Here is a 72089-nt window from a genome sequence, read left to right on the forward strand (position 1 = left end):
TTTCAGACAGACCTCATCATATATAAGTATGGGCACCTGATATTTTAAAAAGACACATCGAAGAAAGAAGAGCAGGCAATAGTATTATTACTTTTCATAATCCAATCGAAATTATACCTACGTTCTTTCACCTTAGCAAAACATACTTTCTTGGTGTGCCACAGAATTTTAGTAGTTAGTAAATTGTGCCATGACAGGTGAAAGGTCAAAAACCTCTGGTCTAATGACACAGACAGCTACCATGTGATTAGTAGTTGGGTAACACAAACACGGTGAACACTGTGTATATTCTTTATTTCTTTCAATTCTTACTCTATGAGAAGGTGGATTTTAGCCGAACCTATTGTAATAATCATTTTGCAATATGTAGACATCAAATATTATGCAGTAAATTTTTGTTTCTTTTGATGCTCATGTATCATTTAAATTGTCTTTCAGAAGTCTACTTTTTCTGTCCTTCCCATTTTTTAACAACAAAAAATGTTAAATTACCTTTGTTTTCCTCATACATAGATGTGTGCTTTTGTCATTTAAAACCAATATTCCTATCAAATTACAGACAATTAGTAGTGATTTGAAAATGAATCAACAAAAATGTAATTGGTAGTTATATAATAATTTAATCTCTGCTATAGTGATATAGTTCAATATTGTTTAAAGTTTGATTCTTCACAGAGATATTATCTTTACCAAGGGAAATCTAAATAATAGTTAATAATAATAAAATGAAGGAAGGAATTTTAAGAACTCAGGCAAGACATTGAGAAATAGTGTGGGATTAGTACTTGTGACAGTTACCATAAAGGTGAAAATGTAGTAATTTTTCAGACTATTGTTGAAAATTTTCAGACTATTTTTTAGACCAGTATCATCAAATATCTATTGTTTATGGAATTATGATTTTAAAATTGTTTCCATCGTAATAGAAATTCCATAATGAGACTATAAGGAAGGAAAATATGTAAAGCCAAAATTAAACAACCCTGTCCAAAAGTAGAATTTACACACACAAGATATTCTTAACCAGGCCTAAGATTTCAGAGTCTGTGATTAAGATGAAAGTAAGTTCACTGCATAAGTAGTCTAGACTTTGTTTTCTAATTCCTTTCAGATTAGGAAAACAATTTCCAGATACATTTGCCAATGGACCTACTGAATGACACACTACCAGCCCAAAGTCTCCTAGATTCTGCAGGTGTGTGATGAGATGCACAGCCTTCAAAACAGCCCAAGTGTAAGAATTTCCTGTTCAAACGTTTAGTGACACATTAATGAGAAATCAGCTTTTTTGACTCTTGCCTCACTCTGAGCCTTCACAGGTCAGCCCACAGAGTGGAGTGAAGACCACAGAGATTGTTTGTTTACAAGAGTTAGCTGTTTTCCCGCTAGTGGATCTAGGACTTCCTGGTTTCCAGAGGTACGTGTGTGTCTCTACTCTCCTGTATCTCTGTTAGCCCATCTCATGTAGGGGGAGAATGCAACATAAGATGTGATATAAGTGAGGTATGGTTAATATACAATCAAGTCAAAGAGAATATTGGTATTTTATTTAAAGAATTTCTAGTGAAAAGTCAAGAATAGAATATGAAATATGTTGGAGGATGTCTTGGACTATTCAAATTCTTGCTTGTGGACAATTACCCAGTGTATATACACAAGAATAATTGAATATGTTAATCAAAAAATTTAAAGTAAAAATCCTATAAGAATTATGAAAGGAACAGCTATCTTTTTGATTTTATAATCAATATAATTATATATTATTTTATATTTAGCTCAGCCTCTAAAAGAGATTTTTTTAATAAATTATATTAATTGTGGAGGTCAAACATAGTATTTTATGCACTTAATTAGATTAAATAAATTCAACTGGCTTTCAATAAAAATCAGGATGAAGCATTCTAATAAAATTCTAGTTGAAGCTTAATTATAAAGAATCAAAAACTATTTAAAAACTGAGCCTCCATTGCTAGAGAGCCTACCGCACTGATAGACACTCTGTCTAATGAATTAAGCCTAGCATTCCCCTGGTATGAATCAGAAATAATATAAAAATGTGTTCACATTATATTAGGATGACTAAAATAATATGGAGAGCTTAAAAAGGTGAAATATTAAATGTTTTACATGTATTATGTTTACATGTTTTCATTCCCACTTTATGTTAGTAAGTTATGTTGCTAGACACTAACCTTTTTAAAGGTCATACATTGCGAATTTTAAAGCCTGAATTAATTCTAGAACTCACTGGCCACAGAGCCCACTGACTGAATTATAAATTACACCATTTGATTCATTACTATGGCTCACACAACTGAAGGTGCCCTGACTATAACATGTGTGGGAACTGTCTGGAAGTTTGAAACAATAATGTTCTAATGTACATGAAGTACATATATTTATTTCACATTTTATGCTTTTATATCTTTGCCCATAATTTAATGCCAATTTCTTATGTAACATAAGTGTTTAAATAATTTCACTTTGTTGTCTATGTGTTTAGGTCTTCAATAAGTTTAGTGTGACAAAGATTTTTAACATATGAAAGATTTTTATTCATAATAGAAGATCATTTGATAACAGCTCTTCCTCTTTAATGAATAAATGTATATTACTAAATAAAAGTTTAGTTCAGAAAATTATTAGAGATGCCAACATGATTACTACCTCATTTTGAGAGTACTTAGTCTTTAAACATTATTCAAGTTCAAATTTATCATAAATATGGTGTTTCTTTTTTCTAATATAATATTTTATTTTTAATACTAGTATTCTAATGGTGTTAAAATATTTCTGTGGAATCTGACTTTAAATAAATCTGAATGTTATTATCTATAAAATTATTTTATTCATCACTAACATACAGCATTTTATTGTTCAAACTAATAATATGTTGTCAAATGTTGAGTATCTTAACTATTGTATCTACCATGAAGCACTTGTGTAAATATCTAAGAAATCTATAAGCACAACATTAGGTTCTTAACTAGGAAATGAGCCTGATACTCAACCCCTACCCCGCCCAGTGTCACTGTGAGGGACCTCTTCAGTGCCTGTGTCACTTATTTGTGAGCACACATGTTGTAGAGCACAGTCTCGGCCACCACTCAGCTGCAGAGATGACTGAGCAAAGAGTAACCTACGCAGAACTGAATCTGGTTAAGAACGCAAAGAGACAGCACAAGAAACCTAAGGGTACTAAAGGCTCCACTCCAGGAACTGAGCGGGAACTAACCTATGCAGAATTAAATCTTCAAAATGCTTCTCAGGATCTTCAAGGGAGTGACAAGAGTGACCACTGCAGAGGTAACACATTCAACAGACACAGTGTAACTGTTCTCAGATGTGCAGCTGGGTGCAAAGGTATGGGAAAGAGAAGGGGATAAGCTCACATATTTTTCATCTTAAGGATCAGGACTTGAAGTTGGAATGTGGTATTCGCAGATGAGAGCTGAGTACTCATTCAGCCATTGTTGTAAGTTGTAGTCTTTGATGTAGAACTCTACAAGTCTAACTCATAGAGCATTACATTTAGTGAAAATGTAATGGTATATTCTGAGAGGAAGATTACAGTGGTAGATATGGCTTTGATCATATCCAATCAAGTTTATGGATATGATTCTCTATGTGTAAACTATCCAAACAATTGTCTTCATCCCCCCTTTCCCAGTGTTTCCATTTCCCTCCCTGCAGCATCTCCATCACCTCCAGAGACACTCATTGCTGGGATACTAGGGGTCATCTGCCTTGTTCTGATGTGCACTGTGGTAACAAAAGCTGTTAATCAATGTAAGTAAATTATTGTAAGATTATATGGAACTTTTCACTTTTGTGTTCATCAGTGCCTCCAAACACTTCATAATATTATAGAATAGAACTGTCATTTAAAGTATGCCTTTAGAGTAAGTGCAAAATTGTTCTGAATTTGTCCCAGGTATAAATAACTGTATTATTTAGAAAAATAGTTTACTTAGGTCCTTTGCCTATTTTTTAATTGGGGTGTGTGTTGTCTTGGAGAGGAGTCATGTGAGTTCTTTATGTACTTTGAAGATTGAAACTTTATTCAAGTTATCATTGCCATATATATTTTCTCAAATGTTCATAGCAAGGGAATTTACAATAGCCAAGCACAGGAAGAAACCTAAATGCCCACCAGTAAACCAGTGGATCAAAAAACAATGGTACATTTACACAATGGAATACTATGCAGCAGAAAGAAAGAAGGAGCTCCTACCCTTTGCTACAGAATGGGTGGATCTGGAGAGCATTATACTAAGTGAAATAAGCCAGGATGTGAAAGATGAATACCATATTATCTCATCTATAAGTGGACCTAATGGAGAAAACAAACAAGCAAGTAAAATATAACCAGAAACTTTGCACTGAAGAACAAACTGACAGTAACCAGAGGGTGGAGGGGTGAGTGGAGAGGGGTAATGGGGGAAAGTAGGGGAAAGCCCATCAAGGAACATGTATAAAGGACACATGGACGAAGCCAAAGTGAGTAAGTTTGAGGGTGGAAGGTGAGGATAATTGGGGTGAGGGGCCTAGATGAGGTGTAAATGGAGACAATTTTACTTGAACAACAGTAAGTAAATAAATGATAAATATATATATATATATATATATATATATATATATCCCATAATCCATAGATATTCTTGTGTTATAATTCAAGGCATGCTTTAGGATACCTTATTGAGAAATAGAAATAAATTCTTCATATTGATTAATTGAAATAGTGTAAGAGCTGGTGAAGTTTGGTTCTCAAGGCTTTTAAAATAATTTCTCCCAAATTGTCACACTTCATTAATTCTTCTTGGTAAAATAAGTTTTATTCTACGTCATTTAATGCTGGACAATATACCACATTTCAAAGTGTGAAACGAATGTATTATGGTTTATGTACATCAACATTACTTTTCTCTAATAATTATTTCTTGTAGCAAATGTAATACTGGTACAGAATAATTCTTCTTTCTTGTACATAATAGAAATTATATTTTATTTTAACAGTGAACCAGGCAGGGAAGCAGACAGGGAACCAGACAACAGGGAACCAGAAAGGTACCAAATTATTTTCTATGCTCCGATATCAATACAGCTCCTATCTTGTTTCTAACACAGTCAAAATTTATAGGTTTTAATTTCTTTTGGTGGGGGAAATATATATAACAATACTGGGTGATAAATGTACATAAATAATGAGTAAGAAGTGTATTCGTTATGAAACAATAGAAGAAATATTCTTTTGATTTATCATACTTACTGTTTCCAATTGGTTGAAAGATAATTTTGGTTTCTAAAAGTGTGGTTTCATTCATTGACATTCAGGACATATAAAAAGTGGATGTTTTTGTTTGTATGTTTGCTGAATATGGGCACATGAATTAGGGAGTGAGGGGCTGACCCTTCTCTGTGAGTGTGTATGAGTGTGTGTGAGTGTATTATGCTTTATATATGCCAGGCTGTGAGGGTATGTATATATATTGTGCATTAATTTGTCTATACCTACACAAATACTAAAATAAATTTTCATTTTAAAAGTCACATTATTCTTGGATGAAAATACATAATCTTTCCTCAGCATATCATTGTGGTCAATGTCCACCAGAGTGGTTAGTGTATGCCAACAACTGCTATTACATCAGCATTGAAAAAAAAACATGGAATGAGAGTTTGATGGCCTGTGCTTCTAAGGACTCTAACCTGCTCTATATAGATAATGAAGAAGAAATGGTAAGGTTTTTAATGTTTCCAACATTGTATTTAAAAGAGTACTTTATTTTATATTATTATAGAATTCATTCATACTTTCATATATATCTCTAATTTATTTTAAAGATTGTTAGTATTTTATTGCTTGACTCTATAATATTTGATTTATATTTTATGCCATTAATGTGCATTTGACAATTTGCAGTTCTTGATTTTCATAGACAATCATGCTTCTATAAATACTTTTTTTGAAAAGTAAACTTTGCTCCTTAATTGTACCATGCATCATGGAGACTACAGATGTGCTTGTGTTTGTTGCAAACTGAAATTGGTCATGAAACAGGTGCTGCCAGCCCGCTCCTGTGCCCACTCTCATAACTCTCCTCTCCCCTCACTTGGCCACTGATTTTATATCACAAATTATCTCTCTTAATTTTGAATTTTATGTAATGGGAGTCATTCATTCATTATTTTACCTGTCTCCATTAACTCTCTCATGATATTTTTTCAACTAAACCACATCATTGAATGTACCTGAAGTTTGTTAATTTTCACTGTTGTATTGTATATACCAGGCATTCTTCAATCTCATCTACTCAGAATAGAGATATTTGTAATATGAGGTTGTTATGAATAATTATTTCATAAAAATGCTTGTGCATTTATTTTTCCAATTAATATATATTTAAACTAATTTATATACAATAATTTATATAATATATAAATTGATATGCTGCAAATATTGTATATAATAATATAACAATAATTCATAAATATGGTTGTTCTAATGGCATATGTGCATAAGTAAAATGCATTGCCATTTTGTATCAGATTGAAATTGCAGGGCCTGAAATATATATGTATGTAAATCATCCCTACTTTTAGTTTGCTGAGTAAATACAAATTATAGCCAATTGTTTCATGATCCAAAGCTTACTACTGCCAGGAATTTTATTGCCATCAGCTCTGATCACTAAATAAATGCATCATTATGATATTAATGGGTATTTTCCACATGCTGATCAATTGAACACATCATTCAGAGCACCATTCGATACGAATTTCTGTTCTGTGAGAATGAGAAGTGCCCATTCATGTCTCTTGACCATTTCTTCTGTATGTTACCTTTAATTTTTCTTCTTAGAACTAGTTATACTTTCAATATGACTCTTTTTTTAATGTGTATGGTGGAAATGGCTTTCTTGGCTGTTAATGACATTTGCTTTCTCATACTGGAGTCTTTTAATGACCAGGATTTATTAGCATTACCATAGTCCAATATCTCATTTTGGATGTTGGGGATTATTTTGGACATGTTTCACAGGTTAGTCAAAGTTCATGAAGATAATCCACTGCATTACTCTTTATGGGTTATCTTTTTCTTTACTGATGGACTTCTACATTTAAGTTTATAATACTTTGAGAATTTATATTTTTGTATGCTGTGTTTGTGATGCTGTGTGGTAGAGGTCAAGTTCACACTTTTCTTTATCTAGTTGATGTGGCATAATTTATAGCAGATGATCTTTTCTACATAAACAACTTTATACACATGGGTTTATATATTTTCACATAAAATTTAAGATAATCATTCATTGTGTCTCAAAAATTGTTTTTCTGTCTTTTGTCATTCTTTTTGTTAGGAGGCAATAATTATACCTAAGTTGGTTTTACTGATAAAGTTCTATGAAGGTCTCCAAGGCTCCATTACTTTTTCTAACAATTTCTCTCTACCTTTAGGAATTAATTATTTCTGTCCCTCCATCTTTATTTCATCAATTTTTTCTTCTACATCTCAATATTTATGTAAATGTATTAAATTTTGTAGTGTAGATAATGATTTTTCAACTGATAATTTTGATTCATTCATAGAGTTTTTATTTCCCTAATTGTTCTGTCACTGCCATCATATTTCCATAGAGTTATTAGAACACAGTTTTTAAAATGCAGTTTGGGAACATATATATTTATAATAACTAGTATTAAATATTTATATAAAAATTCAAACATCCTATCCCTATGAAAGTTATTTTGTAGGGCTGATTTATCCCCCAGAGTGTGGAAGATATTTTTTCATTTCTTTGCATGTTTTTAAAACTTTGGTAAGTCCATATTTTCAATAGTATAGTAGAATAAACATGGATCCTCCTACATGCTTATTAGATTTATACTTTCATAACTTCAGTTATAAATGTTTACTGTACAATCATCTCTTTTGAAATATGCTTACTCAGTTTTTAGTCTTCAGTTTTAGAATGCTTACTAAATTCTTGTTATAATTTTATTGTTAGGTTCAATTACAGGGATTCCACTTGGGCCTACAAAGCTTACTTGACAACCAATGATTTTAAAAAATGTATGCATGTCAAGATTTATTCAAAAAACACCTCAAGTCAGTATGGCTCCACTGTCTGCTACTTGATATACTTGTGTGTGTGTGTGTGTGTGTGTGTGTGTTTGTTTGTAAGGGAGGACTCATAGTTTTAACATCAGTTCTCCAATCAACTTTGGCTTATTTTTTTACCAGATTATCTTAGTTTGTTCTACTCGGTGCAAATATTTTTCCAACCAAGCAAGTAGGTGTAGAGAGTTAATATCACCTCTTGCACTGAGCTCTCATATTGGGTACCTTCCTGTCTGTAGCTGACACTTTCCTGGCACAGACCAGAAAAAGGATGGTCTTCTTCACTTTTAACCTACTGAGTTCGGCACTTTGACTTGAGAAAGGAGTGGGCAGTTTAACCACGACTTCCCAAGTAGTCAGACTTCCCCTGTGGCAACACCAGTGATGTTTCAGCCTTCCCCAAACAGTAAGAATTGCACTTCTTACTCAGGAACTGAGATGGGACTGGAGGAGCCATGGGAGCAGTCTTAGACATGAAGAGTATAAATTTGCTCTATTTTCGCTGGAATCTCTAACTGCTTTCTCCAGTAATAAATGCTCATGTTAGTTTTACTGATCAAATTTCAGAGGTGTAAAATGGCAATGTTTGCTGTTCACCTAATCATGCTAATATATTTTCTCAATGTGTCCAATATATAAAAGTATATTGTAAATTGAATCATTGTAACCTAGAAAAATAACTGTATTTGGTTTATCATTTTTAAAATCATGTTTATTTGGGTTGCAAAAATACAGTTTAGTTAATATTTTATTAATTCTATTTGAATTCTCATAGCTTGCCATGTACAGCATTGCCTTTTTCAAACTGCCATGTAAGAACACTATAAAATACACAGTATAACCTATATAATTCTCTTTCTGTATTCTGATTAGACGGTTAAAACAACATTGATATAGGCCCAGTCCTGGGAGGTCTGCTGGTTAGAGCATCATCTGAATAGAATCAGGGTGCTGGTTGCTGCCCCATCACGCACATACAAGAAGCTCCCAGGGAATGACACACTAAGTGGACTGACTAACTGAAGTCTCTCTCTCTTGCTCTGTCTCAAATCAATAAATATAAAATAACAAACAAACAATAACATTGATTTAAAAAGAGAAGTGAGTTAATTGGCATACATTTTTTTACGGAAGAATGGTAAAAGTGGTTACCTATGTATGAAAGTTAAGAGTAGTTTCATAACTTGTATATACTGAAACTTTTCTCAAAAAGTTCTCTTGTAAATTGCCAGTTATAAAACCAGTCACAACACAATGGAAAGCACAACATGGAGAATATAGTGAAGAATATTCTAAAAAATACGCATGGTGTCAGATGGGCCCCAGATCCATTGGGGTAGTCACCTCTCAAGGTATACACAGGTCTAAAACAATATTGAATGTAACTGGTAAAGAAAAAAATAATTTGTCCAAAAGTTTCTTTCAAAATAAGTTCTCTGGAAATATCATTGTCCCATTTTTTGTAAAACCAATTTATTAGTGTCCAAAATCATTCTCAGTGTTTAATATTAACAAAACCTGCATTCAAATTCTCAATATATAAATAAATTTCAGAGGCAAAAGCATTATAATACATTCATTGAAAATATAAAGGTTTCCCTGACTGGTGTGGGTTAGACATTGCTCCATCAAAGAAAATGTCACAGGTTCAATTCCCAGTCAGGGCAGGTGCCTGTGTTGTTGCAGAATCTGTCAGGGATCCAGCACAGGAGAGGCAACCAATCTATGACTCCCTGTCTTTCGCCCTCTCTTCCTGTCCCTCTAAAATTAAATACACTGAATCTTTAATAAATAAATAAATAAATAAATAAAATAAGATATAAAGGTTTAGACTTTTGCTTTATGCTAGTGCAGTTGCAGATTTGTATTTCTCTTTCAAGTCTTGTGCATCTCGCAGCAACATGCGGGGTTTGCTTTCTGATATTCATCTGCCCTTGCTGGTTACTGGTGGGCATGTTGGTCATGCAGCCCTGCATTTTCAACTTGGCTTCTAATGTGACTACACCTCTTTTTTCATGAATTATCATTCCAAGACTTTTGAAAAGTTTATTAATATCCATAATATCAGCTACCAGTTGCCTAAGAGAAGGCTCTCTCCTGAATGAGGTGGACGTCATTCTCTGTAATTCCCTCATCATGCACCTGAACTTGATGGTAAGTTTGGCTTTTCCAGAGCACAAAATTCCTTTCTTTGAACTCTTGTCAGGAATTCAATCAGATGCTCTGGCAGGGGTTCCCCACTCATGCAAAACACTCTTTCCCATTGTCAGCTGCTAGGATTTGGACAGTTGGTCAGTGATGTTGTGAATTCAGCCACTAAGAAATAACCTGTATTTTCCTTTCATGTTATTCACTGAGGGTGGTAGGAGGAGATACAGACTCTTTCATAGACTTCACTGTTTTCTTCAGCAAGTTCTTTAAAATATTGCTGGTTCTGCTGCAGCTGTTGCCTCAAATCAGGTGATTCTTGATGTATTCCACACTGATTCAGAGTCCTTTATATATCCACAAAAGGTCATGTGATCTTTGGATGACGGATATGCTGGGCCACCTGGTTGGGGTGACCAAGAATTCCTGGATGACAGGACAGGTTGATTGCTTATTTACCAATGTCACCAGATGTTGGTGGGCTATGCAGTTTGCTTAGATGTCACCTCCCCCTCTAACTGTGAGCCAACTTTAATTGTTTTCACAAATGCAAATTAATTTTACTTAATTTCTCATAAAATTTGTTTCCACATAGAATTTTTTGAACATTTTCAAAATATATCCATGGACTGGACTGTTCCAGAGAAAAAATACTAATTCTTGGGTGTGGACAACTGGCACAACTCTCTCTTCCGAACTGTAAGCTTCTTTAGAACTCGTATACATTATTCTCTCATTCTTGCAAATCAGGAATTGATCTTAGAAACAAAGGGCAATAGGTAAACAAGTATGTGAAGAAATATTTAAGTGTTTTTATAGAAACATTTTAAGAAATATTGAGATTTACTCTGTAAATATTACTTTAATATTTGTTTGTTTAAATATTAAGTTACGTATCATCAGATTAATGATGCATTCTCTCTGCATTTCAGATTTGCAAAAACTTCCATGTTGGACAAGAATTGTGTATTTTGGGATTATGTGACACACAACTTCTATTCTGAATCCTGTCTAGAAAACAAAACATATGTTTGTAAGCACCAGTCACAATAGCCAACCTAAATCTGGTACAATGTTACTCTCACCATCCCTAAAAAACACATTTCTAGTTTCTTCAAGAATGCTGCAATCATTTCTGTAAATCTAAGTTTTAAGAATTTTTTGAGACCAGCTTTAATCTCACCAAAAAATAACAGGAAGGTACTGACATTTCCCATAGTCCCCTGCATGCAGAGCATCCCCATTATCAGCATCACTCAGCAGATGGGACCTTTGTTACTGAGCTTGAGTCTGTACTAACACATCATAGTCGCTTAGAGTCCATACTTTATCTGACACTTTATCCTTGGTATTATAGAATTGTTTTGATATCTATATTTAAGTTAACCTTTAAAAATATATATCCAGGTGCGTAGTAAGCATTTTAAAATCTTCTTATTAATTAAAATATAACAAGTATAAATTCTGAATTGTAATATTAAGCACTGTTACTTCTAAGTCTAAATTAACATGAATAATTGTAGACACATCTTCAATACAATGTTCCTCAGCCTATCAATATTGAAACTGAGGACCGAACATATCAGGATATCAAGGTGTGTAAGGCAGTGGAATGAGAAGAGAGAAACCAGCGATGATTTAAAGAATATTTAAGTATTTTAGGGGGTAGCCTGCAGAGAGGGGTAGAAGAAAATTACAAAATGTAGCAATCAGTAATTAAAGAGGATTACCAAAAGGAAGAATCGTATATGACCCAAGTCTATCTCCTCAGCAATGGGTTTCAGACTCATGTCACTACAGAAAACTCTACCACAGACACGTTCACTGGACAGCTCTAGGAGAGAGCAGGTTCCAGTCTGCAGGCTGATGTCAGTGAGGATGGATCTCACAGTGTGACTGGCAAGTAAGATGACCTCTGTAACAAAGTGCCAGGAGCCATGGGTTGAAGAAGGGGAGCCATGACTGTGACTAGTCCCAGAAACTTGCCTGAGGGTGAATACCACAAGAACTTCCTGCATGCATGCAGATATCAGCCACAGCACTGTAGCCAAAGGAGAGAAAACAGCATGAGACCAGGAAGAGGAGTCCTTGCTCCCAGTGCCCTTTCCTGACAAAACCTCAAGTCAGCTGACTGGAGAGGAGGTTGGAGCATCTGCTGCCACTATCTCAGAAAGTGCAATGCATATAGATTTGGAGCAGAGAGAACTGAATTTCTAATTGGCACTCACTGTTACTATGCAACAACCTCAAAGTCTCTGTAACAAAAGCCATATGACTGTACTCCACTTGCTGGGACAACAGAACCAATCAAATATCTTCTAATCTATTCAGTGCATCATTATTAATGATTGTAGTCATTTTTTTGGTAGAGAGCAGTAGTTTCATTGGGCAATAATTAGTGTCCTTTGATATCTCTTATATATCTGTTCTTTTATTTCCTCTGCTGGATTTTAGTTATTTTTGAAGATACCTTGTTTTTTAAAATTCTTTGCCTTTCTCTTTTGACATTCTGAATTCCCATGCTTAGAAATGTACACTGATAGAAAAAATACAATGTTAAGAATGAGAATATAAAAACTAAAAGCATAAGATGTGCATGTGAATTAAACATTAGTCATTAACAGAATGTGGGAAGAAATTTATTAATTTGACATCATTAAGTGGTAGTTTTGCTAAGATTTATTTAGAAATGGGAGAGATCCTATATTTGTTTATCATATGTAAAATGAATTAATAAGTCCTATGCATTCATCTATTTAAATATATCTACTTTATGTTCTCTGTATTTATTCATTATGTTCATATATATATAATATGTGACTATTCAAAATTAATTTCATGTGATACATGTATTGAGTTATATCTAATAGCTGGCATGTTACAAACAACCGAATTGTATTGGCATTTGCAAACAACATTAATTTTAGTCAATTTTTCTCAGTTAACCCATGTGTGGTGAGGTTGGCTTTCAGTTGATACAGGCTGGGCATGTTTGGGCTTAGCTCCAGACCACAAATTTGGTTCAGATCTCTTTTATATCTTTTATTCTCTGACCATTGGGCTGCCTGGTATGTGACCTTCTCAGAGCTGGGATTAGCCACTCTGGACAGAACTAGCAGAAATGTGCTACTCAATGGCTGTGCTCTGAACTCATAAACTGTTACTTCACAAACATTATACTAACCAAACCAGTCACGTGGCCAACCTTGTTAATTTTCTGCAAAGTGTACTCTTGTCACTGTGGTCAGAGAGAAGAAATGTAGGTTCACTGAAAAATAATGTCATCCACAATAACAGCCACAGAAACAGGTGCAGAAGGGAGTAGTGTCCCAGCAGTTACCACCCTGTGGGGATTATGGAAATGTCAGAGGTCAGAGTATGAAGCATCCACACACACTGCGGAGCCACACTGTTCCTCACATCACTTCAATACTGCCAGGTGTGTGTCCTTGTGTTTTAACACAATCCATTTACAAATCAATAGAGTCATCATTTCATGATAGGAATACTTTCTCAAACTTAAAGTACCTCTTGTCAAAATAGGGAAACAAATAGAAATCATTAAGCTTTTGAGGAGAAATCACCAAATGAAATGATTAGGAGAATAATTCTGAATAGGATTAGTTGATCTAAGCCAATATTCCAAAAAAAAAAAAGTGGTCAGACTTCTTTGGATGACCTTGGGAAAATGGTCACTTCTGTGCATGTGGTTAAAGCCCCACTCAACTCAACAGCTGCTTCTCTGACATAAAATGACTTTGACAGCAGCACAGGGAGTAAAGTGTTTGCCTGAAATGTTCTGCCCTCAAGGATGATCAGTGTGAATAACAAAAAGAGAAGAACATAACAAGCTCTGAGAATGGAGAATGTACTTGAGACCATATCACTTGTATACTGATGAATAGCATCAAATTCATCAACGTTGCTGGTTTTTACACCAACTTCATGTCTTCACCTGAATATCATGTTCCCAGTGTCACCAAATGATATTGTGGTTTTCTCCCAGATGGCATTCCCACTTCTTATAGCTTTCTTCAAGATGTTTTCATGCAACACTTATACTTCTAAACATGATACATTTTATTTTTATTTTATTTATTGTTATTTTTATTTTTCATCATTGTTCAATTGCAGTATTCCCACCATTTTCCTCATGGCCCTCCCCTGCCCTGTCCATCCAACTGAACTCTATTCCCACCATGTTGTTCCTGCCCATTAGTCTTCCACTCAGGTATTTTAATGTTTTCTGCCTTGCAGCAGCAATATTTAATCTGTCACACTTGGAAGGGTTAACGTCTGAAATCAAGGGGTCAACAGGACTATCTTCTCTGTGAGGATCTGGGGGAGACTCTGGACCATGCATTTCTCTTACTGTTGGGTGGAGCCCTCAGTCCTTGGCATCCTTTGGCTTCCAGACACCTTACTCCAGTCTCTGCCTCTGTCATCTCATTTTTCTCATCCTGTGTTTCTGTCTCTGGGTCCAAATGTCCCTCTTCTTATAGAATATCATATGCATTAATTAAGGGCTGCCCTACACTACCATGACCTTATCTTAATTTATTTGCATTTGCAAAGGCCCTATTAGATGAGGTCGCCTTCTTGGCCTGTTGCAGACAGTTATTCAGGGGTTGGAGGTTTGTGGGGTTGAGACAGTAAAAGTGACTAAAATAAGCAGGTTAGTGTTTAAATCTTTTTCATTTTATTTATTTATTTTTAGAGAGAGGGGATGGGAAGGAGATAGAGAGGGAGAGAAACATCCATGTGTGGTTACCTCTCACAGACCCCCTACTGGAGACCTGGCCCTGCAACCCAGGCATGTACCCCATCTGGTCATTGAACCAACAAGGCTTTGGTTCACAGTCTGGTGCTCAATCCACTGTGTCACACCTGCCAGGGACAATGTCTAAATCTTTTGCCTGAGTATCATTGTAACTGGTAACAGTATTTGGTTTGGTGTTTCTAAAAACTCAGATCCAACCACGTGCTTGTTAAACTTTGGGAGTCTGAGGGGAAGGCTCTCAGAAAAGACTGGGAAAATGTCCTGTCATAAAATCAGAAGCAACAGTCCACTGAGAATCCACTGAGAATCCACGTCTCCATGACATTTCAAGTCTTTCAACATTCTTAACACTTTAAGATATAACAAACATGTTTATGTTTTCTAGGGAATTTTGCACTGAATTCCACAATGAGTGCACCAGTCAGCATTCCCAGCAACAGTGCACTTGGGTTCTTTTCCCCACATCCTCACCAGGATTTGTTGTTTGCTGATTTATTGCTGATGGCCATATGACAGTTGTGAAGTGTCATCTCAATGTGGTTTCTATTTGCATCTCTCTCATGGCTAGTGATATTGAGCATTTTTTCATGTGTCTATAGGCCTTCTCTGTGTCCTCCTTAAAGAAATATCTATTCAGTTTGTTCGTCCATAGGTGTATGATGTAGGTATAGGTGTACTACATTTTTCTTTCATATATACACCTCTGTATACATGTAGGTTAATTTTATTTTTTTATTCAAATTTTGCTCAGTTAAAAATTCATAATTTGTATGTTCAATAGTACCTCTAAAAACTTCATTATATTATAGAATTATATTATAGAATTAACTCTCATGTTAAAGTATACCTTCAGACTAAGTGCAAAATTGTTATTTTGAATTTCTCCAGGTATAAATACCTGGCTGATTTTAGAAATTAAGTTATTTTTTTCTCCAACTTTTTATTTAATTATTTTTCAAGTACAGTTTTCAGTCTATTACTCCCATCCCATCCCACCCCCAGGCTCCACCCTCCCTCCCATTTCCAACCTTCTCAGTTATTGTCCATGTATCCTTTATATAGGTTCCTGTATATCGCTCACTTATTTCCCCTGAAATTCCCCCTCCTCTCCCCTCTGGTCACTGTCAGCCTGTTCTCTATTTCAGTGTCTTTGGTTATATTTTGCTTGCTTGTTTGTTTAGTTGTTTAGCTTCCTGTTAAAGGTGAGATCATATGGTATTTGTCCTTCAACACCTGGCTTATTTCACTCAGCATAATGCATTCCAGTTCCATCCATGTTGTTGCAAAAGGTAGGAGCTCCCTCTTTCTTTCTGCAGCATAAAATTCCATTGTGTGTATGTACCATAGTTTTTTGATTCATTCATTTACTGATGGGCACCTAGGTTGCTTCCAACTCTTGGCTATTGTAAATTGTGCTGCTATGGACATTGGGGTGCATAGGTTCTTTGGGATTGGTGTTTTAGGGTTCTTAGGATACAATCCTAGCAGTGGAATTGCTGGGTCAAAAGGCAAGTCCAATTTTAGTTTTCTGAGGAAATTCCATACTGTTTTCCATAATGGTTGTACCAGTCTGCAATCCCACCAACAGTGGACCAGAGTCCCCTTTTCCCCACACCCTCTCCAACATTTGTTGTTTATTGCTTTGTTTATGATAGCCATTCTCACCGGTGTAAAGTGGTATCTCATTGTAGTTTTAATTTGCATCTCTCTGATAGCTAGTGATATTGAGCATCTTTTCATGTGTCTCTGGATCCTCTGTATGTCCTCCTTGCAGAAGTGTCTGTTCAAGTCCTTTCCCCATTTTTTAATTGGGTTAGTTGTCTTCTTAGAGTGAAGTCGTGTGAGTTCTTTGTATATTTTGGAGATTAAACCTTTGTCTGAGGTATCATTGGCAAATATGTTTTCCCATACAGTTGGTTGTCTTTTTATTTTAATGCTGTTTTCTTTAGCTGCGCAGAAGCTTTTTATTTTGATGAGATCCCATTTGTTTATTCTTTCCTTTATAGTCCTTGCTCTAGGGGACATATCAGTAAAAATGTTGCTGCGTGAAATATCTGAGATTTTCCTGCCAATGTTCTCCTCTAGGACTTTAATGGTGTCATGGCTTATATTTAAGTCTTTTATCCACCTTGAATTTATTTTGGTGTATGATGTAAGTTGGTGCTCGAGTTTCATTTTTTTGCATGTAGCTGTCCAGTTCTCCCAACACCATTTGTTGAAGAGGCTATCTTTACCCCATTTTATGATACTGCCCCCTTTGTCGAATATTAATTGACTGTAGAGATTTGGGTTTATTTCTGGGTTCTCTATTCTGTTCCATTGGTCTATGTGCCTGTTTTTATGCCAGTACCAGGCTGTTTTGATTACAGTGGCCTTGTAATACAGTTTGATATCAGGTATTGTGATCCCTCCTACTTTGTTCTTCTTTCTTAACATTGCAGCTGCTATTCGGGGTCTTTTATGGTTCCAGATAAATTTTTGAAGTGTTTGTTCTATGTCTGTGAAATATGCCATTGGTACTTTAATAGGTATTGCATTGAATCTGTAAATTGCTTTGGGTAGTATGGACATTTTGATGATGTTAATTCTTCCAATCCATGAACACGGTATACGTCTCCATTTGTTTGTGTCTTCCTTGATTTCTGTCTTCAGTGTTGTGTAATTTTCTGCATACAGGTCTTTAACCTCCTTGGTTAGATTTATTCCCAGATATTTTATTTTTCTTTTTGCTATATCGAATGGGATTTTTTTCTTGATTTCTGCTTCTGCTGATTCATTGTTAGTATACAGAAATGCCTTTGATTTCTGGATATTGACTTTGTATCCCGCTGTTTTGCCAAATTCATTTATTAGTTCCAGCAGTTTTTTGGTAGAGTCTATAGGATTTTCCATGTACACTATCATGTCATCTGCAAACAGTGACAGTTTTGTTTCCTCCTTTCCGATTTGGATGCCTTTTATTTCCTTTTCTTGTCTGATTGCTGTGGCTAGAACTTCCAATACTATATTAAATAGAAGTGGTGAAAGTGGACAACCTTGTCTTGTTCCTGATCTTAGTGGAAAAGCTTTCAGTTTTTGCCCATTCAGTATGATGTTGGCTGTAGGTCTTTCATATATGGCCTTTATTATATTGAGGAATGCTCCCTCTATTCCCACTTTGCTGAGTACCTTTATCATAAATGGGTTTTGTACCTTATCAAAAGCTTTTTCCGCATCTACTGATATGACCATGTGGTTTTTGTCTTTGCTTTTGTTTATGTGGTGTATTACATTTACTGATTTGCGGATATTGAACCATCCTTGCATCCCTGGGATGAATACCACTTGGTCGTGGTGTATGAACTTTTTGATGTATTGTTGGATGCGATTTGCCAATATTTTGTTGAGGGTTTTAGCATCTATGTTCATCAGCAATATTGGCCTAAAGTTTTCTTTCTTTGTTGTGTCTCTATCTGGTTTTTGAATTAGGATACTGCTCGCTTCATAAGAGTTTGGGAGTTTCCCATCATTTTGGATTTTTTGGAATAGTCTGTGAAGAATAGGGGTTAGCTCTTCCTTAAATGCTTTCTAGAATTCTCCTGTGAAACCATCTGGTCTGGGGCTTTTGTGTGATGGGAGTTTTTTGATTACTGCTTCAATTTCATTTGCTGTTATTGGTCTGTTCAGGCTTTCTACTTCTTCTTCATTGAGTTTTGGAAGATTATATTTTTCTAGAAATTTGTCCATTTCACCTAGGTTTTCAAATTTCTTGGCATACAGTTCTTCATAGTAATTCCTTACAATCCCTTCTATTTCTGTGGTATCAGTTGTAATCTCTCCTCTTTCATTTCTGATTGTGTTTATTTGGGTACTCTCTCTTCTTTTCTTAATGAGCCTACTTAAAGGTTTGTCTATTTTGTTTATCTTTTCCAAAAACCAACTCCTGGATACATTGATCCTTAGAATAGTGCTTTTAGTCTCTATGTCATTTAATTCTGCTCTGATCTTGGTTATTTCCTTCCTTGTACTTGCTCTGGGCTGTCTTTGTTGTTGTTCCTCGAGTTCTTGCAGGCGTCAGGTCCCATAAGATTTGGGTTGTTGTGAGTTCATTTCCATTTGTTTCCAGAAAGTTTTTGATTTCTTCCCTAATTTCAATCTTGACCCATTCGTTGTTTAATAGCATACCATTCAGTCTCCATGATTTTGGGTGTTTTGGGTTTTTTCCTGTGGGGTTGGTTTCTAATTTCAGTCCCTTGTGGTCAGAGAAAATGCTTGGTATGATTTCAATTTTCTTGAATTTGTTGAGGCTCGTTTTCTGTCCTATCATGTACTCTATCTTTGAAAATGTTCCATGTACATTTGAAAAGAATGTGTATTTAGCTTCTTTGGGATGAAGGGCTCTATATATATCAGTCAAGTCCATTTCATCTAGGGTGTTGTTTAGTGCAGCTATATCTTTGTTGATATTTTGTTTGGAAGATCTGTCCATTTTTGACAGTGGGGTGTTAAAATCCCCTACTATAATTGTGTTGCTGTCAATATCTTTCTTGAAGTCTTCTAGGATTTTTCTTATATATTTAGGTGCTCCTATGTTGGGTGCATATATATTTATGATGTTAATGTCTTCTTGGTGGATTCTTCCCTTGAGTATTATGAAGTGATCTTCTGAAGAAGATCATTGGAGCTCACTGGAGCTCCCCACTAGTTTCTGGTAGCTCACTGTGAGGTCTTTGAATTTCCTGATAACTAGTGCTTTGAAGGGATCTTCTGGGTCTCTCTTTATGGCCCTTTTTTTGAAGCCTATTTTGTCTGATATTAGAATTGCTGTACCGGCTTTTTTTCCTGACCATTTGCTTGGAGCATTTGTTTCCAGCCTTTCACTTTTATTCTTTGATGGTCTTTTGTCCTGAGGTGGATCTCCTGTAGGCAGCATATGTGTGGATCATGCTTTCTTATCCATTCAGCTATTCTATGTCTTTTGATTGGAGTATTTAATCTATTTACATTTAAGGTTATTATCGATAGGTACTTATTCATTGCCATTTTTGTACCAGAGTTCCTCTCTGTCTCTCTCTTTTCCTTCCTTTCCTTAAAGCAGCCCTTTTAGTATTTCTTCTAGAGCTGGTTTGTTGGAGGCATATTCTTTTAGACTTCTTTTGTCTTGGAAGCTCTTTATTTGGCCTTCTATATTGATTGAGAGCCTTGCTGGGTAAAGTAGCCTTGACTGTAGGCCTTGGTTCTCATTACTTGAAATATTTCTTGCCATTCTCTTCTTGCTTGGAGTGTTTCCATTGAGAAGTCAGTAGCTAACCTTATTGGGGCTCCCTTGCATGTTACTTCCTTTTTCTCCCTTGCTACCTTTAAGATTCTCTCTTTGTCTTGGAATTTTGCCATTTTAATGATGATGTGTCTTGAAGTGGGCCTCTTTGGGTTCCTCTTGAATGGGATTCTCTGTGATTCCTGGATTTGTGTAACTTTTTCTCTCATCAAATTAGGAAAATTTTCCATCATTACTCTTTCAAAGAGGTTTTCTATCCAGTGTTCTTCTTCTTCTCCTTCTGGTATTCCTATTATTCGGATATTATTACGTTTCATATTATCTTGCATTTCTCTTAGTCCATCTTCATTCTTTTTGAGCCTCTTTTTCCTTTCTTGCTCTTTCTGGGAGATTCTTTCTACTGTGTCCTCCAACTCACTGATCCGATCTTCTGCCTCATCGATCCTGCTTTTCATTCCTTCTACTGTGTTCTTCAGTTCTCAAGTTGTATTCTTCATTTCCTCTTGTCCTTTGGTGATAGTTTCTATTTCCTTTTTCATGTTGATATAGTTTGCGGAGAGCTCATTGTAGTTCCCCTCTAGTTTCTGGTAGCTCATTGTGAGCTCTTTGAATTTCCTGATAACTAGTGCTTTGAATTCAATATCTGATAGCTGACTTGCCTCTCTTTCATCTGACATTATTTCTGAGACTTCCACCTTTTCTTTCATTTGGGCATTGTTTCTTTGTCTTCCCATTGCTTATGAGACTCTTCTTGTTAGCTTCAGCTTCTTAAATAGATCTGTTCTGACTCCATAGGTTTATGCTGTGAACTATTGTGGTAGAATGCCTGTGAAATTCAGTGGTGCAGTCTCCTGCAGGTATCTTGATGTTCTGTGCTTCCACCTACTCCTTTCTTTGTGTGTGTGTGTGATATGTTGGAGGGGGAGGCAAAATGGTTTATGACAACAGGAGAGTACTTTATGATATTTACAGTCACAGTTGGTAGAGAAGAGATAGATCTTCTCTATCTCTAGAAGAGATAGATCTTTAGGCTCTATATAGTGTTAACTGTAATCTTCAACCCAATTTGCCACCTCAGGGAAAGGATAGACCAAAGATAAGTCTCTTGTTGGGGAGGGAAGGCTTGTGAGTTGTATCTAGAAAGCTGTGAGGTTGTGGGTGGTCAGATTTTGAGGTAAGGTGAGAGTAAGAATAGTAAATAGGCGTAGCGTGTGAGCAAGTAGAGTTAATCACTACAGTAATAGAATTCAGGAACCTGGAAAGTGAGCTAAGACCCGAGAGATGTGTTGTGAAGTATTTACAGTGGTATAGAAAGCAACAAACAAACATGCAAAAAAAGGGCAAGAGAAGTGAGGAAAAAGCAATAAGTTTGGGGTGAAATGAAGAAGGACTAAAACAGGAAAAAAGAAAGGAGAGGAACAGAGTACTGAAAGATACAGCAACAATAATATTTAAAAAATATACGATTGCAGAAAAAAAGTTTTAAAAAGATTTTTAAAAAAGTTTAAAAGAAGTTAAAAAAAAAAAAAAACTCCTTCCTTGTTGGTTTCAAACTATCCAATCCGGTTTTTCTGGTTTCGGCAGGACCCCTCTGTGGGCTGGCTTATAAGCCCAGGCACACATCCGCCCACCAGCCAGGCTACGAGACTGGGGTTTGGGCGCCCGCCCACCTGACAGGCTGCCTTGGTCCCAGGGGATCTGCTACTGGTCCTTCCCAGTCCTGTGGCTGGGAGAGAAGCAAGTCAAGCTGCCTTCACAGGAGAACACCTCAGTCCACTTTCCAGTAAAAACTTCTCCAGAAAGTGTGCCTCTCAGCCCAGCCCAATCCCCAACCTGACTGGTTAGGACAATGCTCCTCTCAAATTTCCTGGGCTGGCAGGCTAGTGGGCTGGCAACCACAGAGATCGCAACTGAACAGGGTCCCCTGTCCTTGCCACCCTCCCTGCACACCTAGGCAGACAGGTCTCTGCCACCCAGCCCCGCCTAGATCGTTAGGGAGGGAGTCAGCTCTTCCAGGGGCCCCACAGCCGGCCCAATGCTCCACTGGGTGCTGAGCTCCCTATGAGTCCTCCATGGCACTGGCCACAGATGGACGCCTCTACATCCCTAACGCAGAGGCAGTGGCGGCTCCGAGGCGTTTTGGGCTGGCCAAGGGCAGCTGGTCCTACCACTGCTGCTTTTGTCTTTACTCACAGGTGCCGGGGTCCCAATGAGTGCTCTGTGTCAGACACCCCTGTCACTGGGCTCCAAAGGCTGCGGCAGCTGTGGCTCCGAGGTCTTTACGTGCCGGCTAATGGCTGCCTCCGGTCTGGCTGCCTCCGTCCTTATTCGTGTCCCTGAGACCCCAATGACCCCTAGCTGTCTGGTTCGTCACTATCTCTGCCCTCTTATTTTCATAAATGCTTGGGAATTGTTGGTTGGGGAATTGATTGTGCTGTTCTTCTGTAAATCTGCCAGGATTTTCTCCCAGGTGTAGGAGAACTGGAGTTGCTCCATCCTACTCCGCCACCATTTTCCTCAGGAAGCTCTATTTTTATTTTTTATCGTTGTTCAATTGCATTATTCCCACCATTTTCCTCATTGCCCTCCCCTGCCCTGTCCATCCAACTGAACTCTATTCCTACTCTGTTGTTCCTGCCCATGAGTCTTCCACTCAGGTATTTTAATGTTTTCTGGCTTGCAGCAGCAATATTTAATCTGTCACACTTGGAAGGGTAACCTCTGAAATCAAGCGGTTAGCAGGAATATCTTCTCTGTGAGGATCTGGGGGAGACTCTAGACCATGCATTTCTCTTACTGTTGGGTGGAGCCCTCAGTCCTTGGCATCCCTTGGCTTCCAGACACCTTACTCCAGTCTCTGCCTCTGTCATCTCATTTTTCTCATCCTGTGTTTCTGTCTCTGGGTCCAAATGTCCCTCTTCTTATAGAATATCATATGCATTAATTAAGGGCTGCCCTACACTACCATGACCTTATCTTAATTTATTTGCATTTGCAAAGGCCCTATTAGATGAGGTCGCCTTCTTGGCCTGTTGCAGACAGTTATTCAGGGGTTGGAGGTTTGTGGGGTTGAGACAGTAAAAGTGACTAAAATAAGCAGGTTAGTGTTTAAATCTTTTTCATTTTATTTATTTATTTTTAGAGAGAGGGGATGGGAAGGAGATAGAGAGGGAGAGAAACATCCATGTGTGGTTACCTCTCACAGACCCCCTACTGGAGACCTGGCCCTGCAACCCAGGCATGTACCCCATCTGGTCATTGAACCAACAAGGCTTTGGTTCACAGTCTGGTGCTCAATCCACTGTGTCACACCTGCCAGGGACAATGTCTAAATCTTTTGTCTGAGTATCATTGTAACTGGTAACAGTATTTGGTTTGGTGTTTCTAAAAAGTCAGTTCCAACCAAGTGCTTGTTAAACATTGGGAGTCTGAGGGGAAGGCTCTCAGAAAAGACTGGGAAAATGTCCTGTCATAAAATCAGAAGCAACAGTCCACTGAGAATCCACTGAGAATCCACGTCTCCATGACATTTCAAGTCTTTCAACATTTTTAACACTTTAAGCTATAACAAACATGTTTAGGTTTTCAAGGAAATTTTGAAGTGATTTCCACAGTTAGTGCACCAGTCAGCATTCCCAGCAACAGTGCACTTGGGTTCTTTTCCCCACATCCTCACCAGGACTTGTTGTTTGCTGATTTATTGCTGATGGCCATATGACAATTGTGAGGTGTCATCTCAATGTGATTTCAATTTGCATCTCTCTCATGGCTAGTGATATTGAGCATTTTTTTCATGTGTCTATAGGCCTTCTCTGTGTCCTCCTTAAAGAAATATCTATTCAGTTTGTTCGTCCATAGGTGTATGGTGTAGGTGTAGGTGTACTACATTTTTCTTTCATATATACACCTATGTATATATGTAGGTTAATTTTATTTTTTATTCAAATTGTATTCAGTTAAAAATTCACAACTTGTATGTTCACCAGTGCCTCTAAACACTTCATTATATTATAGAATTAAGTCTCATGTTAAAGTATACCTTCAGAGTACGTGCAAAATTGTTATTTTGAATTTCTCCAGGTATAAATATCAGAATGATTTTAGAAATTAATTTATAAACATACATACATACATAAGAAAAGTTTCTATCAATGTAAATAATTTTTTGTAAGATTGCATGAAACTTATCACTTTAATATTCATCAGTGCCTCTAAATACTTCATAATATTATAGAACTGTCATTTAAATTATGCATTTACTCTAAATGTAGAATGGTTATTTTTAATTTGCTAAGTGCATGATTAATAATGATTATAGAGAGTATTTCATATACATTCATATATTCTGATTTCATAACACAAACACATGTTTTTGAAAGCTGGAAGACCTTAGAATTGTAAATTCATTTTGAGATTGGTTAAACAAAATAACGTTAAGAGTTAGTGAATTTTTGTTCTATAGAATTTTGATATATTTCCCCCTAAATGGTTATTACTTTATTAACTTTTCTTGCAAAATAAATTTTATTACAGATTATTCTAAACAAATCATAATATTCTCAAGTGTTACTATATTTTATTTTTTATTTTTTTATTTAATTCTTGTTCAAGTACAGTTTTCTGTCTTGTATTCCCAGCCCTTGTATTCCCCCCCAGTGCTCCCCACCTTCCTCCCATTTCCGCCCCTCACCTTAGTTATTGTCCATGTGACCTTTATACTTGTTCATCTGAGTCCATCCCCTTTTCCCCTCTTGCCTCTGGTCCCTGTCAGCCTGTGCCATATTTGAGTGTGATTGGTCATATTTTGCTTGCTTGTTTGTTTTGTTGTTTAGATTCCTGTTAACAGTGATATCATATGATTTATTTAGATTAATTTGAAGAGTGACTTTAATTTTTGTAGCTCTTGCAACACTGAAGATGAACTATTCCTCCCCAATAACAAAGATCCACAAAGGTATGTAATTTTCAAAGTTCTTGGGTCTACACAGTTAATATTTTTGCCTCTGTCTTAGGGTAGGTAAAAATGATAACAAATTTTTGGGGGGAACATGAATTATAGAATGGGCTACAATTGTTCATAAATAATATTTGTGGAAGAGCGTTTTTTCTTGTGCAACTATATAAAGAAATATTCATTTAGTTCTCCAAACCCATTGTTGCCTATCAGCTCAAACTTCCAACTGTTATAATATGAAAAATAAGTAATTTGATTGTTCTTGAGAATTGGTTTCATTCATTGACTTTTGGACATGTATAGAGTGGATATTTTTGTTCCTGTGTGTTTGCTTTATAAGGGCACATAAATTAGGGGGTGAGGGGCTGACTCTTCTGTGTGTGTGTATGCGTGTGTTTTTCATTATATGTACCAGCCTGTGAGGATACATAGATATATTACGTACATGGGTGTTTATACTTGTGCAATTACGTAAGTTAATTTTCATTGTTAAACCTCAAGTTGTTGGGTAATAATTCATAATCTTTCCTCAGCATATTCTTGTGGTCATTGTCCACCAGAGTGGTTACCATATTCCAACAACGGCTATTACATCAGCACTGAACAAAAGACATGGAATGAGAGTCTGATGGCCTGTGCTTCTAAGGACTCTAGCCTGCTCCATGTAGGTAACGAAGAAGAAAGGGTGAGATATCCAACATTTCATACACTTTACTTATGGCTTCTTTCAGTCAATATTGTATCTGTAGCATTCATTCATCTTTTTGTATGTATCTGTAGCTATTTAAAGTCTGTATAATGCTCCATTGTTTGACTTGAGAATATTTCGTTATACTGCATACCAGTAATGCACATTTGCTTTCCATAGAAAACTGTGCTTCTGTATATGCTTGGTTTCTAAACTAAACTTTGCTATTTAATTTTCCATTATGGGAAGGACACTAACCACATCACGATCGAACAGATTGGTTACACAGGGAATGGCACCATGTGATTACCAATCGGATCACAAAATGCAGTGGGCAGTCGTCCACAGCCCCGCCCCTGAGCGTCCATTCTCTCACCTCCTCCCCTCCCTCACCACTTACCCCTGGGCTGACTGTGAGTAGTGCAGTCTCTCTGCTTGTTTTTGAGCCTCATATAAATGAAGTCATACAGCAGACATTTTTCTTCCTGTCCTTTTTCACTCCCATATGCTGTCATTGCCTTTTATCTATATTGCATTTATCTGCTGTTAGTTAATTTTCACTGCTGACTTCAATAGTTGATAGATACGTAACATTTTTAAAATCCATCTATCTAATGTCTTTCATTAGGGATGTGAGTATCATGCCCTCAGGGCTGAAGAGTCTTTTAAAGTCCATTTCTTTTTGCCATAAAATCCCCTTTGCTGGTCCCACCTCCAACCTGCCTATCTTGGTTTCTCTTAGGGAAAGGAGAGGCACTTGCTGTGCTTGCTTTTGTTAGCAGGTGTCCCGATGGATCACCCTGTAGGTCTGCCTGGAGTTGCTGGGCAGGCTTCCCTCTGCAGAGCAGAGGGGGAGTGGCTTCCTTCAGGCACCTGCTGTGGTTAGGTTGGGTACTGGATGCTCAGGCCTCAGTCACTTTCATTTGGGTAGGAGTATAAGATACCCTCTTACACTGTTTTTTTCTAATTCTGGTGTACCAAATTATTTCCCTTCTTCTTTTCATCTTTCAGGGCTGTCTTGGAGTTGTATTTTTTATTAGTCATAGAATTTATAATTGTTGTCTTCAGAAAAATGAATCTCTGACATCTGGAACATTGAATTCCACAAACACAAAAAAGATCCCTTCAGGACGTCTTCTGCTTGAAGAATGGTGCAGGCCCTCTCCTCAAAAACATTTTTTTAGATTTAGTGTCTTTTATTTGCTTAATTATATTTTATTGATTATGCTATTACATTTGTCCCAATATTCTCCCTTTTGCCTCCCTCCACCCAGCCCCCTACTCTCTCAGGCCATCCCCCCATTATTGTTCATGTCCATGGGTTTTACCTATAACTTCTTTGGCTACTCCATTTCCTATCCTGTACTTTACATTCCCATGTCTGTTCTGTAACTACCAATTTGTAGTTCTTAATTCTCTCATTTCTTCTACCATTCCCCTATACCACCCTCCAATCTAGCAGCCATCGAAATGCTCTCTATAAGCATGACTCTGTCTCTGCTCTTCCTTGCTCTTCTTGTTTTCTTAGTTTGATTTTCAGATTCAGTTGTTGATAGACATAAATATTTATTGACAATGTATTGCTCACAGTTTGATCTTCTACTTCTTTTCTGTTTTTTTTTTATCTTCTTCTTAAATGAGTCCATTTAACACTTCCTATACTAAGGGTCTGGTGATGATGAACACCTCTATTTTATTCTTATCTGGAAAACACTTTATATGCCCTGCAATTCTAAATGATAGCTTTGCTGGGTAAAGCAATTTTGTCTGTAGGTCCCTGAGTTTCATGACTTTGAATATTTCTTGCCAATACCATCTTGCCTGCAAAATTTCTTTCACGAAGAAGCTGACAATCTTATGGAAACTCCCCTGCAGGTAACTAACTGCTTTTCTCTTTGCTGCTCTTGAGATTCTCTTTTTATCTTTCACCTTTGGTATTTTAATTATGATGCATCTTGGAGTAGGTCTCTTTGCATCCTTCTTGTTTGGGACTCCCTGCACTTTCTGGACTTGCATGTCTATTTCCTTCACCAAATTAGGGAAGGTTTCTTTCATTATTTTTGCAAATAGTTCCCCCCTTTCTTGCTGTTTCTCTTCTCCTTCTGGCACCGCCATGATGTGAATGTTGGATCTCTTGATATCGTTCCAGAGGCTGCTTATACTATCCTCATTTTTTTGGATTCTTTTTTCTTCTTGGTCTGTGTGGATGTTTTTTGCTTCCTTATGTTGCAAATCGTTGACTGAGTATTGGCTTCATCCAGTGTACTGTTATTCTCCAGTAAGTTGTTAATTATTTTAATCATGTATACTTCATTTCTGACTGAATCTTTTTATGTTGTTGAGGTCCTCACTAAGTTCCTTGAGTTCAAAACTAGTGTTTGAACTCTGTATCTGACCTTTTGCTTACTTTTATTTTGTTTAGTTCTTTTTCTGCAGTTTTTATCTGTTCTTTCATCTGGGCCATTTTTCTTTGTTTCTTTATTTTGGCAATTTCCTTGTGTTTATTTCTATGTATTAGGTAGAGCTGCTTTGACTCCATGTCTTGGCAGTGTGGTCTAAGGTAGTCGGTGTCCTGTAGGGTCCAGTGGCACAGCCTCCCCTATCAACAGAACTAGGTACTCAGAGGGTACCATTCATGTGGACCGAGTACACCCTCTCCTTGCAGTTGAGTCTTAGGTGCTTATGGCAAGTCAGCGGGAGGGATTTACCCAGGCCAGGCAGCTGGAAGGACTAGCTATTACCATTGAACACCAACCTCTGCCTTCTGTGGAGGATCAGCTGTGCAGAAGCAGGATGGTGGTGCTCCAACATGGTCTACAGCTGTCCACTAGGTGCACATGTCTTGGGGTTTCCTGTGTGGTATGGGTTAAGGTCTGTCCCCTCCTCTGCTTGGCCTGGGGCCATCCTCCCTGAGCCATAGGACAATCTGAAATGGCCACTAACTCTACTGGGATGGGAGATTTACTCAAGCTGTAAATGTAGGCTGGCTGGTGTTATTGCAATGCCTGAGACTACTTTGCAAGAGGTGTGATATAGGATGGGAAAAGGGGGTAGCTGGGGTTCATTGACACCAGCTGTTGCTTGTTTGGAAGGATTTAGGAAGTTGTGAAGCATGAGCCAATTCATGCCATTCATATGGAAAAGCCACTATTAATAGCTGTAAGTTGGGTGGGATGGAACCTCAGATGATGTCTAGGGCTGGGCAAACATTAGCTAGGTCAACTGAGTCTCAGATGTGGTACCTACCTCCCAGCTCTATGGCTCTGCCCCACTATCTGTCTGGGAGAATGCTGTCCCCCAGCTCTTGCCTTGATGCCAGCCATCACATTCCTTCCTTGTATGCCTCTGGTGCCTTTCAAGCTGTGACCACAGTGCTGGAGCTCAGAGGGAGTGAGTCTGTGTAAGTTCATGTGTGGGTTCTCTGAGAGGAAGTGCTTGGGACTCCAGACGTTCCCCCACTGACTCAATTCCTTCTAGTTTTGCAGCCAGAAGTTATGGGGACTCCTCTTCCTGGCACTGGACCCCTAATTTGGAGGGGGCTGGTGTGGGTCCGGGACTCCTCATTCCTGAGAGATCCCTCCTGAAATTTTATCCACAACATGTGGATGTGGCACCGGTCCACTCAGCATTTCCACCCTTTCTACCAGTCTGGTTGGTTGTGGTTTCTAATTCTGTAACTGTCAGACTTCCATTCAAGTGGATCCCATGGTTCTGAGTGATGGGTTTCTGTAATTTAGCTGTAACTTTTATGTGATTTTGTGAGGAGGCAAGCTGTATTTACCTATGCAACTATCTTTTTTTATTTTCTTAATTACAATCAGTTAATATTTTAAAAACCAGATGTCTGAAAAACAGTAGAAAATTATATTGACCTACTTATAGAATGAAGTACATTATATAAATGTTCCGAAACTTATTTAAAACCTTGTGGTGTTAGATTTGTCAACATGTGTAACAACTAAGATATATATAGCAGAATGTTCTTTATTAACCTAAAAGGAAAAATGGAAGTATAATGAATAAATGTTTAGGAGTTAATTTTATTTTCAAAAGATTTTATTTACTTATCTTTAGAGGGGAAGGTAAGGAGAGAGGGAGAGAAATATCAATGTATAGTTGTGTCTGGTGCATCCACTGCTGGGAATTGGCCTGCAACCCAGGCATGTGCCCTGACTGGGAATTGAACCATGATCCTCTGGTTTGCAGGCCTTCACTCAATCCACTGAGGTATGCCAGCCAGGGCTAGGAGTTATTTTAAATCAAAGGCATAAATGTTGCTGAAAATTTTGACAGTATGAAAATAGATTTTAATACATTTTTAATAAAAGTCAATTTACTTCTGTTAAATTAGGATTCAACACTCTCATTTTGTTTTCTAAATAAAGGATTCTCTGACACAATACTCTACACACATCTTGAAAATATAATGCAAACTTCCATAATGATTGTTTAATTTGACTTCAAAAATTAAAAATTTATTTATTTTTTTAAATTTGGGGATAGAAATTTCTGAGGCTCATATCACGTACATCATGGATTGGAATTTTTCCTAGAAGCAGTGATCATCCATGGATGTCGATAAATGGTTCAACTCCCATAGTACAGTGAGTTTGTTTTCAGTTTTGTGCTATATAAAGGGAAAACATAAAAGAGAACAATTCGAAGGAGTTTTATTAATACATTTGTTTAAGTTGAACTATAAGCATGATCTTCAGAGTTAATGAAATGTTGATATAAATATTAAGAATGACTCCCTAGTTTTCTTAATAACCAACCCTGGGGGTGGGGGGTCTGTCCACAGTCCCTCCCCACCCCAGCCCTGAGCCACCAAGAATGATCATAAGGCTACCAAGACATGATCTGCTTGAGGAGGAATGGTGGCCAATTGCTCAAAGGAGAAAGGCCAGGAGCTTGTTCCTCAATTGGCTTTTATTGGGTTCAATTGGCACAGGAATACAGGGTGTATACATAAAGCTCATCAATCATTGTCAGGCACTATGGATCAAACAATAGGTAACATACAAAATACTCTGAGGACTTATTATGAATCAGGGTCAGATAGCTAATACAACTTTGAGAAAACAGACTCATTGTATGCTTGGGCCCTTATCACTCAAATTGAGTGTATTAGCAAAGTAGGTTTCATAGGATTTTATGTGTTCTTTCCTAGGCCTGATTGCCCCAGGGAACCTGTCCTTTCCAGCACAGGGCCACAGCCATCTCTGGCACTGTTTTAGGCTTAAGGCAATGTCTCAGGCTTAAGTCAGGCAAGGGAAGTAAGGCAGCCAAGAGATCAGAATACTACTCACAGACAGAATGAGGACTCAGGCTATGTCAAATCAGAGGGGTGAGGGTCCATCACCCCCCTTTTTCTATATACCCCCTAGTCCTTCCCTGAGGGCCCCTCCATGATCATGCCCGTCTTAGGTCATCCCTCCCTTGAGGAAATGTACCTGTCATTTGCTAACCAGTCACCTGCCTGGGACCAAGCAGGGTGAAGAGAAAGGGGGCAGAGGTGGTGCACCTGCCTGGGGGATAAGCTTTGTCTCCCTAGTAGCTTCTGGTCCCAAGGTCTTTTTGCTCAGTCTTAGCCACTAGGGGTTATAGTTTCTGAAAGCAGGCAGGGCAGTTCCCAATACAACTCCTTCTATATTATATGGAAAATATCACTGCCTATTTGTAAAATATTCGATTATGCATATTCATAGAATATGCTACTTGTTGTTCCAGGGATTGCCCTCATACAACGTAAGAACAAAGTTGTGCATTTTCTCCATTGCAGGATCACAGAATTGTCATCTGGTAATGGAAACTGTGCTGTGCTGCATGGATATGGCCTCACATCACGCAGTTGCGAATCTTCAAACATATATATTTGCAAGCATAGGTTTTATGGTTAAAGCCTGGATTCTACTGGGTAACTATTTTTCATGAAATGGAAATAATATTATGATTGCATAAGTCTTCAAATGAATTATTTGTTCTAATAATGAAAAAAAATCCATAAGCATTACTGGAAAATAATATGCACATCCAAAAGTACAGATACACATTCTCTCAGTGTCTTCCATTTTTTGTTCAACATTGTGTTTGTGACATTCAACTTTCCTAAAAGATCACATGTGTGAGTCAATTTAAATGAACCCTCAAGAGCAGGCAAACCCACAGAAGTCTGAGCATATGTGGGAACAGGAAATGACTACTGATTGGTTCAGTAACTGCTTCTGTTGGGGGCTGCAAACTTTCCAGATTCTGGTAGTGGTGATAGCTGTGAGGCTCTGTGAGTATCCTTAAAATCACTGGTATGCACACTCAAAATGCATGATTGTATGCTTGGTAACTACACCTCAGTAAGGTTTTAAGTACACCTGGGGTTATGTTTGGGATTGCAGGTAGACTTTAAAAAAATTACTGCATGTGACTTATGAAGATTAGGCAATTTAAAATATTGAAACTTCCAGTCAAATCATGCTTTATTCTTCCATGTACTTGGTTTTCTTTCATTTCTTTATGATATATTTTTAATTTTCCTGTATTGAAGTCTTAAAGAAATATCAATATTGGTATTTCATAGTCATGATTTTGTAAATGGCATACTTTAAAAGTTTTCTTAGTAGATTTTGCTACTTTAAAGAGATATACAGTTGAGGTTTGCATGTTAATTTTGTTGTATTAGTTGTATCATTTCAAACATATATTGCTTTGAACGGTTTATGTAAACATTTATTTAATTTCTTTTTCCCTGGTACAATTTTTCATTTTCTTGACTTATGACCACAGAGTGGGGTTTTATTTCCAATGTTGGATAGTATGGGGAGTAAAAGTTCTATATGTATCCATCTCTATTTTAGGAAAAATATTTAAATATTTCATTGTAAAGTTGAGTTTTGTTTTAAACTTTTTTGGTATTTCCTTTTTCTTTTCACTTTTTAAAAACATTTATTTTAATTGTTGTTCAAGTGTAGTTCTCTGTATTTCACTCCAATCCCAGCCCACCCCACCAGTGCTCCTCACCTCCCTCCTATTTCTACCCTCTAGTTTTTGTCCATGTGTCCTTCATACCTGTTCCTGCAAACCCTTCCCCCTTTCCTCTGAAATTCCCTCCCCTTTCCCCTCTGGTCACTGTCAGCCTGTTCTCTCTTTCAGTGTCTTTGGTTATATTTTGCTTGCTTGTTTGTTTTGTTGTATAGGTTCCTGTTAAAGGTGAGATAATATAGTGTTTGTCTTTCTCTGCCTGGCTTATTTCACTCAGCATAATGCTTTCCAGTTTCATCCATGCTGTTGCAAAGGGTAGGAGCTCCTTCTTTCTTTCTGCTGCATAGTATTCCATTATGTAAATGTACCATAGTTTTTTGATCCATTCATTTACTGATGGGCACCTAGGTTGCTTCCAACACTTGGCTATTGTAAATTACTCAGCTATGAACAGTGGTGTGCATAGGTTCTTTTAGATTGGTGTTTCAGTGTTCTTAGGATATAATTCTAGCAGTGGTACCCAAAGCAATTTACAGATTCAATGCAATACCTTAAAGTACCAATGGCATATTTCACAGACATAAAACAAACACTTCAAAAATTCATATGGGACCATAAACAGCCCTGAATAGCTCCTGGAATTTTGAGAAAGAAGAGCAAAGTAGGAGGGATCACAATACCTGATACTAAACTGTAGTACAAGGCCACTGTAATCAAAACAGCCTGGTACTGGCATAAAAATAGGCACATAGACCAATGGAACAGGACAGAGTGCCCAGAAGTAAATCCAAGTCTCTCTGGTCAATTAATATTTGACAAAAGGGGCAGCAACATAAAAAGGAGTAAAAATAGCCTCTTCAACAGGTGGAGTTGGAAGAACTGGACAGCTACGTGCAAAAAAAAATGACACTCGAGCATCAAATTACACCATAGACAAAAATAAATTCAAGGTGGATAAAAGATTTAAATATAAACCATGACACCATTAAAATCCTACAGCAGAACATAGGCAGGAAAATCTCAGATATTTCACGCAGCAACATTTTTACTGATATGTCACCTGGAGCAAGGGACATAAGGGAAAGAATAAACAAATGTTTGAAATTTTTCATTATACCCTTCACATATTAAAGCAATTCCATAATATTGCTATTTCCTAATAGATTCTACATTCAATTGATGTTCCATTTTTATTATTGTACCATTTGGAATGATAAATGTTTTCTTTGTATAAAGTTTATGAAGTAAACTACCTCTATTTCATTCAAATATTAAACCAATTTTGCATTTCCAAACTAAAGCCACAATAATCATTTTGTTTTGTCCTTTAAATTTCAGTGCATATAGCTCACTTATTTTAAGCTGCTTTTTAATTATTGTTGATAAAGAGTTCTGAATGAGTTTTTATTTATGTTAAGTACTTGACAGTTTTTATTTATGTATGTATTTTTTATTATTGTTCAAGGACAGTTGTGTCCCTTTTCCTGCCACCACTTTTGCTATCCCACCCACCTCTCACTGTCCATCTTACCTGCCTTTGGCTTTGTCCATTGGTCCTTTATACGTGTTCCTTGATGACCCTTCCCCTTCTTTCCCCTGTTATCCCCTTATGCCCACCGGTCTGGTTACTGTTTGTGCTGTATTTCAATGTCTCTTTAGTTCCTTCCCCTCTAAAATAAATAAATAAAATCTTCAAAACAAGTCAACTTCAGCTCTAAATTAAATAAGTACTAATGAATTAAGTACAATATGACTATTCCTAACCCTGCAGTGACATACACAGTACTTTCCCCAGTGTCTTTGGGGTGTATTTTACAAGACTCCCAGGAGATGCCTGAAACCAGGGAAAGTACTGAACCCTGTTGTGTACTATATTTTTCCTACACATACACACCTATGATACAGTTTAATTTATAAGTTAGGCACATTAAGAGATTAACAATAATAATCAATAATAACACAGAATGATTATAACCATATAAAGTAACACTGTGAAAGTGGCTTCACTGTCTCCATCATAACATCTTTCTGTGCTGTACTCACCCTCCTTTTGCTTGTGATGAAATGAGATAATAAAATGCCTAAGTGATGATATGATTTGAGTTGAATGACATAGGGATTGGGGGGTAGCCTTAGGTTGCTGGTGACCTTCTGTGAAAAGTACAGATAGAGGGATATTAGTTTTTGATGATGTTAGATCATCAAGTCATGAGAATGTTGATGGTTGGGTGTAAGGAGCAGACCATGTCCGTGGTTAGGGATCTAGAGTTAAAGGATTTTTTGCTGAACAGTTTTGGTAGGACACTAGAATTGGAAGTGGCCATGTCTTTCTTTTCATTTCATGAACCTGATGCTGCAAAGGTAGCAATTTTAGGTGATCATATCGGTAACCTTAATGCTGCATTCTATCCAATGATTTAATTCCAGGAGGTTCATGAATAAAGGAGTGTTGAAATCAAGCACCATGATACCACAACAGCCTTTCTCAGTGATTTTGAACAGAAGTAATGCAAGAATCTTTAAAACATGTAATACCTGACAGTTTAGTCAGGAACACTGACCTTTTTTCCCTTAGATTGTCAAATTAAAAAATGACAACAATGAACACAACAATACCCATCCTGTGTGAATGCACTTCTTTCAACAATAAATATACAGGTCGTTGATATTGTTGAATGTTATTGATCATGTCCCATAATGAGCTTGTGTCTGATTGTCTAATTCTTGGCACAGAAATCCAGAAAGTATCCAGCCATGTAATATGAAAATACAGACACGTATTGAAGAAGATATGAGATACAAGAAATCTTGTACCAAGGACAATGAGGTCTCAGTCTCCTTCATGCAGGCACATTGGGACCTCACACAGTTGTCCCAGCATCTCTTCCACTGTTCACAATACTCTGAAATATCCTTCCTTTGAACTTTCATAAAATGTGCTGTTCTGTTTTCCTGAATCTCATCGATGGTCTGAAATCTCTTCCCTTTCAAAGGTGATTTTAGTTTTTGGAATATTCAGAAGTTGCATGGTGCCAAATCTGGGCTGCAAGGGTGCTGAGTCACCTGGGGGAATTCTTTCACTAAAAAACTCTGCATGAGATGTGATAGGTGAATAGGCATGTTGTTGTGATGAAGCTGAAATCACCAGAAGCCCCATGGCTGCTGCTACTTTTGTCCTATTGCAACCCTCAAATGACAAAGGACATTGAGGCAGTACTCCTTATGAATTGTTTGGCCTGGAGGAGTGTACTCATGATGGACAACACCTTCCCAATTGAAAAGCACAGGTAATGTGGTTTTGATCTTGCTGCAACTTTACTGTGCCTTCTTCAGGCATGAAGAACCAGGTGACTTCCACAGTGACCCCTGGGCCTTCATTCCTGGATCACAGCCGCAGGCCCTCACTCAGTTCATCTCCAGGTTTGACCATCTTGAGAAAACCTGGTTCATTGGTAGCAGTTTGAATCATTCATTAGCAACTGCAGCACAATATTCTTTCTGCTCAGGTAGCAGAGGCCAGTGAAGGGATTTGTTCATGCTAAGATCCTGCATCAAAATCTAAGACCCAGAGGAGGAGGATGACAGCAAGGTAGGAGGAAGCAGATTCCACTTCCCCCTACTCAGGGGAGAAAAACCTTGCTGATCTACTGAGGAACAGAGCAAACAGCCAACAGTACCCCAGCATGTATGAAAATAGGAGACCAAAAACTATAGCGGATGTTGAAAAACCAGATGGTGAGGAGAGTGTCTCAGGACAATAAGGTCCCAGGGACCAGCACTGGGACCAGGGTGGCTGCAGCCCCAGGCCTGGTACCCCCTGGGTCTGCCACAGGGTTCTCAGGAGGGAGCTGACTTCACTGCTGCCTCCCCAGCCAAACGGGTTTGAACAGCACTGGAAGAGATCTGTTTGCTTGGAGTCCCAGAGAGGGGAATAAAGACTAAGTGGGAAACACTCAGGTATTGTGAGCACCCATGGAGTCTGTGGATGCCAGCTGGGGAGAGTTGAGAATCTGGCCAGTGAAAGTCCCTGGTCTGGCTGGAGAATTGGGCTGTGTGAGAGACCAAGCCACTGTATGCAGCAGCAGGCTTGAGCAGGAGGAATTTCTCAAAAAGAAAAAGTGAAAAAAGTCACTCAGGCCTCCTTTCAACCCAGTGGGACAGCACTTGGAAGTGGTGTAGAAGCCTGAGCCTGAGCGTGCATTCCTGTAGCCCTGGGAAGAGTGTGCAACCGAAGCCTGGGACTGGAGACTGCCTCTCTGAGTGTATGCCCCGCTACCTGGGGAGAATGTGCTCTGCAGAAGGCTAGGAGCCCACACCAAAAGCCCAGGGAGAGTGCATTGGAGGTTGACTGAGTGCTGATCAGGAAGGGAGAAAGACAAATACCATATGATCTCACCTTTAACAGGAACCTAACCAACAAAACAAACAAAGAAGCAAAATATAACCAAAGACACTGAAATAGACACCAGGCTGACAGTGATCAGAAGGGAGAGGGGAGGGAATTTCAGGAGAAAAGGGGAAGTGTTGATAGGTACAAGAATAAAGGCCACATGGACAAAAAACTAAGTGAGGGGTGCAAGTGGGAGGGAAGTGGGAAGGGCTGGGGGGGCTGGGATGGGAGTAAAGGACAGAAAACTGTACTTGAACAATAATTAAAATAAAAAGTTATTTAAGACACAGCGGTTTTTGGAATCCCCAGATGAGCTGCTAGTTCTTGCACTGTCAGTCACTGATCTTTGTTGGTTGCGGACCTTACATGCTCAACACTCTCAGGTTTTCTGCTTGTTGCAGACCTTCCACAGCATGGGTTACTTTTAACAGATTCTCGACCACCTTGGAAGCATTTCTGCCACACTTTATTGCTTGCACTGCCCTCATTGCATCATCTTTGAAGGCCTTCCGAATCATCCAAGAAGTTTCCATGGAGGAGTATTTAAGCTTACCACAAAATTTGGTGCAGGTTCATTGCTCTATACTTCCTCAGTCATTTGGAATGTGATGGCCACTCAGTACACATGCTCAATCAATGGCATCTACTGCCCCCACTGAATAGCACAGTGAAGTTGTCATTGTTCCCATATGTGCATTCCAGTCCACTCTCCACTCTCCTTGACTGCCATGTTACAATGATGTCACGCAAACCATTGTCCTTACATTAACCATGGCTGAACATTTTTCATACAGACCTCATCATACATAAGTATGGGCACCTGATATTTTAAAAAGTCACATTGAAGAAAGAAAAGTAGGCAATAGTATTATTACTTTTCACAAGTCAATCGAAATTATACCTATGTTCTTTCACCTTAGCAAAACATACTTTCTTGGTGTGCCACAGAATTTTAGTAGTTAGTAAATTGTGCCATGACAGGTGAAAGGTCAAAAACCTCTGGTCTAATGACACAGACAGCTACTATGTGATTAGTAGTTGGGTAACACAAACACTGTGAACACTGTGTATATTCTTTATTTCTTTCAATTCTTACTCTATGGGAAGTTGGATGTTAGCTGAACCTATTATAATAGTCATTTTGCAATATGTAGACATCAAACATTATGCAGTAAATTTTTGTTTCTTTTGATATTCATGTATCATTTAAATTGTCTTTCAGAAGTCTACTTTTTCTGTCCTTCCCATTTTTTAACAACAAAAAATGTTAAATTACCTTTGTTTTCCTCATACATAGATGTGTGCTTTTGTCATTTAAAACAAATATTCCTATCAAATTACAGACAATTAGTAGTGATTTGAAAATGAATCAACAAAAATGTAATTGGTAGTTATATAATAATTTAATCTCTGCTATAGTGATATAGTTCAATATTGTTTAAAGTTTGATTCTTCACAGAGATATTATCTTTACCAAGGGAAATCTAAATAATAGTTAATAATAATAAAATGAAGGAAGGAATTTTAAGAACTAAGGCAAGACATTGAGAAAAAAGTGTGGGATTAGTGATTATGACAGTTACCATAAAGGTGAAAATGTAGTAATTTTTCAGAGTATTGCTGTAATTTTTCATACTATTTTCCAGACAAGTATTATCAAATATCTATTGTTTATGGAATTATGATTTTAAAATTATTTCCATTGTAATAGAAATTCCATAATGAGACTATAAGAAAGAAAAATATCTAAAGCCAAAATTAAATAACCCTGTCTAAAAGTAGAATTTATACATACAAAATGTTCTTAATCAGGCCTAAGATTTCAGAGTCTGTGATTAACATGAAAATAAGTTAACTGCATAAGTAGTCCAGTCATTGTCCCCTAATACCTGTCAGATTAAGCAAACAATTTCCAGATATACTTGCCAAAAAACAAACTGAATGGCACACCACCAGCCCAAAGTCTCCTAGATTTGCAGGTGTGTGATGAGATGCACAGCCCTCAAAACAGCCCAAGTATAAGAATTTCCTGTTCAAACATTTAGTGACACGTTATTGTGAAATCAGCTTTTTTCACTCGCACTTCATTCTGAGCCTTCACAGGTCAGTCCACAGAGTGGAGTGAAGACCACAGAGATTGTTTGTTTACAAGAGTTAGCTGGTTTCCCGCTAATGGATGTAGGACTTCCTGGCTTCCAGAGGTACGTGTGTGTCTCTACTCTCCTGTCTCTCTGTTAGCCCATCTCATGTAGGGGGAGAATGCAACATAAGATGTGATATAAGTGAGGTATGGTTAATATACAATCAAGTCAAGGAGAATATTGATATTTTATTTAAAGAATTTCTAGTGAAAATTCAAGAATAGAATATGAAATATGTTGGAGGATGTCTTGGACTATTCAAATTCTTGCTTGTGGACAATTACCCAGTGTATATACACAAGAATAATTGAATATGTTAATCAAAAAATTTAAAGTAAAAATCCTATAAGAACTATGAAAAGGAACAGCTATCTTTTTGATTTTATAATCAATATCAATATAATTATATATTATTTTATATTTAGCTCAGCCTCTAAAAAGAGATTTTTTAAATAAATTATATTAATCGTGGAGGTCAAACATAGTATTTTATGCACTTAATTAGATTAAATAAATTCAATAAAAATCAGGATGAAGTCCTCTAATAAAATTCTAGTTGAAGCTTAATTATAAAGAATCAAAAGACTATTTAAAAATTGAGCCACCATTTCTAGAGAGTGTATCATACTGATAGACACTGTCTAATGAGTTAAGCTACAGCATTCAACTGGTATGAATCAGAAACAACATGAAAAATGTGTTCACATTATACTGGGATGACTAAAATAATATAGAGAGCTTAAAAGGTGAAATACTAAGTGTTTTACATGTATTATGTTTACATGTTTTTATTCCCACTTTATATTAGTAAGTTATGTTGCTAGACACTAACCTTTTTAAAGGTCATATATTGTGAATTTTAAAGCCAGAATTAATTCTAGAACTCACTGGCCACAGAATCCACTGACTGAATTATAAATTACACCATCTGATTCATTACTATGGCTCACACAACTGAAGGTGCCCTGACTATAACATGTGTGGGAACTGTCTGGAAGTTTGAAACAATAATGTTCTAATAGAAATGAGCCACATATATTTATTTCACATTTTATGCTTTTGTATCTTTGCCCATAATTCAATGCCAATTTCTTATGTAACATAAGCATTTAAATAATTTCACTTTGTTGTCCATATGTTTAGGTCTTGAATAAGTTTAGTGTGACAAAGATTTTTTAACATATGAAAGATTTTTATTCATAATAGAAGATCATTTGATGACAGCTCATCCTCTTTAATGAATAAATGTATGTTACTAAATAAAAGTTTAGTTCAGAAAATTATTAGAGATGCCAACATGATTACTATCTCATTTTCAGAGCACTTAGTCTTTAATCATTATTCAACTTCAAATTTATCATAAATATGGTGTTTCTTTTTTCTAATATAATATTTTATTTTTAATGCTAGTATTCTAATGGTGTTAAAATATTTCTGTGGACTCTGACTTTAAATAAATCTGAATGTTATTATCTATAAAAGTATTTTATTTATCACTAACATACAGCGTTTTATTGTTCAAACTAATAATATGTTGTCAAATGTAGAGTATCTTAAATATTGTATCTAGCATGAAGCACTTATTTAAAGATCTAAGATATCTATAAGCACAACATCATCTTCTCAACTGGGAAATGAGCCCGATACTCAGCCTTTACCCGCCCAGTGTCACTGTGAGGGACCTCTTCAGTGCCTGTGTCACTTATTCATAAGCACAGTCTCGGCCACCACTCAGCTGCAGAGATGACTGACCAAAGAGTAACCTACGCAGAACTGAATCTGGCTAAGGACGCAAAGAGACAGCACATGAAACCTAAGAAAACTAAAGGCTCCTTTCCAGGAACTGAGCAGGAACTAACCTATGCAGAATTAAATCTTCAAAATGCTTCTGAGGATCTTGGAGGGAGTGACAAGAGTGACCACTGCAGAGGTAACACATTCAACAGACACAGTATAACTGTTCTCGGATGTGCAGCTGGGTGCAAATGTGTGGGAAAGAGCAGGGGATAAGCTCACGCACGTTTTTCATTTTATGGATCAGGACTTGAAGTTGGAATGTGTTATTCTCAGATGAAAGCTGAGGACTAATTTTATTCAGACATTGTTGTAAGTTGTAGTCTTTGACCGGCAACTCATAGAGTGTTATATTTAGTGAAAATGCAATGGTGTATTCTGAGAGGAAGATTACAGTGGTAGATACGGGTTTGGGGTCCAAGTTTATGGGTATGATTCTCTGTGTGTAAACTGTCCAAACAATTGTGTCCACCCCCCCCTTCCCACTGTTTCCATTTACCTCCCTGCAGCATCCCATTCACCTCCAGAGAAGCTCATTGCTGGGATACTAGGGGTCATCTGCCTTGTTCTGATGTGCACTGTGATACCAATAGCTGTTAATCAACGTAAGTAAATTATTGTAAGATTATATGAAACTTTTCACTTTTGTGTTCATCAGTGCCTCCAAACATTTCATAATATTATAGAATAGAACTGTCATTTAAAGTATGCCTTTAGAGTAAGTGCAAAATTGTTCTGAATTTGTCCAAGGTATAAATAACTGCATCATTTAGAAAAATAGTTTACTTAGGTCCTTTGCCTATTTTTTAATTAGGGTGTGTGTTGTCCTGGAGAGGAGTCATGTGAGTTCTTTATGTACTTTGAAGATTGAACCTTTGTTCAAGTTATCATTGCCATATATTTTTTCTCAAATGTTCATAGCAACGCAATTTACAATAGCCAAGCACAGGAAGAAACCTACATGCCCACCAGTAAATGAGTGGATCAAAAAACAATGGTACATTTACACAATGGAATACTATGCAGCAGAAAGAAAGAAGGAGCTCCTACCCTTTGCTACAGAATGGGTGGATCTGGAGAGCATTATACTAAGTGAAATAAGCCAGGATGTGAAAGACGAATACCATATTATCTCATCTATAAGTGGACCTAATGAAGAAAACAAACAAGCAAGTAAAATATAACCAGAAACTTTGAATTGAAGAACAAACTGATAGTAACCAGACGGGATAGGGGAGAGCAGAGAGGGATAATGGGGAAAAGTAGGGGAAAGCCCATCAAGGAACATGTATAGAGGACAGATGGACAAAGCCAAAGTGAGTAAGTTTGAGGGTGACAGGTGAGGATGGGTGGTGTGAGGGGCCCATGTGTGGTGTAAATGGAGACAATTTTACTTAAACAACAGTAAGTAAATAAATGATAAATATTTCAAAAAGCTATATATAGACATATTTATATATCCCATATATCCATAGATATTCTTGTGTTATAATTCAAGGCATGCTTTAGGACACCTTATTGAGAAATAGAAATAAATTCTTCATATTGATTAATCCAAATAGTGTAATAGTTGGTGAAGTTTCATTCTCAAGGCTTTTAAAATAATTTCTCCCAAATTGTAATACCTTCATTAGTTCTTCTTGGTAAAATAAATTTTATTCTATGTCATTTAATGCTGGACAATATACCACATTTCAAAGTATGAAACAAATGTATTATGGTTTATGTACATCAACATTACTTTTTATAATAATTATCTATTTTTTTAGCTAATGTAATACTGATACAGAATAATTCTTTTTTCTTGTTATTCAGAATAATTCTTTTTTACTTAATAGAAATTATATATTATTTTAACAGTGAGCCAGACAGGGAACCAGACAGGGAACCAGACAACAGGGAACCAGAAAGGTACCGAATTATTTTTTATGTTCTGATATCAATACAGCTCCTACCTTGTCTCTAACACAGTTAAAATTCATAGATTTTATTTTTTTTGGTAGGGGATATATATATTATAATATTGGGTGATAAATGTACATAAATAATGAGTAAGAAGAGTGTATTACTTATGTAACAATAGAAGAAATATTCATTTAATTTTTCATACTTACTGTTTCCAATTGGTTGAAAGATAATTTTGGTTTCTAAAAATGTGGTTTTATTCATTGACATTCAGGACATATAGAAAGTGAATGTTTTTGTTTGTATGTTTGCTTAATGTGGGTGCATAAATTAGAGAATGAGGAGCTGACTCTTCTCTGTGAGTGTGTGTGAGTGTGTGTGAGTGTGTGTGAGTGTATTATGCCTTATATATGCCAGTCTGTGAGGTTATATGCATATACTGCACATTAATTAGTCTCTATCTATGCAAATACTGAAATTAACTTTCATTTTAAAATGTATATTATTCTTGGATGACAATACATAATCTTCCTTTAGCATATCATTGTGGACGATGTCCACCAGAGTGGTTAGTGTATGCCAACAACTGCTATTACATCAGCACTGAAAAAAAAACATGGAATGAGAGTTTGATGGCCTGTGCTTCTAAGAGCTCTAACCTGCTCTATATAGATAATGAAGAAGAAATGGTAAGGTTTCTAATGTTTCCAACATTTTATTTATAAGAATATTTTATTTTATATTTCTATAGAATTCATTCATATTTTGTATATATCTGTCATTTGTAAAGACTGTTAGTATTTTATTGTTTGACTGTATAATATTTGATTTATATTTTGTGCCATTAATGTGCATTTGATAATTTTCAGTTCTTAATTTTCATAGATAATCATGGTTCTATAAATAGTTTTTTCGAAAAGTAAACTTTGCTATTCAATTGTACCATGCATCATGATGACTACAGATGTAATTGTGCTTGTTGCAAACTGAAATTGGTCATGAAACAGGTATTGCCAGCCCGCTCCTGTGCATCTCTCATAACTTCTCCTCTCCCCTCACTTAACTGCTATCCTGAGATTTTATATTACAAATTATCTTTCTTAATTTTGAATTTTATATAATGGGACTCATTCATTCATTATTTTACATGTCTCTATTAATTCGCTCATGATATTTTTTCAATTAAACCACATTATTGAATATACCTGAAGTTTGTTAATTTTCACTGCTGTATTCTTTAATGTATTCTGCTCAGAATAGAGACATTTTAAATATTTGGCTGTTATGAATAATTATTTCATAAAAATTCTTGTGCATTTATTTTTCCAAATAATATATATTTACAATAATTTATATACAATAATTCATACAATATATAAATTGATATGTTGCAAATGTTTATAATAATATAACAATAATTCACAAATATAGTTGTTCTAATGGTATATGTTTATAGGTAAAATGCATTGCTGTTTTGTATCAGATTGAAATCGCAGGGTCAAAAATATATGTGTATATAAATTATCCCTATTTCTAGTTTGTCGAGTAAATACACATTATATCCAATAGTTTCATGATCCAAAGCTTAGTACCGCCAGGAATTTTAATTCCATCAGCTCTGATCAATAAACAAATGCATCATTATGGCATTAATGGGTATTTTCCACATACTGATCAATTAAACACATCGTTCAGGGCACCATTCATTATGAATTTCTGTACTGTGAGAATGAGAAGTGACCACTCATGTCTCTTGACCATTTCTCCTGTGTGTTACCTGTTATTTTCCTTCTTAGAACTAGTTATACTTTCAATATGACTCTTTTGTTTTCAATTTTTTTAATTTAATTATTTTTTCAAGTACAGTTTTCTGTCTATTACTCCCATCCCAGCTCACTCCCATGTTCCCCCCTCCCTCCCATTTCCACCCTTCTCAATTGTTGTCCATGTATCCTTTATATATGTTCCTTTAAATCCCTCCCCTATTTCCCCTGAAATTCCCTCCCCTCTACCCTCTGGTCACTGTCAGCCTGTTCTCTATTTCAGTGTCTTTGGTTATATTTTGCTTGCTTGTTTGTTTTGTTGTTTAGCTTCCTGTTAAAGGTGAGATCATATGGTATTTGTCCTTCAACACCTGGCTTATTTCACTCAGCATAATGCTTTCCAGTTCCATCCATGATGTTGCAAAAGGTAGGAGCTCCTTCTTTCTTTCTGAAGCATAAAATTCCATTGTGTATATGTACCATAGTTTGGTTTTTGTCTTCGCTTTTGTTTATGTGGTGTATTACATTTATTGATTTGTGGATATTGAACCATCCTTGCATCCCTGGGATGAATCCCACTTGGCCATGGTGTATGATCTTTTTGATGTATTGTTGCATGCAATTTGCCAATATTTTGTTGAGGATTTTAACATCTATGTTCATCAGCGATATTGGCCTGAAGTTTTCTTTCTTTGTTGTGTCTCTATCTGGTTTTGGAATTAGGATGATGCTGGCTTCAGAAGAAGAGTTTGAGAGTTTCCCATCATTTTGGATTTTTTGGAATAGTCTGTGAAGAATAGGGGTTAGCTCTTCCTTAAATGCTTTGCAGAATTCTCCTGTGAAACCATCTGGTCTGGGGCTTTTGTGTGATGGGAGTTTTCTGATTACTGCTTCAAGTTCATTTGCTGTTATTGGTCTGTTCAGGCTTTCTATTTTTTCATTGAGTTTTGGAAGATTATATTTTTCTAGAAATTTGTCCATTTCACCTAGGTTTTCAAATTTCTTGGCATACAGTTCTTCATAGTAATTCCTTACAATCCCTTCTATTTCTGTGGTATCAGTTGTAATCTCTCCTCTTTCATTTCTGATTATGTTTATTTGGGTCCTCTCTCTTCTTTTCTTAATGAGCCTACTTAAAGGCTTGTCTATTTTGTTTATCTTTTTAAAAAACCAACTCTTGGATTCATTGATCCTTAGAATTGTGCTTTTAGTCTCTATGTCATTTAATTCTGCTCTGATGTTGGTTATTTCCTTTCTTGTACTTGCTCTGGGCTGTCTTTGTTGTTGTTCCTCGAGTTCTTGCAAGCGTCGGGTCCCATAAGTTTTGGGTTGTTGTGAGTTCATTTTCATTTGTTTCCAGAAACTGTTTGATTTCTTCCCTAATTTCAATCTTGACCCATTTGTTGTTTAATAGCATACCATTCAGTCTCCTTGCTTTTGGGTGTTTTGGGTTTTTTCCTGTGGGGTTGGTTTCTAATTTCAGTTCCTTGTGGTCAGAGAAAATGCTTGGTATGATTTCAATTTTCTTGAATTAGTTGAGGCTCGTTTTGTGTCCTATCATGTGGCCTATCTTTGAAAATGTTCCATGTGCATTTGAAAAGAATGTGTATTTAGCTTCTTTGGGATGAAGGGCTCTATATATATCAGTCAAGTCCATTTCATCTAGGGTGTTGTTTAGTGCAGCTATATCTTTGTTGATATTTTGTTTGGAAGATCTGTCTGTTTTTGACAGTGGGGTGTTAAAATCCCCATACTATAATTGTGTTGCTGTCAATATCTTTCTTGAAGTCTTCTAGGATTTTTCTTATATATTTGGGTGCTCCTATGTTGGGTGCATATATATTTATGATGTTAATGTCTTCTTGGTGGATTCTTCCCTTGAGTATTATGAAGTGATCTTCGAAAGAAGATCATTGGAGCTCATTGTAGCTCCCCTCTAGTTTCTGGTAGCTCATTGTGAGCTCTTTGAATTTCCTGATAACTAGTGCTTTGAAGGGATCTTCTGGGTCTCTCTTTATGGCCCTTTTTTTGAAGTCTATTTTGTCTGATATTAGAATTGCTACCCCGGCTTTTTTTTCCTGACCATTTGCTTGGAACATTTGTTTCCATCCTTTCACTATTATTCTGTGATGGTCTTTTGTCCTGAGGTGGGTCTCCTGTAGGCAGCATATGTATGGGTCATGCTTTCTTATCCATTCAGCTATTCTATGTCTTTTGATTGGAGTATTTAATCCATTTACATTTAAGGTTATTATTGATAGGTACTTATTCATTGCCATTTTTGTACCAGAGTTCCTCTCTGTCTCTCTCTTTTCCTTCCTTTCCTTAAAGCAGTTCTTTTACTATTTCTTGTAGAGCTGGTTTGGTGGAGGCATATTCTTTTAGACTTCTTTTGTCTTGGAAGCTCTTTATTTGGCCTTCTATCTTGATTGAGAGCCTTGCTGGGTAAAGTAGCCTTGGTTGTAGGCCTCTGGTTCTCATTACTTGAAATATTTCTTGCCATTCTCTTCTTGCTTGGAGTGTTTCCATTGAGAAGTCAGTAGCTAACCTTATTGGGGCTCCCTTGTATGTTACTTCCTTTTTCTCCCTTGCTGCCTTTAGGATTCTCTCTTTGTCTTGAAATTTTGCCATTTTAATGATGATGTGTCTTGAAGTGGGCCTCTTTGGGTTCCTCTTGAATGGGACTCTCTGTGATTCCTGGATTCGTGTAACTTTTTCTCTCATCAAATTAGGAAAATTTTCCATCATTACTCTTTCAAATAGGTTTTCTATCCCTTGTTCTTCTTCTTCTCCTTCTGGTATTCCTATTATTCGGATATTATTACGTTTCATATTATCTTGCATTTCTCTTAGTCCATCTTCATTCTTTTTGAGCCTCTTTTCCCTTTCTTGCTCTTTCTGGGAGATTCTTTCTACTGTGTCCTCCAACTCACTGATCCGATCTTCTGCCTCATCGATCCTGCTTTTCATTCCTTCTACTGTGTTCTTCAGTTCCGAAATTGTATTCTTCATTTCCTCTTGTCCTTTGGTGATAGTTTCTATTTCCTTTTTCATGTTGATATAGTTTGCGGAGAGCTCATTGTAGCTCCCCTCTAGTTTCTGGTAGCTCATTGTGAGCTCTTTGAATTTCCCGATAACTAGTGCTTTGAATTCAGTATCTGATAGCTGACTTGCCTGTCTTTCATCAGACATTATTTCTGAGACTTCCACCTTTTCTTTCAGTTGGGCATTGTTTCTTTGTCTTGCCATTGCTATGAGACTCTTCTTGTTAGCCTCAGCTTCTTAAATAGATCTGTTCTGACTCGCTAGGTTTATGGTGTGAACTTCTGTGGTAGAATGCCTGTGAAATTCAGTGGTGCAGTCTCCTGCAGGTATCTTGATGTTCTCCACTTCCACCTACTCCTTTCTTTGTGTGTGTGTGTTCTGTTGGAGAGGGAGGCAAAATGGTTTATGACAGCAGGAGAGTACTTAATGATATTTACAGTCACAGTTGGTAGAGAAGAGATAGAAGATCTTTAGGCTATATATAGTGTTAAGTATAATATTCAACCCAATTTGCCACCTCAGGGAAAGGATAGACCAAAGATAAGTCTCTTGTTGGGGAGGGAAGGCTTGTGAGTTATATCCTAAAGCAGTGAGGTTTCGGGTGGTCAGATTTTGAGGTAAGGTGAGAGTAAAGAATAGTAAATAGGCGTAGCGTGTGAGCAAGTAGAGTTAATCACTACAGTAATAGAATTCAGGAACCTGGAAAGTGGGCTAAGACCCAAGAGATGTATTGTGAAGTATTTACAGTGATATAGAAAGCAACAAACAAACATGCAAAAAAGGGCAAGAGAAGTGAGGAAAAAGCAATAGGTTTGGGGTGAAAGAAAGAAGGAATAAAACAGGAAAAAAGAAAGGAGAGGAACAGAGTACTGAAAGATACAGCAACAATAAAATTAAACAAATATATGATTACTGAAAAAAAGTTTTTAAAAAAGTAAAAAAAAAACGTTTAAAAGAAGTTTAAAAAAAAAAAAAACTCCTTCCTTGTTCGTTTCACACTGTCCAATCCGGTTTTTCTGGTTTCGGCAGGACCCTCTGTGGGCTGGCTTGCAGGCCCAGGCACACACCCGCCCACCAGCCAGGCTACTAGATTTGGGTGCAGTGGCCCACCCACCCGACAGGCTGCCTGGGTCCCACGAGATCTGGCATGGTCCTTCCCAGTCCTGTGGCTGGGTGAGAAGCAAGTCAAGCTGCCTTCACAGGAAAACACCTCAGTCCACTTTCCAGTAAAAACTTCTCCAGAAAGCGTGCCTCTCAGCCCAGCCCAATCCCCAACCTGACTGATTAGGACAATGCTCCTCTCAAATTTCCTGGGCTGGCAGGCTGGTGGGCTGGCGACCACAGAGATCACTACTGAACACCGCCCCCTGTCCTTGCCGCCCTCTCTGCACACCTAGGCAGACAGGTCTCTGCCACTCAGCCCTGCCTAGATGGTGAGGGCGGGAGCCAACTCTTCCAAGGACCCTGCAGCTGGCCCAATGCTCCACTGGGTGCTGGGCTCCCTGTGAGTCCTCGGTGGCACTGGCCACAGACGGAAGCCTCTATACCCCTAACTCAGCGGCAGCTGTGGCTCTGAGGCCCTATGGGAGGCATTACAGGCTGGCCAAGGGCAGCCGGCTCTGCCCCTGCCGTTTTTGTCTTTACTCACAGGTGCTGGACTCCTGATGAGTCCTCTGTGTCAGATGCCCCTGTCGGTGGGCGCAGGCGGAAGCATCTGGGCCCCAACCGCTGGGGCAGCCACGGTTCCGAGGTCTTTACCCGCGGCCAATGGCTGCAGTCCTGCTGCTGCCACACTTGACTTTACTCAGGGTTGCCGGGCTCATGATGAGTTCTCCGTGGCAGACGCCCCTGTCGCTGGGCACAGACGGAAGGAAGCCTCTGGGTTCCGACTGTTGTGGCAGCCGCAGCTCCAGGGTCATTATGTGCCAGCCGAGGGCTGCCACCGGCCTGGCGGCCTCCATCCTTACTCGTGTCCCTGAGACCCCAATGACCTCTAGCTGTCTGGTTCCTCACTATCTCTGGTCTCTTATTTTCATAAATGCTGGGGAATTGTTGGTTGGGGAATTGATTGCGCTGTTCCTCAGTAGATCTGCCAGGATTTTCTCCCAGGGGTAGGAGAACTGGAGTTGCTCTGTGCTACTCTGCCGCCATTTTCCCCATGACTCTTCTTTTTTTAATGTGTATTATGCAAATGGCTTTCTTGGCTGTTAATGACATTTGTTTTCTCATTTTGGAGTCTTAATGACTAGGATTTATTAATATTACCATAGTCCAATATCTCATTTTGGATGTTGGTGATTACTTTGGACATATTTCACAGGTTAGTCAGAGTTCATGAAGATAATCTACTGCATTAATCTTTATGGTTTATCTTTTTTCTTGACTGATGGACTGTTACATTTAAGTTTATAATACCTTGAAAAAAAAATATATATATATTTAAAATTATTTTTCAAGTACAGTTTTCTATTACTCCCATCCCATCCCATCCCCCATTCTCCCACCTTCCCTCCCATTTCCACCCTTCTCACTTGTTGTCCATGTATCCTTTATATATGTTCCTCTAAATCCCTTCCTTATTTCCCCTGAAATTCCCTCCCCTCTCCCTTCTGGTCACTGTCGGCATTTTTGTGATGCTGTGTGGTAGAGGTCAAGTTCATACTTTTCTGCCTCATTATCTAGTTGTTGTGGCATAATTTATAGCAGATGATCTTTTCTAAAGAAACAATTTTATACACATGGGTCTATATATTTTCACATAAAATTTAAGATAATCATTCATTCTGTCTCAAAAATTGTTTTTCTGTCTTTTGTCTTTCTTTTGGTTAAGAGGCAATAATTACACCTAGGTTGGGTTTACTGATAAAGTTCTATGAAGGTCTCCAAGGCTCCATTACTTTTTCTAACAATTTCTCTCTACCTTTAGGAATTAATTATTTCTGTCCCTCCATCTTTATTTCATCAATTCTTTCTTCTACATCTCAATATTTATATAAATGTATTGAATTTTGTAGTGTAGATAATGATTTTTCAACTGATAATTTTGATTCATTCATAGAGTTTTTATTTCCCTAATTGTTCTGTCACTGCCATCATATTTCCATAGAGTTATTAGAACACAGTTTTTAAAATACAGTTTGGGAACATATATATTTACAATAACTAGTATTAAATATTTGTATAAAAATTCCAACATCTTATCCCTATGAAAGTTATTTTGTACAGCTGATTTATCCCCCTGAGTATGGAAGATATTTTTTCATTTCTTTGCATGTTTTTAAAATTTTGGTAAGTCCACATTCTCAATAGTATAGTAGAATAAACATGGATCCTCCTACGTGCTTATTAGATTTATATTTTTGTAACTTCAGTTATAAATGTTTACTGTAGAATCATCTCTTTTGAAATATGCTTACTCAGTTTTTAGTGATCAGTTTTAGAATGCTTACTAAATTCTTGTTATAATTTTATTTTTAGGTTCAATTACTGGGATTCCACTTGGGCCTACAAAGCTTACTTGACAACCAATGATTTTAAAAAATTTATGCATGTCAAGATTTATTCAAAAAACACCTCAAGTCAGTATGACTCCACTGTCTGCTACTTGATATACTTGTGTGTGTGTGTGTGTGTATGTGTGTGTGTTTGTAAGGGAGGACTCATAGTTTTAACATCAGTTCTCCAATCAACTTTGGCTTATTTTTTTACCACATTATCTTAGTTTCATCTATACAGTGCAAATGTGTTTTCCACCAACCGAGTAGCTTGGAGATTTAATATCACCTCTCACACTGTGCTCTCATATTGAGTACCTTCCTGTCTGTAGCTGGCACTTTGCAGACACAGACCAGAAAAAGGATGGTCTTCTTCACTTTTAACCTAGTGGATTGAGCACTTTGACTTGAAAAAGGATGGGGAGTTTAACCCCCACTTCCAAAGTAATCAGACTTCCCGAGTGGTAACACCAGTGATGTTTCAGCATTCCCCAAACAGTAAGAATTGCACTTCTTACTCATGAACTGAGATGGGACTGGAGGAGCCATGGGAGCAGTCTTAGGCATGAAGACTACAAATTTCCTCTATTTTAGTGGAATCTCTAGCTGTTTTTTCAGTAATAAATGCTCATGTTATTTTTACTGATCAAGTTTCAGAGGTGTAAAATGGCAATGTTTGCTGTTCACCCAATCATGCTAATGCATTTTCTCAATGTGTCCAATATATAAAACTGTATTATAAATTGAATAACCCTAACCTAGAAAAATAACTGTATTTGGTTTTTTATTTTTAAATTCATCTTTCCTGAGGTTGCAAATATACAATTTAGTTAATATTTTATTCATTGTATTTGAATTCTCATAGCTTGCCATATACAACATTGCCTTTTTCAAACTGCCATGTAAGGACACTATAAAATACAAACTGTAACCTATGTAATTTTCTTTCTGCATTCTGATTAGAAGGTTAAACAACATTGATATAGGTGCAGTCCTGGTAGGTCCCCTGGCTAGAGCATCATCCGAATACAGGCAGATGCTGGTTGGTACCCCACCAGGCGCATAGAAGAAGCGCCCAAGGAAAGCCACACTAAGTGGACTCTCTCTCTCCTTCATCAATAAAAAAATGTAAAGAATAAAACAAAAATAACAGTGATAAAAATGTGTTAATTGGCATACATCTATTTTTTAAATGAAGAATGGTACAAATGGTTACTATGTATGAAAATTAAGAGTGCTTCATAGGCTGTATATACTGAAACTTTTCTCAAAAAGTTCTTTTGTAAATTGCCAGTTATAAAACCAGTCACAACAATGGAAAGCACAACATTAACCCTTCGATACATTTTGTAATTTTCTTCTACCCCTTTTTGTAGGATATCCCCCTAAAATAATTAAGAATTCTTTAAATCATCCCTGATTTCTCTCTCCCAACTCAAGAATATTCTTAAAAATATGCATGGTGTCAGATGGGACCCAGATCCATTGGGGTGGTCACCTCTCAAGGTATACACGGGTCCAAAACAATATTGAATGGGAAGAACAAAGCAAAAAACATTTTCTATTTCTATTTTCATTTTTTAATTTAATTCTTGTTCAAGTACAAGAATTAAATTTTTCTGTCTTATATTCCCAACCCTGCCCCCCTCATTTTTAACTCCCTCCCATTTCCGCACCCACCTTAGTTATTGTCTATGTGACTTTATACTTGTTCATGTGAGTCCATCCCCTTTTCCCCTGTGATTCTCTCCCCTCTTCCCTCTAGACCCTGTCAGCCTGTTTTGTATTTGAGTGTTATTGGTCATATTTTGCTTGCTTCTTTGTTTTGTTGTTTAGATTCCTGTTAATGCTGATATCATATGGTATTTGTCTTTCACCACCTGGGCAGCTAATGCAAAAAAATGAAACGCGAGCAACAACTTACACCATACACCAAAATAAATTCAAGGTGAATAAAAGACTTAAATATAAGCCGTGAAACCATTAAAGCCCTAGAGGAGAGCATTGGCAGGACAATCTCAGATATTCCACACAGCAATATTTTTACTGATATGTCCCCTAGAGCAAAACCCATTTTTTAATTTTTATTTTTCTTTAATTCTTGTTCAAGTACAGTTTTCTGTCTTATATTCTCATGTTTTAAAAAGTTGCTTTCAAAATAAGTTCTCTGAAAATATTATTGTCACATTTTTTGTAAAGCCAATTTATTAGTGTCCAAAATCATTCTTAATATTCAATATTAACAAAACCTGCATTCAAATTCTCAATATACAAATAAATGCCAGAGGCAAAAGCATTACAATACATTCATTGAAAATACAAAGGTTTCCCTGACTGGTGTGACCCAGTGGGTTGGACATTGCTCCATAAAGGGAAATGTCACAGGTTGGATTCCCAGTCAGGGCAGGTGCCTGTGTTGTTGCAGGATCAGTTGGGGATCCAGCACAGGAGAGGCAACCAATCAATGTTTGTCTGTCTTTCTCCCTCTCTTCCTGCCTCTCTAAAATTAAATACACTGAATCTTTAATAAATAAATAAAATAAGATATAAAGGTTTAGACTTTTGTTTTATTCTCCAATGCTAGTGCAGTTATAGATTTGTAGGTTTTTTTAAGTCATGTGCATCTCACAGCAACAAGCAGGGTTCTCTTTCTGCTATGACGTTTGCTGGTCAACTTGTTGCACATACACCCCTTCATTTTCAATTTTGGCTCCTATGCCATTACGCCTCTTTGCTCATGAATTATCATTCCCAGACTTTTGAAAAGTTTATTAATATCCATAATATCAGCTACCAGTTGTCTAAGAGAAGGCTCTCTCCTGAATGAGGTGGAAGTCACCTTCTGTAATTCCCTCATCATGCACCTGACCTTGAGGGTGAGTTTGGCTTTTCTAGAACACAAAATTCCCTTCTTTGATCTCTCCTCAGGAATTCCACCAGATGCTCCGGTACAGGCTGCCCACTCACGCAAAACTCACTTTTCCTTTCTCAGCTGCTGGCCTTTGGAGAGTTGGTCAGTGATGTTGTGATATCAGCCACTAAGAAATAATCTGTATTTTCCTTTCATGTTGTTCATTGAGGGTGGTAGGAGAAGATACGGACTGTTTCATGGACTTAACTGGGTGTTTTTGCAAGTTGTTTAAAATATTGGTGGTTCTGTTGCAGCTGATGCCTCAAATCAGGTGATTGTTGAGGTGTTCCACATTGATTCAGACTCATTTATATATCCACACAAGGTCATGTGATCTTTGGATGATGGATATGCTGGGCCAGCTGGATGGAGTGACCAAGAATTCCTGGAGTGCAGGACGGGGTTGATTGCTTATTCACTAATGTCACCAGATGTTGGTGGGCTGTGCAGTTTATTTAGATGTCACCTCCCCCTCTAACTGTGAGCCAACTTTAATTGTTTTCACAAATACAAATTAATTTTACTTAATTTCTCATAAAATTTGTTTCCTCATAGAATTTTTTGAACATTTTCAAAATATATCCGTGGACTGGACTGTTCCAGAGAAAAAATACTAATTCTTGGGTGTGGACAAGTGGCACAACTCTCTCTTCCAAAATGTAAGCTTCTTTAAAACTCGTATACATTATTCTCTCATTCTTGCAAATCAGGAATTGATCTTAGAAACAAAGGGCAATAGGTAAACAAGTATGTGAAGAAATATTTAAGTGTTTTTATAGAAACATTTTAAGAAATATTGAGATTTACAGTGTAAATATTACTGTAAATATTTGTTTGTTTAATTATTAAGTTATATATCATCAGATTAATGATTTATTATCTCTGCATTTCAGATTTGGAAACACTTCCATGTTGGACAAGAATTGTATATTTTGGGATTTTAAGAAGCACAACCTCCATTCTGAATCCTGTCTAGAAAACAGAACATATATTTGCAAGCACCAGTCACATTAGCTTACCTAACTTTGGTATAATGTTCCTCTCACCATCCCTAAAGAACACATTACTAGTTTCTTCAAGAATGCTGCAATCATTTCTGTAAAACTAAGTTTTAAGACTTATTTAGAGACCAGTTTTAGTTTCACCACAAAAATTAAAGGAAGGTACTGACATTTCCCATAGTCCCCTGCATGTAGAGCATCCCCATTATCAGCATCACTCAGCAGATGGGACCTTGTTACTGAGAATGAGTCTGTGCTGACACATCGTAGTCACTTGGAGTCCACATGAATAATTGTAGACACATCTTTAGTATAACTTTCCCCAATCTCTGAATGTTGACAATGAGGCCGGACCATATCAGGATATCAAGGTGTGAAGGCAGTTGAGTGAGAAGAGAGAAACCAGGGATTATGTAAAGAATTCTTAATTATCTTAGGGGGATATCCTACAAAAAGGGGTAGAAGAAAATTCCAAAATGTACCAAAGGGTTGATTAATGAAGAGTAACAAAAGGAAGAATTGTATATGACCCAAGTGTATCTCCTCAGGGGTAGGTTTCAGACTCATGTCACTACAGAAAACTCTACCACAGACATACTCACTGGACAACCCTAGGAAAGAGCAGGTTCCAGTCTGCAGGCTGATGTCAGTGAGGATGGATCTCACAGTGTGACTGGCAAGTAAGATAACCTCTGTGACAAAGTGCCAGCAGCCATGGGTTGAAGAAGGGGAGCCATGACTATGACTAGTCCCAGAAACTTGCCTGAGGGTGAATACCACAAGAACTTCCTGCATGCATGCAGATGTCAGCCACAGCACTGTAGCCAAAGGAGAGAAAAGAGCATGAGACCAGGAAGAGGAGTCCTTTCTCCCAGTACCCTTTCCTGATAAAACCTCAAGTGAGCTGACTGGAGAGGAGGTTGGAGGATCTGGTGCCATTATCTCAGAAAGTGCAATGTGTATAGATTTGGAGCAGAGAGAACTGAATTTCTAATTGGCACTCATTGTTACTATGCAACAACCCCAAAGTTTCTATAACAACAGCCATGTAATTAACTCCACTTTCTCCAACAACAGAACCAACACCAGTATCTTCTGAATCTATTTAGTGCATCATTATCAATGATTATCAATGTAGTCATTTTTTGGTAGAGACTAGTAGTTTCATTGGGCAATAATCAGTGTCCTTTGATATCTCTCATATATCTGTTCTTTTTTTCCTCTACTGGATTTTAGTTATTTTTGAAGGTACCCTGTTTTATTAAATTCTTTGCCTTTCCCTTTTGACATTTTGAATTTCCATTCTTAGGAACCTACACTGATAGAAAAAATACAATGTTAAAAATGAGAATATAAAAACTAAAAGGAGGCCCTGGCTGGAGTAGCTCAGTGGATTGAGCGCGGGCCTGCGAACCAGACAATCACGGTTCGATTCCCAGTCAGGGCACATGCCTGGGTTGCAGGCCGGTTCCTTGCAGGCTAACTACCAGCATGGGAGGCACAAAAGGCAACCGTATGGTTGCTGTATGGTTGCTGATGTTTCTCTCCCTCTCTCCTTCCCCTCTAAAAAAAATAAATAAAAAAATAATAAAAAAAAACTAAAAGGATAACATGTTCATGTGAATTAAACATTAGTTATTGATGGAATGTGGGAAGAAATTTATTAATTTTACATCAAGTGGTAGTTTTACTATGATTTATTTACAAATGGGAGAGATCTTAAATTGTTTATCATATGTAAAATGAATTAATAATTCCTATATATTTGTCTATTAAATATATCTTCTTTATGTTTCTGTATTTATTCATTTTGTTCATATATATATAATATGTGACTATTCAAAATTAATTTCATGTGATATGTGTATTGAGTTGTATCTAATCACTGGCATGTTACAAACAACCCAATTGTATTGGCATTTGCAAACAACATTAATTTTAGTCAATTTTTCTCACTTACCCATGTGTGCTGTGGTTGGCTTTCTTTTGATATATGCTGAGCATGTGTGGGCTTAGCTCCAGACCACAGATTCGGTTCAGATCTTCTTGTATCTTTTATTCTCTGACCATTGGGCTACCTGACATGTGACCCCTCAGAGCAGGGATTAGCGACTCTGGACAGAACTAGCAGAAATGTGCTACTCAATGGCTGTGCTCTGAACTCATAAACTGTTACTTTCACAAACATTATATTAACCAAACCAGTCACATGGCCATCCTTGTTAATTTTCTGCAAAGTGTACTCTTCTCACTGTGCTCAGAGAAAAGAAATGTTGGTTCACTGAAAAATAATGTAATCTAATGTAATAATAGCCATAGATACACATGCACAAGAAAGGAGTAGTGTCCCAGCAGTTACCACCCTGTGGGGGTTATGGAAATGTCAGAGGTCAGAGTATGACGCATCCACAGGCCCCACAGAGCCACACTGTTCCTCACATCACTTCAATACTGCCAGGTGTGTGTCCTTGTGTTTTAACACAGTCCATTTACAAATCAATGGAGTCATCATTTGATGACAGGAATACTTTCTCAAACTTAAAGTGCCTCTTGTCAAAATAGGGAAACAAATAGAAATCATTAAGCTTTTGAGGAGAAATCGCCAAATGAAATGATTAGGAGAATAAGTCTGAATAGGATTAGTTGATCAAAGCCACTATTCCAAAAAAAAAAGTAGTCAGACTTGTCTGGGTGACCTGGGGAAAATGGTCACCTCTGTGCATGTGGTTAAAGCCCCACTCAACTCAACAGCTGCTTCTCTGACATAAACTGACTTTGACAGCAGCACAGAGATTGAAGTGTTTGCCTGAAATGCTCTGCTTTCACAGGTGGTCAGTGTGAATAACAAAAAGAGAAGTAAATAACAAGCTCTGAGAATGGAGAATATACTTGAGACCATATCACTTGTATACTGATGAATAGCATCAAATTCATCAACGTTGCTGGTTTTTACACCAACTTCATGTCTTCACCTGAATATTATGTTCCCAGTGGAACCAAATTATATTGTGGTTTTCTCCCAGATAGCATTCCCACTTATTAAAGCTTTCTTCTTCAAGATGTTTTCATGCAACACTTATACTTCTAAACATGATACATTTTATTTTTATTTTATTTATTTTTATTTTCATTTTTTATCATCATTCAATTGCAGTTGTCCCACCATTTTCCCCATTGCTTTCCCCTACTCTTCCCACCCACCTGAAGTCTATCCCTAGCCCATTGTCCCTGTCCATGAGTCTTCTACTCATGTATTTTAATATGTTCTGGCTTGCAGCAGCAATATTGAATTTGTCACAGTTGGAAGGGTAACCTCTGAAATCCAGGGGTCAGCAGGACTATCTTCCTGTGAAGACCTGGGGGAGACTCTGGACCACGAATATCCCTTACTGTTGGGTGGAGCCCTCAGTCCTTGGCATCCCTTGGCTTCCAGGCACCTTACTGCAGTCTCTGCCTCTGTCATCTCATTGTTCTCATCCTACATGTCTGTCTCTGGGTCCAAATGTCCCTCTTCTTATAGGATATCATATGCATTAATTAAGGGCTGCCCTACACCACCATGACCTTATCTTAATTTATTTGCATTTGCAAAGGCTCTATTAGATATGGTTACCTTCTTGGCCTGTTGCAGACAGTTATTCAAGGGGTTGGAGGTGTGTGGGGTTGAGACAGTAAAAGTGACTAAAATAAGCAGGTTAGTGTTTAAATCTTTTTCATTTTATTTATTTATTTTTAGAGAGAGGGGACAAGAGGGAGAAAGAGAGGCAGAGAAACATCCCTATGTGGTTGCCTCTCCCAGACCCCCTACCTGAGTCCTGGCCCTGCAACCCAGGCATGTACCCCATCTGGTCATTGAACCAACAAGGCTTTGGTTCACAGTCTGGTGCTCAATCCACTGTGTCACACCTGCCAGGGACAATGTCTAAATCTTTTGTCTGAGTATCATTGTAACTGGTAACAGTATTTGGTTTAGTATATCTAAAAACTCAATTCTAAAGATGTGCTTGTTAAACATTGGGAGTCTGACATGAAGGCTCTCAAAAGAGACTGGGAAAATGTCCTGTCATAAAATCAGAAGCAACAGTCCACTGAGAACCCACGTCTCCATGACATTTCAAGTCTTTCAACATTCTTAACACTTTAAGATATAACAAACATGTTTAGGTTTTCAAGGAAATTTTGCACTGATTTCCACAGTGAGTGCACCAGTCAGCATTCCCAGCAACAGTGCACTCAAGTTCTTTTCCCCACATCCTCACCAGGACTTGTTGTTTGCTGATTTATTGCCCATGGCCATATGACAGGTGTGAGGTGACATCTCAGTGTGGTTTCCATTTGCAGCTCTCTCATGAGTGTGAAATTTAGTATCTTTTTTCATATGTCTAAGGGCCATCTGTGTCCTCCTCGGAGAAGTATCTATTTAGCTCTTTCGTCTATTTTTAACTGGACAGTTTGTCTTCATGATTTTGATTCATATGAGTTATTTATGTACTTTGAAGATCAAACCCTTGTCTGATGTATTATTGGAAAACGTGTCCTCCTACAAAGTCAGTTTGCTTTTCATTTTGATGATGGTTTCTTTAGCCATGCAGAAACTTTCTAGTTTGATGTAGTCTGATTTGTTTATTTTTACTTAATTTCTTCATACTAGGAGATACATGGCAACAATATTGCTCCATAGGACATCTGAAATTCTCCTGCATCAGATTTCCTCTAGGACTTTTAGGGCGTCACAACTTATATTTGTCTTTTATGCATTTTGAGTTTATTCTTGTATATGGTCTACGTATGTGGCCTGGCCTCATTTTCTTACACGTACCAGTCCCATTCTCTCAGCACCATTTATTGATGAAGCTGTCTTCCGCTGTCCCCTTTTTAGATATTAATAGATGTCAAAAACTAAAAATGGAACTGCCTTTGAGATTCCAAGCAATTCCACTGCTGGAAATATACCCTAAGAATCCTGAGTCAGCTGTTCAAAAGAGCTAATGCACCTCTATGTTCATAGCGACACTGTTTAGAATAGGCAAGAGCTGGAAACTGCCTAAGTGCACATCAGTCCATGAGTGGATCAGAAAACAGTGGTACATTTACACAATGAAGTGTGACACAGTAAAAAGAAAGAAGGAACTACTACTCTTGATGACAGCATGGATGGAACTGGAGAATATTGTACTAAGTGAAATAAGCCAGATTGGGAAAGACAACTACCATATGATCTCAGCTATAAATGGAACCTAATCGTCAAAACAAACAAAATAGAACCAGGGACGTGGAAATAATGAAGAGACTGACAGTGACTATAGAGGATGAGAGAGGGAGATAAGGGGGGAAGAAGGGGAGGGTCTAGTGAAGGAACCAGTACGAAGGACCCCTGGGCAAGGACAACAGGGTGGGAATTGACTGCAGAAACAGGTGTGGTTGGGGCAGGGGGAATTGGGACGACTGGGATTGGACAACTGTTGCATACTGTGGCCCGCAGAGAGTCTGCATGTTGTGACTGAAGACGAGAATCAATGCACAGGAGACAGCAATCCTGTGGAGAGAAAGGGGTCGGCACGGCCACTCTCAGGAGGAGGGCACTCCAACGCTCGCCTACACAAGATTTTATTATTTTTCTCTGGTCTTACATCAAGGAAGGATTTATTATCTATTACATAGAATATTATTGTCTACATTTTATTGTTTAGATTCCTGTTAAAGGTGATATCATATGGTATTTGTCTTTCACTGCCTGGCTTATTTCGCTCAGCATAATGCTTTCCAGTTCCATCCATGATGTTGCAAAGGGTAGGAGCTCCTTCTTCCTTTCTGCAGCATAGAATTCCATTGTGTAAATGTACCATAGTTTTTTGATCGAGTCATTGACCAATGGGCATTTAGGTTGCTTCCAACTCTTAAAACAAACAAGCAAGCAAAATGTAACCAAAGACACTGAAATACAGAATGTGCTGACAGGGTCCAGAGGGGAGAGGGGAGAGAATCACAGGGGAAAAGGGGAAGGACTCACATGAACAAGTATAAAAGACACATGGACAATAACTAAGGTGGGGGGCAGAGATGGGAGGGAGGTGGGGAGCACTGGGGGGCCAGGGCTGGGAATGCAAGAAAGAAAACTGTACTTGAACAAGAGTTAAATAAAAAAAATAAAAAAATAAAAATAAATTTAAAAAAAGAATATTATTGTCTACATTTTAGGTACAATCAAGGAAACGGAAAGAGCACAAGCAGAAGGAAAGGCAGTGAGCTAATTAGCTACATTTGGGAAAATTTACATAGGCTTTGGAAATTACTTTGAAGAGAGACAATACACATTTACTGTTTCAGACCAGGGTGATGAAGTTTTAGCAAGAGCAAGCCATTCCAGCCTGTATGCATTTTCTAGGCCTGAATCCCAGGGGAAAGCTCCGATTGAAGGTCTGGCTCCTGCCCACCACCTCACTTCTGTAGGTTTTCCACACAGAGCTGAGTCACATTTGCCAAAACAATACAGACAGACAACAGTAAAAACAGGAATTGTCCAAATTTTATTTTGATTTTAAAGGAAATCATATGTTTAATATACCTCATTTTCAAAGACCTCAACTTACAATTCATGTAGTTTACAATGTGACTGTTTTATTACCTGCACAAGATGACCAAGTACACTTTCCATAGTTCCTGCCTAACATTCTGCACCTGGCAATGACACAATTTATTTAAAAGATACTTTTGTACTCACCACATAAGAAGTGGAGAGATAATTCTCTGGGTGGTGTGGTTTGGTGGATTGAGTGGCAGCCTGTGAAACAAAAGGTCACTGGTTTGATTCCCAATCAGGGCACATGGCTGGGCTCAGGCCAGGTCCCCAGTAGGGTCCCCAGTGAGAGGCAGCCACACACTGTGCTTCTTTCTCTCTCTTGCTCCCTCCCTCACCACTCTCTAAAAGTAAATAAATAAAATCTTAAAAAAGAAGTGGAGAGAACAGACCAAATGCTGATTCTTTGCCTCTTTATGTTTCTGAGTACAAGGCTATGTCTTCACTATACCATAACATTTATTGATTTTGACAATTTAGGGACAGAATAAAAGCAGAGAAAAAAGAATTACAAAAAGTATGGCAGCGTATGCCCTACCTGAGACTGCAGACTTTTCTTTTGAGTGGGTATTTCGCAGCTAACTCACTTTGGACAAATTTACATGCTAAGTCAATTGCTTACAGAGTAAAAACATCAGTCAGATGATGGTTTCTCTCTGCAATGCTGTAATAGAAATAAACTTTGGTGCTATAAACACATTTCTTCATTTTATTTGTTAAATAAATTAAAAATGAATTTCCCAATAATTCAGCTTAAAACTTTATATAATTTTGCCTTGTGCCCCCAAATAGAAAATCTTCTACTACCCTTTTTTTGAAACCAAATGCACAAGCATATCACAGCCTTAGGAAAAGTGTGTTGGCTTTTCTGTTCTTTTGTGTTAATGAATTGCGTGGCTTAAAAACCATGCATTTCATTCCATGATTTTCTGATCTCAATTATTCTCAGAATGTAACAGGTAATCAGTAATGATGTTGTTCATGGGGTTTCAAAAAGTGCACATATACAATGAGATCAAAGCATATTATAAAATATCATTTTATTTTTGCAAATTCAATTTTACTTTAATTTTTATTTTTCAATTACAGTTGGCACCCAATATCATTGTAGAGTAGTTTCAGGTATACAGCACAGTGGTCAGACCCTTATACAACTTGTGAAGTGATCCCCAAGTAAGTATAGCACCCCCTGCACACTTTATGTGATTAGTTGAATATTATTGGTTATATTTCCTATCACTTACATCTGCATGACAATTTTGTAACTACAATTTGTAGAATAATCTTTTAGCACTTCTCATATGCAACAGTTCACATATCAATTGAAAGTCTTACAATCCACCATTTATTTTTTACCTTATTCCCCTTCAGTAAGACATAAAGTCCATTCTTAGTGAGCTTTAGTTACGTGATACAGTGTTATCGACTGTAGCCACCAAGTGATAGGTTAGATTCCTAGGCTTCTTCCTCTTCTAAGTGAAAGTTTGAGCTCTATTACCAACTTCTCCTTAAACTCTTACTCCCAGCCCCTGACAACCACTGTTCTCTGAATTTGTTATTTTTAAATTTCACATGTAAATGATACCAGACAGCTTTAGTCTTTCTTTGTCTCAGCAAAATGCCTTCAGGTTCATCCAGGTCACCAGTGAGAGAAATTCCTTTTTCTCATGGCTGAATAATAATTCACTGTGTGTGTGAATAACTTTTTAAAATCCATTCATCCATTAAACACACTTAGGTTTCTTTCATACCTTCATTAAGGTGCATAATGCTTCAAATACCTGGGAATATAGATACTTCTTTGTAATAATTGTGTCCCTTTGGGTATGTACCCAGAAGTGGGATTGCTGGGCCACACGGTGCTTTCCATTATAACTCACTACCAATAGGAGATGAATATTTTCTCTTTTATTGATACACTATGAGATGGGTAAAAATAATTCCATTTGATACACACTAAATAACTCAGATTTAGTGTTTTATTTCTTCTGAGATTCATGTGTCATTTCACTTGTGTTTTCAAAACTACTTTTTCTGGCTTCCCCATTTTGATTAGCTTAAATTTTTTTAAATTACATTTGTCTTCATCCTACATAGTTATATTTTGGCTTTTGTCATTTACAACAAATATTTCTATTAAAATACAGACAGCTATTTATGATTGGAAAAAGAATTAATGAATAATATAATAAGTAGCAACTTCATATTTTAATCTTTTACATTATAGTATAGTACATGTTGTTTAATGTTTTCTCATTCAGAGACACTAATTTTCATCAAGGGAAATATAAATTCCTCACATAAAAATAACAAAATTAATGAAGCCATTAAAAAATGGCAGAGAAATTGAGGAGGTAAGTTTGGGCATTAATATTTGTGACAGTTACTCTACATTGAAAATTCAGCCATTCCTCAGAATATTAGTGACAAATACCATTGCGTACCTATTGCTAATGGGATTATGATATTATCTTCTTCCATCATAACTGAGAAGCAGTGAGTATATAAATATATTTAAGTAATGCCAGTATTTAGCAACATTTTCCAGGTAAAACATATAAGATACTCTTAAGACAGCCTACATTTTCAGTGTTTGTAAATTTTAAGATGTAAGTGAGTTAAGAGTAGTGTGGGTAAATTTTTTTGTCCCAGAAATCTTTGGGAATATGCAAATGATTTCTCAGGGGCACTTAGGAATGCACAAACTAAATGACAATCCACAAGCTCACAGTCTCCTATGTTCTGGAGGTGTGTGATGAGATAAGCCATCTTAAAGTTGCCCAAGTGTAAGAATTTCCTGTTCAAAGTTTAAGTATCACAGTGATGAGAAATCTGCTTTTTTTCTAATTTGGCTTCAGTCTCAGTGTTCAGGGGGTGATGTGTGAGGCCCACAGACACTGCTGGGAGACGGGAGTCAGCAGGTCTCCTGTGAAGGATGGACGGCACTCTGGCTCCCAGAGGTATGTGTCTCTACCCTCCTGCCTCCCTACTGACCTGATTCATGGAATGGGAATTTGCAAATGCTGGATGTGATACAAACAAAGTACAATGAATATACAATCAAATCAAAGAAAATACTGGTATTCATTTCTGTATACTTTGGGGAGAAGTGTAAAATTTGAAAAAATTAAAATTTTTGCCTCTGCAAAATTACTAACAAACATAGTACATCATATTTCAGTTTGAAAATCAGCATAACTTAAAGGGAAAGCTGAAAGCATCACGACAAGGAACAGTTAACTTTGGATTTTGTAATTAACAGACATGATAATATATGTATATTACTTCATATTTAATCCAGACCATAAAAATAGATCCTTAAAATGAATTCATCAAATCAGGAAAGTCAAACATAATTCTTCAAAAATGCATTTCAGTTCAATAAAAGCTCTTTGACTTGCAGTAAAAATCAAGATTTAGTAATCTCTGTAAAATGATTATTCAAACTTAATTATAAACAATCAAAAGCTTTTTAGAAATTGAGCAAAACATTGCAATAAGAGATGCCACATTGATAAGATGCTCCCTTGGCAGGAATTTTTACACTGATATAAGTAAAAGGAGTAACACGGCAATTGTGCTACCATAATTAAATTAAGTGACTTTGGAAAGCTTGTAAATGTCAGATTGAATATTAAGTGTTTTCCATGCATTGTATCTCATCTATTTTCATTCCCACTTTAATTAGCAAACTAGGTTGTTAGACACTAATCACTAAAGGTGGTACATTTTGAATTTCAAAGGCAGACTGTATTCCAACTGTCACTGACTGCAGGGTCTAGTGCCTGAATTATTAAATTCCATTTCCTGATTTATTACATTTTAATGGGCACTGAAGCTACCTTCATGGAATTTGACAGCCATGGATCTTTCTGGACATTTGCAGCAGCACTTTCCTCCATAAATGATCTACANCAGGCCAGGTCCCCAGGAGGGGGTGTGTGAGAAGCAGCCACACACTGTGTTTCTTCCTCTCTCTTGCTCCCTCCCTCCCTACTCTCTAAAAGTAAATAAATAAAATCTTAAAAAACAAGTGGAGAGACCAGACCAAATGCTCATTCTTTGCCTGTTTATGTTTCTGAGTATAAGGCTATGTCTTCACTATACTATAACATTTATTGATTTTGACAATTTAGGGACAGAATAAAAGCAGAGAAAAAAGAATTACAAAAAGTATGGCAGCGTATGCCCTACCTGAGACTGCAGACTTTTCTTTTGAGTGGGTATTTCCCAGCTAACTCACTTTGGACTAATTCACATGCTAAGTCAATTTCTTACAGAGTAAAAACATCAGTCAGATGATGGTTTCTCTCTGCAATGCTGTAATAGAAATAAACTTTGATGCTATAAACACATTTCTTCATTTTATTTGTTAAATAAATTAAAAAAAGAATTTCCCAATAATTCAGCTTAAAACTTTATATAATTTTGCCTGTCCCCCCAAATAGAAAATATCCTACTACCCTTTTTTTTGAAACCAAATGCACAAGCATATCACAGCCTTAGGAAAAGTGTGTTGGCTTTTCTGTTCTTTTGTGTTAATGAATTGCATGGCTTAAAGACCATGCATTTCATTCCATGATTCTCTGACTTCAATTATTCTCAGAATGTAACAGGTAATAAGTAATGATGTTGTTCATCGGGTTTCAAAAAGCGCACCTATACAATGAGATCAAAGCATATTATAAAATAATTTATTTTTGCAAATTCAATTTTACTTTAATTTTTAGTTTTCAATTACAGTTGACACCCAATATCATTGTAGAGTAGTTTCAGTTATACAGCACAGTGGTCAGACCCTTATACAACTTGTGAAGTGATCCCTGAGTAAGTCTAGTACCCACTGCACACTTTATGTGATTACTTGAATATTATTGGCTATATTTCCTATCACTTACATCTGCATGACAATTTTGTAACTACAATTTGTAAAATAATCTTTTAGCACTTCTCATATGCAACAGTTCACATATCAATTGAAAGTCTTACAATCCACCATTTATTTTTTACCTTATTCCCCTTTGGTAAGAATATAAGGTCCATTCTTAGTGAACTTTAGTTATGTAATACAGTGTTATCCAAAGTAGCCACCAGTGATACGTTAGATTTCTAGGCTTCTTTCTCTTCTAAGCAAAAGTTTGAAGTCTTTTGCCAACTTCTCCTTAAATTCTTACTCCCAGCCTCTGACAACCACTGTTCTCTGAATTTGTTATTTTTAAATTTCACATGTAAATGATACCAGACAGTTTTAGTCTTTCTTTGTCTCACTTATTTCACTCAGCAAAATGCCTCAGGTTCATCCAGGTCACCAGTGGGAGAAATTCCTTTTTCTCATGGCTGAATAATAATTCATTGTGTGCGTGTATAACTTTTTAAAATCCATTCATCCATCAAACACACTTAGGTTTCTTTCATACCTTCATTAAAGTGCATAATGCTTCGATGAACCTGGGAATTCAGATACTTCTTCATAATAATTGTGTCCCTTTGGACTAATAGCCAGAAGTGGGATTTCTGGGCCACATGGTACTTTTCATTATAACTCACTACAGATAAGAGATAAATATTTTCTCTTTTATTGATACACTATGAGATGGGTAAAAATAATTCCATTTGATACACACTAAATGACTCAGATTTAGTGTTTTATTTCTTCTGAGATTCATGTGTCATTTCACTTGTGTTTTCAAAACTACTTTTTCTGGCCTCCCCCATTTTGATTAGCTTAAATTTTTTAAAATTACATTTGTCTTCATCCTACATAGTTATATTTTGGGTTTTGTCATTTACAACAAATATTTCTATTAAAATACAAGCAGTGAGCAGTGAGCATATAAATATATTTAAGTAATGCCAGTATTTAGCAACATTTTCCAAGTAAAACATATAAGATACTCTTAAGACAGCCTACATTTTCAGTGTTTGTAAATTATAAGATGTAAGTGAGTTAAGAGTAGTGTGGGTAAATTTTTTTGTCCAAGAAATCTTTGGGAATATGCAAGTGATTTCTCAGGGGCAGTTACGAATGCACAAACTAAATGACACTCCGCAACCTCACAGTCTCCTATGTGTGATGAGATAAGCCATCTTAAAGTTGCCCAAGTGTAAGAATTTCCTGTTCAAACTTTAAGTGACACAGTGATGAGAAATCTGCTTTTTTTCTACTTTGGCTTCAGTCTCAGTGATCAGGGGGCGATGTGTGAGGCCCACAGACACTGCTGGGAGACGGGAGTCAGCAGGTCTCCTGTGAAGAATGCACGACACTCTGGCTCCCAGAGGTATGTGTCTCTACCCTCCTGTCTCCCTACTGACCTGATTCATGGAATGGGAATTTGCAAATGCTGGATGTGATATAAACCAAGTACAATGAATATACGATCAAATCAAAGAAAACACTGGTATTCATTTCTGTATACTTTAGGGTAAAGTGTGAAATATGAAAAAAATCAAATTTTTGCCTGTGCAAAATTACTAACAAACACACCACATGCATATTTCACTTTGAAAATCAGCATAACTTAAATGGAAAGCTGGAAGCATTATGACAAGGAGCAGTTAACTTTGGGTTTTGAAATTAACAGACATAATAATGTATGTGTATTACTTCATATTTAATCCAAACCATAAAAATAGATCATTAAAATGAATTCATCAAATCATGAAGGTCAAACATAATTCTTGAAAAATGCATTTCAGTTAAATAAAAGCTCTTTGACTTGCAGTAAAAATCAAGATTTAGTAATCTCTGTAAAATGGTTATTCAAACTTCATTATAAACAATCAAAAGCTTTTTAGAAATTGAGCAAAACATTGCAATAAGAGATGCCACATTGATAAGATGCTCCTGTGGCAGGAATTGTTACACTGTTCGATATAAGTAAAAAGAGTAACACAGCAATTGTGTTACCATAATTAAATTAAGTGACTTTGGAAAGCTTGTAAATGTCAGATTGTGTATTAAGTGTTTTCCATGCATTGTATCTCACCTATTTTCATTCCCACTTTAATTAGCAAACTAGGTTGTTAGACACTAATCACTAAAGGTGGTACATTTTAAATTTCAAAGGCAGACTGTATTCCAACTGTCACTGACTGCAGGGTCTAGTGCCTGAATTATTAAATTCCATTTCCTGATTTATTACATTTTAATGGGCACTGAAGCTACCTTCATGGAATTTGACAGCCATGGATCTTTCTGGACATTTGCAGCAGCACTTTCCTCCATAAATGATCTACAACACATTTACTTATCACTTTGTGTGATATCTCAACCATTAAATAAGTTACAAGTTACTGTTGTAAAATATGTTAAAAAATCCTTTGATGTTCTGTTGCTTTTATTATTTATTGAGTTTTGAGTAACTTTAGTATGTGATGTAACATTTTCAACATATAAAAATTTTTATTAAAATTTAACTGATCTCTCAGAAGTCTACAATTATTCAAAATGAAATATTTGCTAGCACCTCTTCTGTCCTTTGATCTAATAATTGTAAGTGACTGAATTACATTAATTTATTACAGTCAATTACCATATATGCTAACAGTACTATTCCTCCAACTTTAGAACACTCAGTCTTTAAATATTAGATTTAGAAATTGTCATTAAAATCGGTTCATTGTTATTTTCATAGAGCATTTTAGTTTTCACAGTTATTCTAACAGTGTTAAAATATTTCAGTGAAATCTGACTTTATAAAGATATTAGTCTGATCTACTTTATGCTTTACTAACTTGTTACTTTTCATTGCTTTAACTAATAATATCATGTCAAACATAGAATATCATTTTAAAAACCATTTTTCTCTCAGAATCATCTATTTAAATTTCTAAGTCAATTAGAACAGGACTTCACCTTGGTCAAATGCAAGGTGTCTACTCTTTCTTCTCTCACACTTCACCCACACTGTCTCTTCTGGGGATCTTGTTGTCATTCACATCACGTATTCACACTGAAGTACCGTCATCATAGGCACCATCCCTGATGTTACTCAGCTGCAGAGATGGATCTCCAACAAGAAAACCACTCAGAACTGCATCAGGCTAAGGACTCACGGAGACAGCAAAGGGAAGGCAAGGGCCTGAAAAGTTCCATTTTACAAACCGAACAGCAAATGTCCTCTGTGGACATAGAGTTTCAAAAAGCTTCTCAAGATATTCAAGGGAATGACAAGGACCATTGCACAGGTGACACATTTAACAGACACACAGTAGAAGTGTCCTGGGATGTGCAGTTGGTGTGAAGAAGTGTTGGGGGGAAAAGTAGGGAATTAGCTCACCTATTTTTTCATTTGTGAAGATCAGAGCTTAAAGTTGCAAAACGGTGTCTTAATATGAAATCTGGGACTGATTTCTTCAGACATCGTTGTCTGAACTCAGGGAGGATCATATTTCCTGACAAGGCAGTGGCTTATTCTGAGGGGCAGATTGCTGTGAAAGACCAGGTTTGGGGATGGTTCAAGTTTATTCATGTGATTCTCTGTTCATTTGGTTTCTCTCTGAAAACTGTCCAACCAATGTCTCCATCTGTTTCTCTCTTGCTGCATGTTCACCATCGCCACCAGGGAAGCTCATTGCTGGGATCCTGGGAGTCATCTGCTTCGTCTTGATGTACAGTATAGTAAGAATGATTCTGTGTAAGTTTTTAAAATATTTTAACAGAACTTCTCAGTTTAATGAATCTCAGTGCCTCTAAACATTTTAATATATTTGGAACAGAGCTCTCATTTTAAAGTCATCATTTAGATAAACGTGGAAAGTTATTCTGAATTTGTCAAGTACATAAATAAGAGAATGATTGTAAAGGCTTTTTTGCATCCATTTGTGTATTTTGATTTCATTACTCAAATTTATGTATTAGGAATCTAAAGACCTTTTTGATAAATACAAATTAATTCTTGAGATTGGTTAAACCAATATTTTTAGAAATGGTAAAATGTGATCCAAAGTCTTTTGAGATATTCTTCCCCTAAATCTTTAATTTGGTATTAATTGTTTTGGTGAATTAATTTGTTGGGGGGAACAAATTATGATACAGGCAGTAAAAGTACATAAATAATGAGTATAGAAGAGCATATTTCTTATACAACAATATGAAGAAATATTCATTTAAATTCATCATACTCATTGTTGCCAATTGGTTAAAAGATAATTTTGGTTTCTAAAAATATGGTTTCTTTCATTGATATTCAGGACATACAGAAAGTAGATATTTTTGTTTTGTGTTTGCTTAATATGGGCACATGAATTAGGAAGTGAGGGGCTGACCCTTCTCTGTGAGTGTGTGTGAGTGTGTATGAGTGTACTGTGCTTTATATATGCCAGTCTGTGAGGGTATATACATATATTGTGCACTAATTTGTCTATGCCTATGCAAACACTAAAATAATTTTTCATTTTAAAATTCATATTGTTCTTGGATGACAATACATATCTTCCTTTAGCAGATCATTGTGGTCATTGCCCACCAGAGTGGTTAATGTATTCCAACAACTGCTATTACATCAGCACTGAACACAAAACATGGAATGAGAGTCTGATGGCCTGTGCTTCTAAGGACTCTAACCTGCTCTATGTAGATAATGAAGAAGAAATGGTAAGATTTTTAGTGTTTCCAACATTTTATTTAAAAGGGCATTTTATTTATATTTCTATAGAATTGATTCATACTTTTGTATGTATCTGTAATTTATTATAAAGATTATTAATATTTTATTGTTTGACTCTATAATATTTGATTTATATTTTATGCCATTAATGTGCATTTGATAATCTGCAGTTCTTGATTTTCATAGACAATCATGCTTCTGTAAGTGCTTTTTTTCCTAAAGTAAACTTTGCTCCTTAATTGTACCATGTATCATGGAGACTATAGATGTGATTGTGCGTGTTACAGACTGAAATTGGATCATGAAATAGGCGTTGCCAATCTGCTCCTGTGCACACTCTCATAACTTCTCCTCTCCCCTCACTTAACCACTAATCTGGGATTTTATATCAGAAATTATTTTTGCCTAACTTTGTATTTTATGTAATGGGAGTCATTTATTGTGTATTTTACATGTCTCCATGAACTCACTCATAATATTTTTCAATTAATTCACAGTATTGAATGTACCTGAAGTTTGTTAATTTTCAGTGCTGT

General features: G+C 36.9%; 3 protein-coding genes across 3 annotated transcripts in view; all 3 read left to right on the forward strand.

The window, feature by feature from the left end:
- Positions 1–1402: 1402 nt before the first annotated feature.
- On the forward strand, positions 1403–31851 carry LOC119002335 (NKG2-A/NKG2-B type II integral membrane protein-like). Its single transcript, XM_037068192.1, has 7 exons — positions 1403–1417; positions 3074–3306; positions 3694–3789; positions 5017–5067; positions 5588–5739; positions 30453–30553; positions 31732–31851. Exons 2-7 carry the CDS (start codon positions 3120–3122, stop codon positions 31847–31849), a joined length of 705 nt encoding a protein of 234 aa, XP_036924087.1. The 5' UTR covers positions 1403–1417; positions 3074–3119; the 3' UTR covers positions 31850–31851.
- A 9921-nt stretch (positions 31852–41772) lies between these two features.
- On the forward strand, positions 41773–55030 carry LOC119002414 (NKG2-A/NKG2-B type II integral membrane protein-like). The gene is made up of 4 exons (XM_037068338.1): positions 41773–41854; positions 43110–43160; positions 43692–43843; positions 54923–55030. Exons 1-4 carry the CDS (start codon positions 41821–41823, stop codon positions 55028–55030), a joined length of 345 nt encoding a protein of 114 aa, XP_036924233.1. The 5' UTR covers positions 41773–41820.
- Positions 55031–69948: 14918 nt separating this feature from the next.
- LOC119002415 (NKG2-A/NKG2-B type II integral membrane protein-like) overlaps positions 69949–72089 on the forward strand; it is a 14260-nt gene continuing 12119 nt past the window's right edge. Inside the window, exons 1-2 of the mRNA XM_037068339.1 lie at positions 69949–70132; positions 70492–70581. Coding sequence (XP_036924234.1) covers positions 69949–70132; positions 70492–70581 — 274 coding nt within the window. The remainder of the gene's footprint in view (positions 70133–70491; positions 70582–72089) is intronic.

This window comes from Sturnira hondurensis, unplaced genomic scaffold (assembly GCF_014824575.4).
Source record: "Sturnira hondurensis isolate 20B ecotype Veracruz unplaced genomic scaffold, ASM1482457v3 Scaffold0017436, whole genome shotgun sequence".
NCBI classification, from domain to species: Eukaryota; Metazoa; Chordata; class Mammalia; order Chiroptera; family Phyllostomidae; genus Sturnira; species Sturnira hondurensis.

Excerpts from the sequence above, each read along its gene's own strand:
- LOC119002414 (XM_037068338.1), top strand. The coding sequence starts at position 41,821 with ATGTGCACTGTGATACCAATAGCTGTTAATCAAC. Across the intron at positions 41,855-43,109 it reads ACCAATAGCTGTTAATCAAC|TGAGCCAGACAGGGAACCAG; the intron begins GTAAGTAAATTA and ends TTATTTTAACAG. Across the intron at positions 43,844-54,922 it reads TAGATAATGAAGAAGAAATG|AATTTTTTGAACATTTTCAA; the intron begins GTAAGGTTTCTA and ends GTTTCCTCATAG.
- LOC119002335 (XM_037068192.1), top strand. The coding sequence starts at position 3,120 with ATGACTGAGCAAAGAGTAACCTACGCAGAACTGAATCTGGTTAAGAAC. Across the intron at positions 3,307-3,693 it reads CAAGAGTGACCACTGCAGAG|CATCTCCATCACCTCCAGAG; the intron begins GTAACACATTCA and ends CCCTCCCTGCAG. Across the intron at positions 30,554-31,731 it reads GGTTCAACTCCCATAGTACA|GATCACAGAATTGTCATCTG; the intron begins GTGAGTTTGTTT and ends TCTCCATTGCAG.